The sequence below is a fragment of the Silene latifolia genome, chromosome 2 (genome assembly GCF_048544455.1).
Source record: "Silene latifolia isolate original U9 population chromosome 2, ASM4854445v1, whole genome shotgun sequence".
NCBI lineage: Eukaryota > Viridiplantae > Streptophyta > Magnoliopsida > Caryophyllales > Caryophyllaceae > Silene > Silene latifolia.
In genome coordinates, this window is record NC_133527.1 from 46,908,843 (window position 1) to 46,977,819 (window position 68,977).

The window sequence follows — 68,977 nt, forward strand, 5'->3', positions numbered from 1 at the left end:
GCTCTCCAACATCTTCATCCCGGCCTCTCTAGCCTGGGATTCCTTCAGGAACAAATTCTTCAACTCATTGAAATCGAACCTTGGGCTTGTTCTTTGCTTCTTTGTGGGACATACGGAGGCTTTTGGAATTGTTGTTGCTTATGAGGGGGCACATAGTTCTGCTGCTGCTGCTACTGTGGAGGTTGAGTCGGATTCAAGACATTTTGGCTACTCCACCTCAAGTTTGGGTAGACATTCGGCTCATAGTATGTGTTTGTCTGCCTATAATGTTGAAAGGCAGCACAAGACTCAAAGGGACTAGGACAATTGTCTGAAACATGTCCCTTAGCTCCACATCTTTTACAGACGAAAGGACCGTCTGAAACAGCATTTACATGGTAAATCCCCCCTTTTGAAGCTCCTCCCAACTCGTACTTGTCAAACCTCGCCGTGAGAGCTTCTAATGCAGCTACCGAAGGAGATTCAGCAGCTCTCCTTTGATTTCCCCTGGAATTCCCATACTCGGCTTTGTGGGTGGCCAAGTCATCAATGATCTTCCACCCCTTAGTCTCCCCCGTGTTCTCCTGAAATCTGCCATTTGCTGTCGCATCCAGGATAGCCCTTTGATCGTCATAGAGCCCATTGTAGAACTGATTGCATAGGCTCCACTTCTCAAACCCATGATGCGGAATGGTTTGCACCAGCTTCTTGAAACGGACCCATGCCTCATGAAAGTTCTCATCAGGCCCCTGTTTAAAGCTCGTGATTTGAGCTCTAATAGCATTCGTCTTCGAGGCAGAAAAGTACTTCTTGTAGAATGCCAAGGCCAAAGAATTCCAGTCAGTGATCCCATTAGCAGCTCGGTCCAGGTCTCTGTACCACTCCCTTGCAGCATCGCGGAGTGAGAATATAAACATAGTCTCCTTTATCTGGTCCTGGGTCACACCGGTCGGCGGGGGTATAGAGCAGCAATAATCAATAAATATCTCCATATGCTTGGCTGCATCTTCATTTGTAGCACCCCCGAATTGGTTTCTCTCAACCAAGTTGATATAAGCAGGCTTTGTTTCGAATTTTCTGTCAGCTTCCGGTAATTCGAACCCCTTATATAGATTTGCAGCTGTCGGCTCTGAGTGACTAGCTATACTCAGCTCTTCCTCTGTCGGCAATATCCTAGATGATCGTCTCAACTCACGCAAGGTCTTCTCAATCTCAGGATTGAAAGGTACTAATTCACCACCCTGTGACCTGCGCATAAGAGGAAACTACAAAAAGAATATGAGAATAGCTTAAGGAACGAATGTCCCTTAAACTAAGAAACAGACTAAAATAAAACAACTAAAAATTAGAACAATTGCCTCCCCGGCAACGGCGCCAAAATTTGATACCCGTCGTTGTGCGTATTGACACGCCTGTCGTTGACCTGTCAAAAATAAAACCTAACGGTCTCAACTAAATATGTAGTAGAGGCAGTCGAGTATCGAATCCTCAGGGAGGTAATGCAACTACAGCTGTCTATCTCTAATCCTATGGTAACAATGGGGTTGATTGAATTTTTGGTTCTAAACTACGGAGTTGAAAGAAGAGAAATAAGGTAAGAGCAGTAAAGCAAGAAATATGAATTAACTATCAATAAGAGGGAGACATGTCGGGAACTCGGTTCACTACGGTAGTTTAACAACTTAGCAGTAAATGACTCAGACGAACTAATGCGAGACGGATATTAGAAGGTCCTTTCGGTCCACTTCCCACCCTAAAATACCACTAACTTAACTTTCGTCCTCATTAGGGCAGTCTACTGTTTATAGCAGGCCTATTTAATCCAATCTTTCGATCCAGGACTAATTGTAGCCAGGTTAATGGGTGACATAGAAGCGTGCACTCAACTAGGTCGATAATTACAGTTATATTGCTATAGTGACAGAGTCTCTTTAATCAAATCGTCTAATTCATTTACTACATCGTTATCATCCTACCGTAGATCCCCTAATCCCAACATGAAGGGGAATTAGCTACTCATATTCATAACTAATCTAACAGCACATAAAATCCCAGCAGAAGACATAACGAAATAATAATTATAAAGCGCAATAACAGAAATTAGGGCGAGAAATAATGATAACATAAAACAAGAATTAAGGGCAACAAAGGGTTAATTATTATTAAGAGAAGGAGGAGATTACAATCTAAGCAATCCGGCGTAAAGAACGACGAAATCCGAGTGCAATAATCCCCAAAGTGAAAGCAACGTAAAAATAACAGTAGTTCTTCTAATATGAAGTGATAGTAAAAGAGATAGTCTAAGAGTAAAAAGTGATACCTAATTAACCTAGTAATCCTTGGTTAAATAGGAAAAGTCTAAGTGTTTATGCGGAAATACTAAAACACGGACTGATTAAGCCCACGAAGTCAAAAGTCTCTCGATCGAGTAGATTAGACTACTCGATCGACCATCACTTCGGGGGAAACTCCTCGATCGACCTTCGGGAACTCGATCGAGGACTCGGTCATGTGTGGATCACTCGATCGAGTAAGCAGTAGCTCGATCGAGTCTTGGGAAGCTTAGGAATCACTCGATAGACCACCAAACAGCTCGATAGACCACCTGGGTCTTCAATTCAGCTCACGTCTTTACCAAAATGCCTCGTAAAGCGTGCAACGACACTTCTAAGTGCAACATCTCACTCTGGGATGGTCTCGTCTCCTCTAAATGCATGCAAAAAGGGCAGAAAAGAGCATGGTTCCGCTACTTTTGCGATCATTCCTACAAAAAGGACAAAATACACCAAAGTAGCCAATTCGGGGCAAAATACTATAAAAACAGTATATAAATGCATGGAAATACGTGCTGAAATAGGCCAAAAAGACCGTACATTAGGCACGTATCAAATCTCCCCAAACCAAACCTTTACTCGCCCTCGAGTAAACTCAAAACTAAACTAATGGAACGGAAATGATAACTCAGAGCTAGCCTAACTTGTCCACTTGAACCACTTTAATGCAACAAAATCAACAATTAAAGCTAGACAGTCAATACGCAAACGAATTATACGCTGTTCAAAAATAAAGCTGACCTATCGACCTTGCAAGACCAACAAAACCGGACTCTCACGTGGTCACTCTTCTCTCATGAAGCAAAGGGCAAATGTTATATGTAAAAGAGAGAAGAAAAACAGTCACTCACCTAACTGCGACCTACATAGCATGCATGCAGCAAAAATGAAAGACAATTCAAGTACTAATGCACACACTCCAACCAATAATGTCCGTCACAGCCGAGGGTTTGCAAATAATATGGGAATAGTGAGGTTCAGGTGAGAAAAGGCTAAACAAGTTATGGAAATGTGGAGGTAAAAGCGTCAAGCTAGTTCCTAACAGGACCATAGTAAACCATCCGGATCTCAACTGTCTGAAAGAATAAACACAGGTGCCGTTCACTTGGCACAAAACTCACTAGACTGGAAACACAATCTCCTCAAAAAATGTAAAATAAGAGTGGAGGAGTCAGACGGTCACAAAGTTCCCTTTTTTAAACACATCGTCTGAAACAACTAACTAAAACAACCAACCCTCTTGTCGATTGTACATCTTCGAACATCTTCTCAACTCTGACAAGAGGGTCCAACTTTTCACAATCTATCTCTCTTTTTTTTTTTTCGTGAATCACAGCTTTTTTCATTTTATTTTTCTTTTTTTTTTTCTTTCTTACTTCACGTTTTTCTTCCTTTTTCAATACTTTTTTTTTTCTTCTTTTTCACTTCCTCCTTCCTCAATTCAAACACCAACTCCAAATGAGAATTACGTACCAAACTGCAACTGAAAACATACCACAAAAGGACAGACTAACTAGCTTGACTAGGCAGGCTTAGTTTGGAATGTGGCTAATGGGTCAAAAGGGCAAGTTTTGGTCAATGTGGAGCTAAATGGGTGAAAGATATAAAGAAAGGGGAATTGCAAGACCCTCCCTGCATGTGACACCAACCACAAACCCGAATATGTGCATTTGACAAGAAATTGAATGTCATAAATGTGCAAAAGAGACGAACATGCTATGCAAGGAGTACTACTCAAAATTCCTAATGAACTGGTCATGAATGTCACCAGTTATTGGCTCTAAAAACTCAGAATTTTTAAGTAGTTTGCCAGTTTATCAGGTCAAGTCTAAACAGTCAGCTATTATTTGAACAGAAATTCGTAGACTATGCGAATTGACAAAGCTAAAAACCATCAATAATGTGCAAGGCTCAAGTGAATTGACAAGTTAAGTGCAATATCATCACGGGAATCTACCGTTCCGACTCAACCTAAATGCAAAAATAAACGTGAAATTTTTGAATTTTTAACATTTTCTAATTTTTTTGGATTTTTTGATTTTTGATGAAAATAAACAACAAATGCAAACTGAAAAATTAAACGTGAATGCAAAACAAATGCAGATGCAGACTCAAAAGGATGCAATACCCTCCCCAAACCAAAACGGACAACGCCCTCGTTGTCCTCCAGCATACACCAGCAGAAAAAATGGGGGATGGGGGTAAACAACCAATAAAAGAAAAATAAAGGAGACGAAAAATAAAAAGAGTGAAGGACATACAAAACACGAACTTCCCCAAACCAGCCAGAAAACTGGGGAAGTGAGTAGACCAGTAGCTACTCGTCGTCGGCACCGCTATCTCTCAGGTAATCTGACTCAACAAACCCGTCTCCCCAAACCAGCAACGAACAAGGGGGAGACTCAGTCATCATCTCCAGGCTGATCATCCGGACCGGGTACGAACGGAGGGTCACTCGCATCCTCTCTCGGCGGCTCTCGCGCCGCCGTTTCTGCCCGTAACCGCACCTCTCGTTTCTACCGCTGTCTCCTCCTTCTCCTCATCCGAGTCGAGGATAGTGGAGGGTACCCGTCCGCCGGGTATCGGTAGAAGGAAGGATGCGGCCACCCCTCTGGAATCGGTCGCCGGCCCGGATGTGGAACTCGTAGAGAGGGAATACGGCTAAAGCCATATCCCGTCTCATCTCGCAAGGTACCCGCACAACTCCGGGAGGCAAGGCATCACGACGCCCTTGGTCTGTGACCGCGGGCGCCTCTAAAGCAGGAGGGCAAACAAAATTGGCCGGGAAAACCGGACCAGAGGGAGGGTCAAGTGGAGGTGGAGTATGAGACTGAGTGGGTGTGGGTGTAGGCTGAGTCTGGGAGCTAGAAGATGCTCCGGCCTCCCGCTTCCTCTTCTTCGTAGAAGAAGAGGGAGGGGTGAAGGTAAGGTGGTAGGTAGGTGGAGGTGGCCTCGCTCCCTCAACAGCAGATGAGAGCGGTAAAAGAGGGGGAAGGGTAGAGCACGGCAAGGTAACAGACGTGGAACTACAGATCTTCCACGTCCTCGCGCTCCCCTTCGCCCTGGGAAACCAGGTCAAGGTAGCCATGGCATCCAGGTCAAGGTAAGCCACCTCGTCAGGTACACTGAGTCCTGGCTCAGTGGGGTAAAGGTGGCGGGCAATCCTAGTAGTCACCCCCGCCGCAGACAACTGCGGTCTTAACCCGAGTCCCAATACCGTTCCAATGCTGAGCTACCAGAAAGGCAATGTTCAGAACAAACGGGGTACCGTAGTCAATGTTGAGGTACCCCGCGAGAATGGCTAGCTCAGTGTTGGTAACGTTATTGGGCTCAGGGCGCCCAAAGATGGTCTCTGCTAACAGACGCAAGTAGTAACGGGGCGCAGGTAGATGCACATGAGCTCCCTTCCGTGTCTGGAAGGGAGTGTGAGAGAGAGCAGCCCAGAGTAGCTGAAGGGGCTCTCTAGGTGGGGCAGTGGGACCATCACTAACTAGTCCCAAAACCTCCCCAAACTTGGCCAATGTCCAGTGATGTGACTCATTACGGAGTCGGAAGTGAATGCAGGCAATGGAGTGGTCAGCCTGGTAGGTGTCGGTGTCAAAAGAGTAGGAGCTAAAAAACTCGTAAGTAAGGGTGCGAATAGTAGCCTCCTGCATGGTGATCAGACCCGACATACCCGTCCCGTTCAATAAACTACAGACCTCCTCATAGATGCCTAAGGTCTCTAAGTCAGCTCGTGCAAGGAAACGGGTGGAGGAGAGGGGGCAATGAAGTAAAGCGACTAACCGGTTCCGGTGAGCCTCGAAAGTGAAACGTACCGAAGGCATCTTCGGTAGAGGTGCGAGTGCGCCCTCCCTCGTAGAAACAGCCTCAGAAGGGCTGGAAGTAACGGCTAATCGGCTAGCTTTGTGTGGCCGCTAGCCTGCGGGTGTGGTCTCGGTGGCAGCATACCAGGCTGCTGGAAACGGGGTGTCCGTCCACAGTCCAGTAGAGAGAAAGGCCTGGTGGGAGTGAGGGTGATGGCCTGTGAAGCCTGAACCGAGCTCCCGGCTGTGCTAGCCGCGGAGTAGACTGTCCCTGCAGCTGAGACAAGTAAAACAGGTGCTGCAGTGGTGACCAAGGTAGAGCTAGTGGCAGCAGCAGGGGCCACTTGCTCGCTCGCAGAAGAGCTGGAGGACGTGCTAGTAGAAGACGGGGAACTCGCGTCCATCCTGCAAATTATCAAAGGGCATGAATAAGAAATATGCTGCTAACCGTGATTAAAACGATCGCTAACCAACATGTGACAGCAACAGAGCAGCCCTAGTAGTCGAAAATTCGACTTCCAGAATACAAAACCAAACAAATCCTCAAAAATTTTCGAAAAACAGCATGTGAGTGATGAATAGATGATAAGCAGTGACTGCAAAAAGGGCTAAAACAACATGAAAGCCACACGAGAGAGCATATAAGGCTCCTAGCAGTCGGAAATGACCACTCACAGTGCGAGACTTCCCAATAATTTACATCAAGTAATGGCAATAGGGGACGGGAAACAGATAACAGCAGCAAAAGGCAGTCAAGAGCTGCAGTTATGCAAGCAATGCAATAGAAAAACCGTCGGACAGTCGATGAATTCGACTTACAGGGACCCTAGTTGCGGAAATCGCGCAAAAAATTCGAATTCAACTTGCAAAAACAGTGAGGAACTGCGCAAATATCATCATCGAGCTAATCAAGGGCAAATAAACACAAAGTAATCGAATAAATTCGACTATACATGGAATTTTCGAGCCCTAATTCAAATCACCTCATAAAAATTCAAAAAATTGAAGATAAAATGCAAGGAGGTTGAATGGACACTTACTTGATGATGATTGACCTACAAATTAGCAATTAAACTCCAACAACAGACAATAATGGCGGAAAAATGATCGACAAAACCGCAAACCCTAATCCCCTTTGAAAACCGTAAAAACGAGCACAAAAGAGGGGGAAATTAAGGGGTTATGGAAGATTAATTAACTAGCAAGAGAATGTAGGTGTTTGATTAGGTGATTTTTGGGCAAGAGATGGTGATTTGGGGGAAATCAATCGCAATTAGGGGAGGAAGTTAGAGGGAAATTATAAATGAAATGAAATAAGATTAGGGAATTAAAGAGTTTAAGATAGAAAACTCCCTCGGTCCCTGTTCAATCCACTCGATCGAGTGGTTTTAAGTCACTCGATCGAGGACTTGTTGATGTCCCCTTACTCGATCGAGTAACCAACCTCTCGATCGAGCTGTTCTGTTGTGGCCTTCCTCGATCGAGTAACTAGCAGACTCGATCGAGCCATCTTTCACTCGATCGAGTACAAAAGTACTCGATCGAGGACTTCCTCGTGTATATTTCCTTGAATTTCTACCGTTTCTTCCTCGAAATGCGTGCATTTCCCCAAACCTGCGTAAAACAATTCCAAACATATCCCAAATACCAAATACGCAGCAAAACAGTCTATAGTCTCAGTCTACGCTAAAAATTGTCTAATCTAATTGTCCTAATAAAAACGTAATAAAAAGAATTCAAAAGTAAATTCAAAACTTGTCTATTACACTTTGTTACACGGGGCATTTCCCCGTTTAATTCCCATCAGCTGTCAGTAGCCCCTTCGTGGGCTTCTGACTGGAGGACGTCACTTCAGCAATACTGACCGTCCTTTTTGACTTCCATGAACTCGAATTTCTGAGAGGAGGAGGAACATAATTCCAATCTACGTAGGTTCGAATCTGTCTTCGTGCCGCTCCTCTCGTCATCTTCCTTGACATCCTTTGCTCCGATTGATTGATAATGGTCTTACCACGTCCTTTGATGACTCCTTTCTTGCCTTCATCCACTGTACTGCAGTAAGGGAAACAGATGGATCTTCCTCCTTTTTGCTTTCAGTATGAGGCGGAGGGTTAGCAACAATAGCAATATTCTCCAAAATTGGAGTGTCAATAATAGGGTCAACAGAAGAGAGGGCATTGCAAGGCTGAGCTTGCATGGGAGCCCTCCGGAACTTGGATCGATGAAAGGTCGGCTCCTCATCCCCTACCCGGAAGGTCAAAGTCTTCCCCGACATCTATCACCGCACGGGCGGTGGACAAAAATGGTCTCCCTAAAATGATAGGGGTATGCACATCTTCGGGGATATCTAGGACGACAAAGTCAACGGGAATAAAGAACTTCCCGATCCTAACAGGTACGTCTTCCGCTATACCTAGTGGCCGTGATAGACTACGGTCGGCCATCCGGATCATATTGGTGCAACTCGGCTTTGTCACACCAAGTCTCTTAGCTAGAGACAAAGGTAGAACACTTACGCTAGCGCCTAAATCGCATAGCGCATTATCAATCAACTGCATTCCTATGTGACAAGGGATCGAAAAGCTACCCGGTCGATTGCTTGAGGGTAGCTTATTTTGAGACAGGGTGGACCCCATCTCGTCAAAGCTACGGTCTCGTTATCATTAATGGTCCTCTTACGTGCTAAAATATCTTTCATAAATCGTAAATAAGAGGGTACCTTCATGAGCAATTCAGTGAACGGCACGGAAACTTCCAAACTCTTCAACAGCTCAACAAATTTGCTAAATTGTTGATTAATCTTTGTATTCTGCAGCCGCCTCGGGAAGGGAACAGTAATTGGAATCTCAAGTCCCTTATTTCTCGCCTCCAAAGTGTCTTCCGGCGCAAGTTCGGTGTCCTTTGGGCGCTTCTTACCTCTCGAACGAGGCCTTTCTGGTAATTCATCGCTTAAACGAGCACTAGCAGGCTCTCGAATAAGCTTCCCGTCAATAATATCAGGCGATCGAGCAATGGGTCCACTCGATCGACCTGTTTCTGCATCAACTTTAGTCGATCGAGCAACAGTACCACTCGATCGACCATCTTCAACTTCCAGTTCACTCGATCGAGCAGAGTGACTACTCGATCGAGGGCTTTCCTCACCAATTCCACTCGATCGAACTGGTTCAGCACCAAACTTCAGTCGATCGAGTAGCTCTTGTGTCGTGAGTCCCTTTTTCTTACCAGAACACTGTTCATCGACAGTTTCAGCTATTCCCAGGTCTGATTTCTTCATTTCTGGTCCCTCATAAGAGAGACCGCTTCTCAACTCTATCAAATGTACCGTCTCATTTGGGTTCTTGTCATTTTGAGTCGGTAAATGACCGGGCTTCCTGGAGGATTGATTTTCGGCCAGTTGAGCAACTTGAGTTTCAAGTGCCTTGAATGCCGTGTCCTTCTGTTGTAATTGCTTTGCAATGGACTGCATCATGGTCTTTAGCTCACTCATCTCACTCACCCCACTAGATGACGAAGCACCTTGATTAGGAGGGTTGAAAGACGGAGGCTTCTGATAGCCTTGTTGCTTCTGGTGTGGCGGAATGTAAAGGTCGCTGCGCCGATTTGGAGGAGCGGTGGGGTTAAGTACGTTGTTCGATTACTCCACCTCAGATTGGGGTGGATGTTTGACTCGTAATGAGTGTTGTTTTGCCTGTAATGTTGGAAGGCAAAGACATTGCTCATAAGGAGTAGGACAAGATTCGAGACATGTCCTTCTACCCCGCACCTCGCATGCACACGAAAGGACCGTCTGTCATAGCATTAACCTAGTACATCCCTCGGCTTGAAAGCTCCCCTAGTTCATACTTGTCGAACCTAGCGAGTAAGGGCTTCTAATGCAGCCACCGAAGACGACTCGTGAGCTCTCCTTTGGTTTCCCCTCGAATTCCCGTATTCGGCCCTGTGAGTGGCCAAATCGTCAATGATTTTCCATCCTTTCGTCCCCCCAAATTGTCGAAAATCGACCGTTAGCTGCCGCATCTAGAATAGCTCTCTGATCATCATATAAACCATTGTAGAAATGGTTACATAGACTCCATTTCTCGAAACCGTGGTGCGGTATGGTCCGCACCAATTTCTTAAAACGAAGCCACGCCTCATGGAAATTCTCGTCGGGCCCTTGTTTGAAGCTAGTTATCTGAGCTCTGATGGCTATGGTTCTCGAAGCAGAGAAATACTTCTTATAAAACGCCGAGTGCTAGCGAATTCAATCTGTTATGCCGTGAACAGACTTTGTCCAAATCCTGTACCACTCCCTTGCAAAGATCGCGGAGTGAGAAGATGAACATAGTTTCTTTGATCGATCATTTGTCACACCCGGGAGGAGGTATGGAGCAGCGATGAGTCGATGAAGGTCTCCATATCGAGCTGCATCTTCTTTTCGCACTCCCCGAACGATTTTTCTCTACCATGCTGATGTAAGAGGGCTTTGGTTCGAACTTTCGGCATCTCCTGATTCGAACCCCTTATAAAGATTGTCATTTGTGGGCTCGGAGTGACTAGCAATGGATGCTTCCTCGGCCATTTTCGGTACTTCGGAAAAGTGATAGACTCAAGTGAATAGTCGGAAAGCGGAGAAGACGGCGGATTGTCTTCGAAAAGCTCGTTCTCGTAAAAATTGCCGCGAGAACTGGGCTCTTCCTCTTCTTGTTGCTCTCGAAATAGTCTCCTCTTTGCGCGACAGGATCTCTCAATCTCGGGATCAAAAGGTAGCAGTGGACCACCTTGCGACCTGCGCATAAGACGAAACTACAGACAAGATATGAGAATAGTCTAAGGAACGATGTTCCTTAAACTAAAAAGGAGAATTAAAAATAAAAACAGCTAGTAATTGGAACAATTGCCTCCCAAGAACGGCGCCAAAATTTGACACGCCTGTCGTTGACCTGTCAAAAATAAAACCTAACGGTCTCAACTAAATATGTAGTAGAGGCAGTCGAGTATCGAATCCTCAGGGAGGTAATGCAACTACAGCTGTCTATCTCTAATCCTATGGTAACAATGGGGTTGATTGAATTTTTGGTTCTAAACTACGGAGTTGAAAGAAGAGAAATAAGGTAAGAGCAGTAAAGCAAGAAATATGAATTAACTATCAATAAGAGGGAGACATGTCGGGAACTCGGTTCACTACGGTAGTTTAACAACTTAGCAGTAAATGACTCAGACGAACTAATGCGAGACGGATATTAGAAGGTCCTTTCGGTCCACTTCCCACCCTAAAATACCACTAACTTAACTTTCGTCCTCATTAGGGCAGTCTACTGTTTATAGCAGGCATATTTAATCCAATCTTTCGATCCAGGACTAATTGTAGCCAGGTTAATGGGTGACATAGAAGCGTGCACTCAACTAGGTCGATAATTACAGTTATATTGCTATAGTGACAGAGTCTCTTTAATCAAGTCGTCTAATTCATTTACTACATCGTTATCATCCTACCGTAGATCCCCTAATCCCAACATGAAGGGGAATTAGCTACTCATATTCATAACTAATCTAACAGCACATAAAATCCCAGCAGAAGACATAACGAAATAATAATTATAAAGCTTTAATAATGAAATTAGGGCGAGAAATAATGATAATATAAAACAAGAATTAAGGGCAACAAAGGGTTAATTATTATTAAGAGAAGGAGGAGATTACAATCTAAGCAATCCGGCGTAAAGAACGACGAAATCCGAGTGCAATAATCCCCAAAGTGAAAGCAACGTAAAAATAACAGTAGTTCTTCTAATATGAAGTGATAGTAAAAGAGATAGTCTAAGAGTAAAAAGTGATACCTAATTAACTTAGTAATCCTTGGTTAAATAGGAAAAGTCTAAGTGTTTATGCGGAAATACTAAAACACGGACTGATTAAGCCCACGAAGTCAAAAGTCTCTCGATCGAGTAGATTAGACTACTCGATCGACCATCAGCTCAGGGGAAACTCCTCGATCGACCTTCAGGGAACTCGATCGAGGACTGGTCATGTGTGGATCACTCGATCGAGTAGCGCGTGAGCTCGATCGAGTCTTGGGAAGCTTAGGAATCACTCGATAGACCACCAAACAGCTCGATAGACCACATGGGTCTTCAATTCAGCTCACGTCTTTACCAAAATGCCTCGTAAAGCGTGCAACGACACTTCTAAGTGCAACATCTCACTCTGGGATGGTCCCGTCTCCTCTAAATGCATGCAAAAAGGGCAGAAAAGAGCATGGTTCCGCTACTTTTGCGATCATTCCTACAAAAAGGACAAAATACACCAAAGTAGCCAATTCGGGGCAAAATACTATAAAAACAGTATATAAATGCATGGAAATACGTGCTGAAATAGGCCAAAAAGACCGTACATTAGGCACGTATCACGTATCAAAGATAAAATTTATAATCCAACTACAACTATAGACAGTGGTAGCAGGGTCGAACCACAGGGAGGCGAATGTAATTAATAGTTGTCTAAAATTAGTCCTAAGTTAACAGTGTGTGGGGGTTTGATTTGAATTGGTCTAAAGCTAAAGACAATACAACAAAGTAAACTAAATAAACGGATGAAAATATATATAAAAAGGGGTACTAGGATGGTCGGTTCACTATAGTTTCGGCGGCAGCATACTAAGTAGGTCTAAATCAAACACATGAGGCGGGAAAACAAGAGGTCCTCTCGGTCCACTCTTAACAAGTAGCATCTTTCGATCTCGCTACGGGTCCCTAATATCACTAGTACTGACTCTCGTCCTGAAAAGTGACTAAAAACCTAAACTTTACCTATCTTTCGATCTCAGCATAGTTTAGTCATTTTAATTGGTGGTCAATCAACCTTCCCTATCTTTCGATCTAATGGGTCAGTCATTTCCTAAACATTCAACTAGTCGCGTGCACTCGATTCGTCAAAATTTAGAATTTAAAGCAATTAAAACGAAGCAATTCCTCACGTGGTCAGTCGATCGACCAGGTATGGCGGTCGATCGACTGACACGCAATTTCAGTCTACTATTCTACGCCGCCTAATCTACAGTTCCACTACATCCTAGCACAAGCTATTTAGCTACTCATACTGAAAATAAAGGCAACAATAAAATTGGCTAAATAAACTACAGAATTCATGATTAGTACGGAGAAATAAACAATTAACATAAGATGGAAATTCGGCTTGGGGAAACTGATCTAGCAATTCTATAATTATGAATGAAAGCAAAATAACTGAATAAAACAAGAGAGTACCATGTGAATTGCGAAGGAAAAGAATAAAGCCCAATGTGAAAGTGAATTGTATTCAATACCAAAATAATCCTCGAACCCTAATTAATGATAAACTAAAACTGATGAAAACGGAATTAAAAACTGAATGACTAAATTTTTTAGTCAGGTTACGTTATATAGCAAACTCACGTAACTTTATTACTAAACCTAATATAGCTTTGGGCTTTGGATTTCTCGTTCTATATGTTTAATCTGCGTATCAGCTCGTAACTTGGTCGATCGACCACTGTGACCGGTCGATCGACTGAGTGGCTCTGAACAGTGTCTTCTGTAACTCGTGCTCTGGTCGATCGACCAAGGGCAGAGGTCGATCGACTGAGGTATAGTTGACTTCAATCTTCTCGTGGATTTGTCTTTCGGGCCTCGGAATGCGCACCAAGCTCGTTCCTTGAGTAAATACTTCACGTCAAATGCAGTGCAAGATACTCGGGGACGGATTTAGCTCAATATCTACTCATTTCCGCATAAATCTGCAATATTACATAAAAACGCGAAAGTAAACGAAACAGGGCATATAGTAGCATAAACTACATAAATGAGCTCTGAAATGCGTGTAAAAAAGGGTGTAAAACATCATATAAATGACACGCATCACTTTACGTCGAAAAACTTAAAAAGATTTCGAAAATAAAACATTTCAAAAATACCTGGAGTGTTTAATGCACGACGACGGGGTCGCAATGACACTAACTAGAGTCAAAACCGGCACCGGACCAAAAACCGACTCAATTAAAATCCCGACTCCAACAACGAGTCAAACCGAGTCAACCACAAAAAACAAACATTTCAAACCTTCTACCTTAAGTTTTCCCGGATTCATGAATGGTCAAGTACCAAACATGTGACTACAAAACTTAGGATAGAACAAATCATGATTGCGTTTGTTGTGAAAGTGACAACACACCTCGAAGACCCGCGACGTGGCTCGCGCCTCTTTGAGCAGCCTAGGTGGCCACGTCGCTCAAAACTCACACAACAACTCATTCTCTTATAAATACCCCTTAAATGCCACCCATTTGAGAGTTACGCGAGTGTCCGCCCCTTCTTTTCTCCCTTAAAATTATCGACTCGACTTCTTAAGTCACAATCCGACGCGTATTTACGACCTACCGATCGTAAACACGAGCCTTACACATTGTTTGGTACCGTCATCGTGCATTAAACCACTTGACCGACCATTTCGACCACTACACCATCACTAAACTTTTAAAACACTCTTTTTACTTACCAAAACGGTTTTAAACCGAGTTTTTTCCGATCAAACGAGTTGTTACACTTACGTCGGTCACTCACCATAACCAAACATGTAAGTATGAGGGTGTAAAAATCCTCTTTTATTATGTTTTCATTTGCTTCATGACTCTAACATGCTAAAACATGCATAACATGAACCAAAACATGGAATAAACGAGCCAAAACTGATTTTTGGTCTGAGGCAGAAGCCCCTTAGGTCGCCAACTGGCCCGCGCCTAAATGGGGTGCTCAGACCAGAGATCAACCGTGTTTGTTTTCGTCGTTTCCCTTTAATCCATATCCATATTTGTAATCGGTTTTCACCATTTCAAGTATTTTCGAACCCTTTTTATTTTATTTCACATGTTTTAACCATAAAACATTTTTCACCCTTGGTTCCTCATACCATGACGGTTAAATCCGTGTTTCGGTGATAATATTTGGTTAATGACATTTAGAAGTATTTTAAAGCCTTTTATTTCATTTCTTTACATTTTCAAACAAACATATTAGTCACCAACACAAAGTCATCCTTGGTTCTACATACCATGCCGGATTTTAACCCGGGTACGATGACGAGTATCGACTAATAACATTCAAATGGACTTAAAACAATTAGTCCACAATCATTTTCAAAACTATTCATGTCAAGTTTGTCAAACCGAACCCGACACCGAATATTATCAAAATAATGATGATTATTCGAGTTTAGTTCTTCAAATCAACAAATGTGGTCTAAACGACCCCTTCAAATCAAACCAGGTTCAAATACCCATTTTCAACACTTTTTCTAAAAGGTCATAACATGGTGCATAAACCGTGGGCTAACCCGCGCCTAAACAGGCTCTCCATTTCTCACTTTCAACACCAGAGGGAGGCCCCTTGTATCGCCTGCTGGCTCGCGCCTCATATGGCCGTCAGGTACAGGGCCTGTTCCCTTCCAGCATTAGTCTAGGACGATCCCGACTCCGGTCAACCCGGATATAGGACGGATCAGATGACTATTTGATTATTCAAAACCACACTTGCAAAATGCCTTACTAAGACAAATGGATCATGTTATGCACCCTAAACCTAATACGGTAAATGGATGTTTAATTTCCGTCTTGCATGCAAATCAACCATTAATCCAACTCGACATCTTATACTTGATACTTGGATTAAATCAACCGACTTAGAAAGCTCTCACATGTTAGGTTTAAATCATTGGATGCACATTCATGCATTTAAACCGTTTTATCAACTTTTGCATTCAACCAACCAAGATCGATCAGTAGAGGCCGCTAAACGCGGGCGGGATTGCGTGTCTGATTAAAGGGCTTCCCAATACGTACCTTCACCTCTTACTCAGAAACTTTGGATAGTGGACGACCTTATCCAGGGCATACGAGAGTCATTCTAGAGATAGGATGCTAAAGAGGGACGATTTCCTTATCTTTAGTACTTATGTCAAACGCTGCTTTGTGCTTCGATTTGACCGAGGTATAAAGTGGAATTCGAACGGGTTCCAGGCATCCCACAAATGCTTGGTGGCGACTCCGAACATCTCTAATCGTTTCGAGACCCTTACCGAGACGAAACCGACCGATCTAAAACGATCCGGTCGACAGCATTTTTACGCCGCCGAGCGTGGATTTCAAAAAAAGATCGCTATGCAGATTGGCCTGGCGTGTAGGTGGCTATGTCCACACATGCATAACTAAAATAATAGATGAAAAAAAAAACAATGTTCCTTACAATATATATGGTTCGAAATTTTGGGCACAAATAAGGACACCTTCCTTATTTGTTCCTGAGCTTAAATGTAATGGATGATCCTCCAAAATTTCAAGTGTAGAGATTCTCCTCTTATTGCACCCAAAACATTAACCCTTAATGCTAATATATTATTTAACTAGATTAATATATTAGATATCCTTAATAATTCTAATAATATTTGAATTACTACACTAGTAATAATGTTATGTGATATTAGAATTTAGTTGAACAATTAATAAAAGCTTCTAAAACTATTTTAGAGAGATGTGATGATAATATGAGAAAGTTGATAATTGATTAAGAGAAAAATGAGAACATTTTTCTCATAATAAAGAGGGGAGCCGTTTGGGGTGGTGTCCCAAAGCCAATGCATGGCTTCCTCTTTTTCTTTTTTTCTCTTCTCCAAATAATAGGTGTGTAAGGCTAGGGTAATTAGGGTAATAATTATGTTTGCCATTCAAAATTAACAAACATAATAAACCCCATTCTTCTCTTTAAAAATCGGTGCCCTACATAAAATGGACTCTATTTTATTTTGTGATTTTGTCAAATGTCATTTGTTAGGTCATGTGTAACACACCATGCCCATATCTAATTTTAATGCATATTTATACAAATAAATATCATTTCATAATAAATTAATTACATATGATAAATTAGCTTGTAATTCATGATCACATGTATATAAAATGGGTTATGATAAAATGTTCTACAACATGTTATAATCATAATTAACCATTCATTCTTATCTCAATTGTTTCATAAACAATAATCAATTTTTAGTAATGAAAACATTTTAATTACTAAAATGAATCTTATTTAATCAAATTACAATAATATATAAATATTCTCACTCTCAAATAAATTTTTCAATTTTAAGAAATTGATTAACTTGTATCGATATACAATTAATCAACTTATCTATTAAGGGAATTGTCCTATAGGTGTGACTTAAGGGATCAACTGATCACCACCGTCAAACGACAGTAATTTCAAACTCTAGTTAGCCAATCATTACTGATTAATGTTGATCAGTTGACTATATAATTGAATCATCCCTTACGTATTCTTATCATGAGATTTAAACATGTGATCGCACTATTGTTGAGGACACTTACTCCAACAATTAAAGCTCTATAATCTACAAAGACCAAACGAAGAAATGGCATGATGCCAAGGTTGTTAAAAAGGATGTGAGTGTAGGAGACCTAGTGCTCCCTTTTAATTCTAAAGTCAAGGTTTTTCCGGGAAAGCTCTGATCTCGTTGGTTGGGGCCATTCAAAGTGACTCATATTTCCCCTTGTGGCGCATTCAAGCTATGGAGCGAGGACGGTGGAAGCTTCAAGGTAAATGGCCAAAGGGTGAAGCGGTACTATGATGGAGACGACAAAGGAACGATTGTAGTGCTCTACCTCGGGGACCCCCTCCCCAAGGAGGAGTCGGTTTGAAAACAATTCCAAGTAATAGGTCTGATGGAGTTCCTCAATAGTCACCATTTTTTGTAAATATTGCATGCATTTAGATAGAACATGATAGAATTCGGAATTTTTAAACTTGTGCAAGTTGGCTTTGGTGACGGTTATCGCATGAAGGTAGCTCGGTGGACATTGCGGAAAACAAGCATAACCTTCTCGTGGCCCAAATCTTTGACATGTTGCGTCGGTTTTCAAAGTGGAAAACACGAAAAAGGGACCAAGAGAAGAAGTCGGAAATTTGAATATTTGAAAAAGATGTGGAAAACAAGTCAAATTAAGCACTGGAACCCTCTGCCGGCGAGCCGGCGGCTGGTGGACATACCGGCACAGAGCTCGAACCAAGGAAACAATTGAGAAATTTTTCAAAAAAGCAAAGGCGAGGAGGTCCCTACCGGTGGAACGACAACGAGACCAAAAATTTATCGAGGAAAACATTGAAATCCAAAGAAGAGGGTGTGCCTGCCGGTAGGCCGGAAGCCGGCTGGGGACACCCCAATGTTGAAAAAATTGCTAAGTGTGGAAGAGGGGTATCCTCTGCCGGTAGGCCGGCAGCCGGCTAGTCGACAAAGGCGCCCAACTTTGAGGAAAACTTGCCAAATCTAAAAAAAAAGAGTGCCCTTTACCGATAGGCCGGCAGCCGGCAGAGACACCATAGATTAATGAAAGTTGAGGAATCTGAACGGTCGTAACTTGCTCTCGGAGAGTCCGATTAGGAGGATTTTTTTTCAAATTTATTATCTCGATGAGATCTACGTTTTTAACTCAATAAATCAAAAAATTTGGAGATTAACTACGGGGTTCCGATGGGTGCAACGAGAGACCTTCCCAGAAAGTCACCCATCCTAGTACTACTCTCGCCCAAGCACGCTTAACTACGGGGTTCTGATGGGATCCGGTACATAAGTGCTTGTATGATCGCACACATACACTTTCCTTACAAATTTCATTATATTACCTCATGTCTAGCCTTTTTTCAACATAAACTAAGTTTTTAATATCCCTTCACGTCTCTGTATCTCCGAACGGTCGTAACTTGCTCCCAGAGAGACCGATTGGGGCGAACTTTTTTTTTCCAAATTTTTTATCTCGACGAGATCTACGCATTTAAATCATTAAATGAAGAAACATTGGAGGTAAAATACCGTAAAAAAACGAAAATAAGAAAAAAGGGTTGCAACACGAGGCCATCCCAGGAGATCACCCGTCCTAGTACTACTCTCGCCCAAGCTCGCTTAACTGCGGAGTTCTGATGGGATTAGGTGCATTAGTGCTGGTATGATCGCACCCATACACTTTCCTCACAAATTTCATTATATATTACCTCACGTCTAGCCTTTTTTCAACATAAACTAAGTTTTCAATATCCCGTCACATCTCTGTGTCTCCGAACGGACGTAACTTACGCCCGGAGAGTACGATTGGGGCGGATTTGTTTTTTCAAATTTATTATCTCGTCGAGATCTACGCGTTTAATTCATTAAATGAAAAAAAATTGGAGGTAAAATACCGTAAAAACTCGAAAATAAGAAAAAAGGGGTGCAACAAGGGGCCATCCTAAGAGGTCACCCGTCCTAGTACTACTCTCGCCCAAACTCGCTTAACTGTGGAGTTCTCATGAGATCAGGTGCATTAGTGCGGGTATGATCGCACCCATAAACTTTCCTCACAAATTTCATTATATATTACATCACGTCTAGCCTTTTTACAACATAAACTAGTTTTCAATATCCCGTCACATCTCCGTGTCTCCGAGCGGTCGTAACTTGCTCCCGGAGAGTTTGATTGGGGCGGATTTGTTTTTCAAATCTATTATCTCGGCGAGATCTATGCGTTTAACTAATTAAATCAAGAAAATTTGGAGGTTAAATACCGTAAAAAAAAGAAAAAAAAGAAAAAAAGGATGCAACATGAGGCCTTCCCAGAAGGTCACCCATCCTAGTACTACTCTCGCCCGAGCACGCTTGACTGCGAAGTTCTGATGGAATCCGGTGCATTAGTGCCGGTGTGATTGCATCTAACACTTTCCTCACAAATTTCATTATATTACCTAATGTCTAGCATTTTTTCAACATAAACTAAGTTTTCAATATCCCGTCACGTCTCCGTGTCTCCGAACAGTCGTAACTTGCACCCGAAGAGTCCGATTGGGGCGGAATTTAATTTCAAATTTATTATCTCGACGAGATCTACGCGTTTAACAAATTAAATCAAGAAATTTTTGAGGTAAAATAAAGAAAAAAACGAAAATAAGAAAAATGGGGTGCAGCACGAGGCCTTGTCAGGAGGTCACCCATCCTAGTACTACTCTCGCCCAAGCACGCTTATGTCCTTAACTGCAGAGTTCTGATGGGATCCGGTGCATTAGTGTTCGTATGATCGCACATATACACTTTCCTCATAAATTTCATTGTATTACCTCATGTCTAGCCTTTTTTTCAACATAAACTAAGTTTTTAATATCGCATCACGTCTCCGAACGGTCGTAACTTGTGCCCATAGAGTCCGATTGGGGCGGATTTATTATCTCGACGAGATCTACATGTTCAACTAATTAAATTGAGAAAATTTGGAGGTAAAATACCGGAAAAAAACTGAAAATAATAAACAAGGGGTGCAACACGAGGCCTTCCCAGGAGGTCACCCAAACTAGTACTACTCTCGCCCAAGCACGCTTAACTGCGGTGTTCTAATGAGATCCGGTGCATTAGTGCTGGTATGATTACACACATACACTTTCCTCACAAATTTCATTATATTACGTCATGTCTAGCCTTTTTTCAACATAACTAAGTTTTCAATATCCCGTCACGTCTCCGTCTCTCCAAACGGTCGTACCTTACGCCCGGAGAGTTCGGTTGGGGCAGATTTTTTCTTTTCAAATTTATTATCTCGACGATATCTACGCATTTAACTAATTAAATCAAAAATATTTGGAGGTAAAATACCGAAAAAAAAAGAAAAAAAGAAAAAAAGGGTGCAACACGAGGCCCTCCCAGAAGGTCACCGATCCTTGTAACCATGATCGTAACCATACATTTACCTCACAAATTTCGTTGTATTACCTCATATCTAGCCTTTTTTCAACATAAACTAAGTTTTCAATATTCCGTCACGTCTCCGTGTCTCCGAACGGTCGTAACTTGCGTCCGGAGAGTTCGATTGGGGCGGATTTTTTTTTTTCAAATTTATTATCTCGACGAGATGTACACTTTTAACTAATTAAATCAAAAACATTTGGAGGTAAAATACGGAAAAAAAACAAAAATAAGAAAAAAGGGATGCAACTTGAGGCCTTCCCAGGAAGTCACCCATCCTTGTACTACTCTCGACCAAGCACGCTTAAGTGCTTAACTGCGGAGTTCTGATGGGATCCGGTGCATTAGTGCTAGCATGATCATACCCATACACTTAACTCACAAATTTCATTGTATTACCTCATGTCTAGCCTTTTTTCAACAGAAACTAAGTTTTCAATATTCCATCACGTCTCCGTATCTCTGAACGGTCGTAACTTGCCTCAGGAGATTCCGATTGGGGCAGAATTTTTTTCAATAAGAAAAAAGGGGTGCAACACAAGGCCTTCCCAGAAGGTCACACATCCTAGTACTACTCTCCCGCAAGCACGCTTAACTGCGAAGTTCTGATTGGATCCGTGCATTAGTGCTTATATGATCGCACCCATATAATATCCTCACAAATTTACATATATTACCTCATGTGTAGCCTTTTTTCAACATAAACTAAGTTTTCAATATCCCGTCACGTCTGTGTGTCTCCGACCGGTCGAAACTTGCGTCCGGAGAGTCCGATTGGGGTGGATTTTTTGTTCTCAGATTTATTACCTTGACGAGATATACGCGTTCAACTAACTAAATCAAGAAAACTAGGAGGTAAAATACCGAAAAAATAAAGAAAAAAAAGAAAAAAATGATGCAACACGAGGCCTTCCGAGGAGGTCACCCATCCTAGTACTACTCTCGCCTGAGCATGCTTGACTGCTAAGTTCTGATTGAATCCGATGCATTAGAGCTGGTATGAATGCACCTATACAGTTTCCTCACAAATTTCATTATATTACCTCATCTCTAGCCTTTTTTCAACATAAACTAAGTTTTCAATATCTCGTCACGTCTCCGTGTCTCCGAACGGTCGTAACTTGCGCCCGGAGAGTCCGATTGGGGCATTTTTTTTTTTAAAATTTATTATCTCGACGAGATCTACGCGTTTAACTAATTAAATCAAGAAAACCTAGAGGTAAAATACCGAAAAAAAAAAACGAAAAAAAAAAAAAACGGGGGTGCAACACAAGGCCTTCCCAGGAGGTCACCGATTCTAGTACTGCTCTCGCCCAAACGCGCTTAAGTGCTTAACTGCGGAGTTCTGATGGGATCCGGTGCATTAGTGCTCGTATGATCGCAGCTATACACATTCCTCACATATTCCATTCTTTACCTCATGTCTAGCCTTTTTTCAGCATAAACAATGTTTTCAATATCCCATCACGTCTCCATGTCTCTAAACGGTCGTAACTTGCGCCTGCAGGGTCCGATTGGGGCGGATTATTATTTCAAATTTATCATCTCGACGAGATCTAAACGTTTAAGTAATTAAATAACGAAAATTTGGAGGTAAAATATCAAAGAAAAAAAAACAAAAATAAGAAAAAAAGGGTGCAACACAAGGCCTTCCCAGAAGGTCACACATCCTAGTATTACTCTCGCCCAAGCCCACTTAACTGCGGATTTCTGATGTGATCCGGTGCATTAGTGGTGGTATGATTGCACACATGCACTTTCCTCAATAATTTCATTATATTACCTCATGTCTAGCCTTTCTTCAACATAAACTAAGTTTTCGATATCCCGTCACGTCTCCGTGTCTCCGAACGGTCGTAATTTGCGGCCGGAGAGTCCGATTGGGGCAGATTTTTTTTTTCAAATTTATTATCTCGACGAGATCTACGCGTTTAACTAATTAGATCTTGAAAACTTGGAGGTAAAATATCGAAAAAATAACGAAAAAAAGAAAAAAAGGATGCAACACGAGGCCTTCCCAGGAGGTCGCCCATCCTAGTACTACTCTCGCCCGAGCACGCTTGACTGCGAAGTTCTAATGGAATCCGGTGCATTAGTGCTTGTATGATCGCACCCATACACCTTTCTCAATAATTTCGTTATATTACCTCAATCCTAGCCTTTTTTCAACATAAACTAAGTTTTCAAAATCCCATCACGTCTCCGTGTCTCCGAACAGTCGTAACTTGCGTCAGACGAGTTCGATTGGGACAGATTTTTTTTCAAATTTATTATCTCGATGAGATCTACGCGTTTAACTAATTATATCTATAAAATTTAAAGGTAAAATACAGAAAAAAATGAAAATAAGAAAAATGGGGTGCAACACGTGGCCTTCTCAGGAGGTCACCCATCCTAGTATTACTCTCGCCCAAGCACGCTTAAGTGCTTCACTGCGGAGTTCTGATGGAAACCGGTGCATTAGTGCTCGTATGATCGCAGCTATACACATTCCTCACAAATTCCATTCTCTTACCTCATGTCTTGCCTTTTTTCAACATAAACAATGTTTTCCATATCCCATCACGTCTCCGTGTCTCCGAACGGTCGTAACTTGCGCCTGGAGAGTCAGATTGGGGCGGATTATTATTTCAAATTTATAATCTCGACGAGATCTACACATTTAAGTAATTAAATAAAGAAAATTTGGAGGAAATTTTTTTTTTTTAAAAAAAAAATAAAGGATGCAACACGAGGCCTTCCCAGGAGGTCACCAATCCTAGTACTACTCTCGCCCAAGCACGCTTAACTGTGGAGTTCTGATGGGATCCGGTGGATTAGCGTTGGTATGATCGCACCCATACACTTTCCTCACAAATTTCATTATATTACCTCATGTATAGCCTTTTTTCAACATAAACTAAGTTTTCAATATCCCATCACGTCTTCGTGTCTCCGAACGGTCGTACTAGCGTCTGGAGATTCCGATTGGGGCGGATTTTTTTTCAAATTTATTATCTCGACGAGATCTACGCATTTAACTAATTATATCAAAAACTTTGGAGGTAAAATACCGAAAAAAAAAACGAAAATAAGAAAAATGGGGCGCAACACGAGGCTTTCTCAGGAGGTCACCCATCTTAGTACTACTCTCGCCCAAGCATGCTTAAGTGCTTAACTGCGGAGTTCTGATGGGATCTGGTGCATTAGTTCTCGTATGATCACTCCGATACACTTTCTTCACAAATTTCATTGTATTACCTCATGTCTAGCCTTTTTTCAACATAAACTAAGTTTCAATATCCCGTCACGTCTCCGAACGGTCGTAACTTGCTCCCGGAGAGTCCTATAGGGGCGAATTTTTTTTTCAAATTAAGAAAGAAAAAGGGGCGCAACACGAGGCCTTCCCAAGAGGTCACTCATCCTAGTACTACTCTTGCCCAAGCACGCTTAACTACGGAGTTCTGATGGGATCCGGTGCATTAGTGCTGGGATGATCGCACCGATACACTTTTCTCACAAATGTCATTATATTACGTCATGCCGAGCCTATTTCAACGTAAACTAAGTTGCTAATATCCCGTCACGTCTCCGAACGACTGTAACTTGCGCTCGGAGAGTCCGATTAGGGCGGATTTGTTTTTTTAATTTTATTATCTCTAGGAGATGTACGCGTTTAACTACTTAAATCAAGAAAATTTGGAGATAAAATACCGAAAAAAAAAGAAAAAAAGAAAAAAGGGGTGCAACATGAGGCCTTCCCAGGAGGTCAACCATCCCAGTACTACTCTCGCCCAAGCACGCTTAACCGCGGATTTCTATGGGATCCGGTGCATTAGTTCTGGTATGATCGCACCTATACACACTTTCCTCACAAATTTCATTATATTACCTCATCTCTAGCCTTTTTTCAACATAAACTAAGTTTTCAATATCCCGTCACGTCTCCGAACGGTCGTAACTTGCTCCCGGAGAGTCCGATTAGGGTGGATTTTTTTTTTCAAATTTATTATCTCGACGAGATCAACGCGTTTAACTCATAAAATCAAGAAAATTTAGAGCTAAAATACCGTGAAAAAACGAAAAAAAAAAGGGGATGCAACACGAGGCCTTCCCAGGAGGTCACTCATCCTAGTACTACTCTCGCCCAAGCACGTTTAACTGCGGAGTTCTGATGGGATCCGGTGCATTAGTGCTGGTATGATCGCCCCCATACACTTTCCTCACAAATTTCATTATATTACCTCATCTCTAGCCTTTTTTCAATATAAACTAAGTTTTCAATATCCCGTCACGTCTCCGAACGGTCGTAACTTGCTCCCGGAGAGTCCGATTGAGGCAGATTTTTTTTTTCATTTTATTATCTCGACGAGATCTACGCGTTTAACTCATTAAATCAAGAAAATTTAGAGCTAAAATACTGTGAAAAAACGAAAAAAAAGATAAAAAAAAAGATGCAACGCGAGGCCTCCCAGAAGGTCACCCGTTCTAGTACTACTCTCGCCCAAGCACGCTTAACTGTGGAGTTATAATGGGAACCGGTGCATTAGTGCTGGTATAATCTCACCCATACACTTTCCTCCCAAATTTCGTTATATTACCTCATCTCTAGCCTTTTTTCAACAGAAACTAAGTTTTCAATATCCCGTCACGTCTCTGAACGGTCGTAAATTGCTTCCGGAGAGTCCTATTGGGGCAGTTTTTTTTTTCAAATTAAGAAAAAAAGGGGTTGAATACGAGGCCTTCCCAGGAGTTCACTCTTCCTAGTACTACACTCACCCAAGCACGCTTAACTGCGAAGTTCTGATGGGATCAAGTGCATTAGTGCTGGTATGATCGCACCCATACACTTTCCTCACAAATTTCATTATATTACCTCATCTCTAGCATTTTAAAACATAAACTAAGTTTTCAATATCCCGTCATGTCTCCGAACGGTCGTAACCTGCTCCCAGAGAGTCCAATTAGGGCGGATATTTTTTTTCAAATTAAGAAAAAAAAAGGGGTGCAGCACGAGGCCTTCCCAGAAGCTCACTCATCCTAGTACTACTCTCGCCCAAGCACGTTTAACTGCGGAGTTCTGATGGGATCCGGTGCATTAGTGCTGGTATGATCGCACCCATACATTTTCGTCACAAATTTCATTATATTACCTAATCTCTAGCCTTTTTTCTAAATAAACTAAGTTTTCAATATCCCGTCACGTCTCCGAACGGTCGTAACTTGCTCCCGGAGAGTCCGATTGGGGCGGATTTTTTTTTCAAATTTATTATCTCGACGAGATCTACGCGTTGAACTCATTAAATCAAGAAAATTTAGAGCCAAAATACCGTGAAAAAACGACAAAAAGAAAAAAAAGGGGTGCAACACAAGGCCTTCCCAGGAGGTCACCCATCCTAGTACTACTCTCGCCCAAACACGCTTAACTGCGGAGTTCTGATGGGATCCGATGCATTAGTGCTGGTATGATCGCACCCATACACTTTCCTCGCAAATTTCATTATATTACCTCATATCTAGCCTTTTTTCAACATAAACCAAGTTTTCAATATCCCGTCACGTCTCCGAACGGTCGTAACTTGCTCCCGTAGAGTCCGATTGGGGTGGATTTTTTTTTCAAATTTATTATCTCGACGAGATCTACGCGTTTAACTCATTAAATCAAGAAAATTTAGAGCTAAAATACCGTGAAAAAACGAAAAAAAGGAAAAAAAGGGGTGCAACACGAGGCCTTCCCAGGATGTCACCCATCCTAGTACTACTCTCGCCCAAGCTCGCTTAACTGCAAAGTTCTGATGGGATCCGTTGCATTAGTGCTGGTATGATCGCACCCATACACTTTCCTCGGAAATTTCATTATATTACCTCATATCTAGCCTTTTTTCAACATAAACCAAGTTTTCAATATCCCGTCACGTCTCCGAACGATCGTAACTTGCTCCCGTAGAGTCCGATTGGGGTGGATTTTTTTTTTTCAAATTTATTATCTCTACGAGATCTACGCGTTTAACTCATTAAATCAAGAAAATTTAGAGCTAAAATACCGTGAAAAAACGAAAAAAAAAAAAAACGGGATGCAACACGAGGCCTTCCCAGGAGGTCACTCATCCTAGTACTACTCTCGCCCAAGCACGTTTAACTGCGGAGTTCTGATTGGATCCGGTGCATTAGTGCTGGTATGATCGCCCCCATACACTTTCCTCACAAATTTCATTATATTACCTCATCTCTAGCCTTTTTTCAATATAAACTAAGTTTTCAATATCCCGTCACGTCTCCGAATGGTCGTAACTTGCTCCCGGAGAGTCCGATTGAGGCAGATTTTTTTTTTCATTTTATTATCTCGACGAGATCTACGCGTTTAACTCATTAAATCAAGAAAATTTAGAGCTAAAATACCGTGAAAAAACGAAAAAAAAGATAAAAAAAAAGATGCAACGCGAGGCCTCCCAGAAGGTCACCCGTTCTAGTACTACTCTCGCCCAAGCACGCTTAACTGTGGAGTTATAATGGGAACCGGTGCATTAGTGCTGGTATAATCTCACCCATACACTTTCCTCCCAAATTTCATTATATTACCTCATCTCTAGCCTTTTTTCAACAGAAACTAAGTTTTCAATATCCCGTCACGTCTCTGAACGGTCGTAACTTGCTCCCGGAGAGTCCTATTGGGGCAGTTTTTTTTTCAAATTAAGAAAAAAAGTGGTGCAACACGAGGCCTTCCCAGGAGTTCACTCTTCCTAGTACTACTCTCGCCCAAGCACGCTTAACTGCGAAGTTCTGATGGATCCAGTGCATTAGTGCTGGTATGATCGCACCCATACACTTTCTTCACAAATTTCATTATATTACCTCATCTCTAGCCTTTTTCAACATAAACTAAGTTTTAAATATCCCGTCACGTCTCCGAACGGTCGTAAATTGCTTCCGGAGAGTCCTATTGGGGCAGTTTTTTTTTTTTTTTCAAATTAAGAAAAAAAGGGGTTCAACACGAGGCCCTCCCAGGAGTTCACTCTTCCTAGTACTACACTCACCCAAGCACGCTTAACTGCAAAGTTCTGATGGGATCAAGTGCATTAGTGCTGGTATGATCGCACCCATACACTTTCCTCACAAATTTCATTATATTACCTCATCTCTAGCATTTTAAAACATAAACTAAGTTTTCAATATCCCGTCATGTCTCCGAACCGTCGTAACCTGCTCCCAGAGAGTCCAATTGGGGCGGATATTTTTTTCAAATTAAGAAAAAAAAGGGGTGCAACACGAGGCCTTCCCAGGAGCTCACTCATCCTAGTACTACTCTCGCCCAAGCACGTTTAACTGCGGAGTTCTGATGGGATCCGGTGCATTAGTGCTGGTATGATCGCACCCATACATTTTCGTCACAAATTTCATTATATTACCTAATCTCTAGCCTTTTTTCTAAATAAACTAAGTTTTCAATATCCCGTCACGTCTCCGAACGGTCGTAACTTGCTCCCGGAGAGTCCGATTAGGGCGGATTTTTTTTCAAATTTATTATCTCGGCGAGATCTACGCGTTTAAATCATTAATTCAAAAAAAAGTAGAGCTAAAATACCGTGAAAAAAAAAAGAAAAAAAAGGGGTGCAACACGAGGCCTTCCCAGGAGGTCACCCATCCTAGTATTACTCTCGCCCAAGCACGCTTAACTGCGGAGTTCTGATGGGATCCGGTGCATTAGTGCTGGTATGATCGCACCCATACACTTTCCTCCTAAATTTCATTATAATACCTCATCTCTAGCCATTTTTCAACATAAACTAAGTTTTCAATATCCCGTCACGTCTCCGAACGGTCGTAACTTGCTCCCGGAGAGTCCGATTGGGGCGGATTTTTTTTTCAAATTTATTATCTCGACGAGATCTACGCGTTTAACTCATTAAATCAAGAATATTTAGAGCTAAAATACAGTGAAAAAACGAAAAAAGAAAAAAAAAGGGGTGCAACACGAGGCCTTCCCAGGAGGTCACCCATCCTAGTACTACACTCGCCCAAGCTCGCTTAACTGCAAAGTTCTGATGGGATCCGGTGCATTAGTGCTGGTATGATCGCACCCATACACTTTCCTCACAAATTTCATTATATTACCTCATCTCTAGCCTTTTTTCAACATAAACTAAGTTTTCATTATCCCGTCACGTCTCTGAACGGTTGTAACTTGCTACCGGAGAGTCCGATTGGGGCGGATTTTTTTTTTCAAATTTATTATCTCGACGAGATCTACGCGTTTAACTCATTAAATCAAGAAAATTTAGAGCCCAAATACCGTGAAAAAACGACAAAAAGAAAAAAAAGGGGTGCAACACAAGGCCTTCCCAGGAGGTCACCCATCCTAGTAGTACTCTCGCCCAAGCACGCTTAACTGCGGAGTTCTGATGGGATCCGGTGCATTAGTGCTGGTATGATCGCACCCATACACTTTCCTCGCAAATTTCATTATATTACCTCATATCTAGCCTTTTTTCAACATAAACCAAGTTTTCAATATCCCGTCACGTCTCCGAACGGTCGTAACTTGCTCCCGTAGAGTCCGATTGGGGTGGATTTTTTTTTCAAATTTATTATCTCGACGAGATCTACGCGTTTAACTCATTAAATCAAGAAAATTTAGAGCTAAAATACCGTGAAAAAACGAAAAAAAGGAAAAAAAAAAGGGGTGCAACACGAGGCCTTCCCAGGAGGTCACCCATCCTAGTATTACTCTCGCCCAAGCTCGCTTAACTGCAAAGTTCTGATGGGATCCGTTGCATTAGTGCTGGTATGATCGCACCCATACACTTTCCTCACAAATTTCATTATATTACCTCATCTCTAGCCTTTTTTCAACAGAAACTAAGTTTTCAATATCCCGCCACGTCTCTAAACGGTCGTCACTTGCTCCCGGAGAGTCCTATTGGGGCTGATTTTTTGTTTTCAAATTAAGAAAAAAAGGGGTGCAACACGAGGCCTTCCCAGAAGTTCACTCTTCCTAGTACTACTCTCGCCCAAGCACGCTTAACTGCGAAGTTCTGATGGGATCCAGTGCATTAGTGCTGGTATGATCGCACCCATACACTTTCCTCACAAATTTCATTATATTACCTCATCTCTAGCCTTTTTCAACATAAACTAAGTTTTAAATATCCCGTCACGTCTCCGAACGGTCGTAACCTGCTCCCGGAGAGTCCGATTGGGGCGGATATTTTTTTCAAATTAAGAAAAAAAAAGGGGTGCAACACGAGGCCTTCCCAGGAGGTCACTCATCCTAGTAGTACTCTCGCCCAAGCACGTTTAACTGCGGAGTTCTGATGGGATCCGGTGCATTAGGGCTGGTATGATCGCACCCATACATTTTCCTCACAAATTTCATTATATTACCTCATCTCTAACCTTTTTTCAAAATAAACTAAGTTTTCAATATCCCGCCACGTCTCCGAACGGTCGTAACTTGCTCCCGGAGAGTCCGATTGGGGCGGATTTTTTTTTCAAATTTATTATCTCGACGAGATCTACGCGTTTAACTCATTAAATCAAGAATATTTAGAGCTAAAATACAGTGAAAAAACGAAAAAAGAAAAAAAAAGGGGTGCAACACGAGGCCTTCCCAGGAGGTCACCCATCCTAGTACTACACTCGCCCAAGCTCGCTTAACTGCAAAGTTCTGATGGGATCCGGTGCATTAGTGCTGGTATGATCGCACCCATACACTTTCCTCACAAATTTCATTATATTACCTCATCTCTAGCCTTTTTTAAACATAAACTAAGTTTTTAATATCCCGTCACGTCTCCAAACGGTCGTAACTTGCTCCCGGAGAGTCCGATTGGGGCGGATTTCTTTTTTCAAATTTATTATCTCGACGAGATCTACGCGTTTAACTCATTAAATGAAGAAAATTTTGAGCTAAAATAACGTGAAAAAATGAAAAAAAGGAAAAAAAAAGGGGTGCAACACGAGGCCTTCCCAGGAGGTCACCCATCCTAGTATTACTCTCGCCCAAGCTCGCTTAACTGCAAAGTTCTGATGGGATCCGTTGCATTAGTGCTGGTATGATCGCACCCATACACTTTCCTCACAAATTTCATTATATTACCTCATCTCTAGCCTTTTTTCAACAGAAACTAAGTTTTCAATATCCCGCCACGTCTCTAAACGGTCGTCACTTGCTCCCGGAGAGTCCTATTGGGGCTGATTTTTTGTTTTCAAATTAAGAAAAAAAGGGGTGCAACACGAGGCCTTCCCAGAAGTTCACTCTTCCTAGTACTACTCTCGCCCAAGCACGCTTAACTGCGAAGTTCTGATGGGATCCAGTGCATTAGTGCTGGTATGATCGCACCCATACACTTTCCTCACAAATTTCATTATATTACCTCATCTCTAGCCTTTTTCAACATAAACTAAGTTTTAAATATCCCGTCACGTCTCCGAACGGTCGTAACCTGCTCCCGGAGAGTCCGATTGGGGCGGATATTTTTTTCAAATTAAGAAAAAAAAAGGGGTGCAACACGAGGCCTTCCCAGGAGGTCACTCATCCTAGTAGTACTCTCGCCCAAGCACGTTTAACTGCGGAGTTCTGATGGGATCCGGTGCATTAGGGCTGGTATGATCGCACCCATACATTTTCCTCACAAATTTCATTATATTACCTCATCTCTAACCTTTTTTCAAAATAAACTAAGTTTTCAATATCCCGCCACGTCTCCGAACGGTCGTAACTTGCTCCCGGAGAGTCCGATTGGGGCGGATTTTTTTTTCAAATTTATTATCTCGACGAGATCTACGCGTTTAACTCATTAAATCAAGAATATTTAGAGCTAAAATACAGTGAAAAAACGAAAAAAGAAAAAAAAGGGGTGCAACACGAGGCCTTCCCAGGAGGTCACCCATCCTAGTACTACACTCGCCCAAGCTCGCTTAACTGCAAAGTTCTGATGGGATCCGGTGCATTAGTGCTGGTATGATCGCACCCATACACTTTCCTCACAAATTTCATTATATTACCTCATCTCTAGCCTTTTTTAAACATAAACTAAGTTTTTAATATCCCGTCACGTCTCCAAACGGTCGTAACTTGCTCCCGGAGAGTCCGATTGGGGCGGATTTCTTTTTTCAAATTTATTATCTCGACGAGATCTACGCGTTTAACTCATTAAATGAAGAAAATTTTGAGCTAAAATAACGTGAAAAAATGAAAAAAACAAAAAAAACGGGGTGCAACACGAGGACTTCCCAGGAGGTCACCCATCCTAGTACTACTCTCGCCCAAGCACGCTTAACTGCGGAGTTCTGACGGGATCCGGTGCATTAGTGCTGGTATGATCGCACCCATACACTTTCCTCACAAATTTCATTATATTACCTCATCTCTAGCTTTTTTTCAACATAAACTAAATTTTAAATATCCCGTCACGTCTCCGAACGGTCGTAACTTGCTCCCGGAGAGTCCGATTGGGGCATATTTTTTTTTTCAAATTTATTATCTCGACGAGATCTTCGCGTTTAACTCATTAAATTAATAAAATTTAGATCTAAAATACCGTGAAAAAATGAAAAAAAAGGCGTGCAACACGAGGCCTTCCCAGGAGGACACCCATCCTAGTACTACTCTCGCCCAAGCAAGCTTAACTGCGGATTTCTGATGGGATCCAGTGCATTAGTGCTGGTATGATCGCACCCATACACTTTCCTCACAAATTTCATTATATTACCTCATCTCTAGCCTTTTTTCAACAGAAACTAAGTTTTCAATATCCCGTCACGTCTCTGAACGGTCGTAACTTGCTCCCGGAGAGTCCTATTGGGGCAGTTTTTTTTTCAAATTAAGAAAAAAAGTGGTGCAACACGAGGCCTTCCCAGGAGTTCACTCTTCCTAGTACTACTCTCGCCCAAGCACGCTTAACTGCGAAGTTCTGATGGATCCAGTGCATTAGTGCTGGTATGATCGCACCCATACATTTTCTTCACAAATTTCATTATATTACCTCATCTCTAGCCTTTTTCAACATAACTAAGTTTTAAATATCCCGTCACGTCTCCGAACGGTCGTAACCTGCTCCCGGAGAGTCCGATTGGGGCGAATATTTTTTTCAAATTAAGAAAAAAAAGGGGTGCAACACGAGGCCTTCCCAGGAGGTCACTCATCCTAGTACTACTCTCGCCCAAGCACGTTTAACTGCGGAGTTCTGATGGGATCCGGTGCATTAGTGCTGGTATGATCGCAACCATACATTTTCCTCACAAATTTCGTTATATTACCTCATATCTAACCTTTTTTGAAAATAAACTAAGTTTTCAATATCCCGTCACGTCTCGGAACGGTCGTAACTTGCTCCCGGAGAGTCCGATTGGGGCGGATTTTTTTTTTCAAATTTATTATCTCAGCGAGATCTACGCGTTTAAATCATTAAATCAAGAAAATTTAGAGCTAAAGTACCGTGAAAAAGAAAAAAGAAAAAAAGGGGTGCAACACGAGGCCTTCCTAGGAGGTCACCCATCCTAGTACTACTCTCGCCCAAGCACGCTTAACTGCGGAGTTCTGATGGGATCCGGTGCATTAGTGCTGGTATGATAGTACCCATACAATTTCCTCACAAATTTCATTATATTCTCATTATAATTTGATTAAATAAGATACGGTCTAAGTAATCGAATTGTTTTATTGCTTAGATGAAATTTTTGTTTACGGAAACAATTGAAACAGAATGAATTGATTATTATAAATACAGAATGTTGTAATTTATGACTCGGGAACTCATTTCGGTACAAGTAATTATGAATTACTAGGTTAACTTTATAAGTGACATATTTTATTAATATGTTGATTTTTAATTGTTAAAAATACATTTTATATACCTAATGTCATGATACATGATACATGTGACAAATTGACAAAATAATGTGTAAAATGGATTCTTCATTTTACACCCAAATGTGCCGAAATAAGGAGGCTTATTAGGCTTATTTTTGTGTTAATTATTTTTAATGGAAAACACAATTATAACCTAGTCTCTTAGCCATGCAAGCCCAGTCCTTTCTTTGGAAGAATAGAGGCTCATGCGTTGGTCTTTTTCTCCCTCCTATACCCGGTTTTGTCCACTCACCATGCAAAGGGTTTTTGTCTTATTTTTGCACATAGACTACTCTTGTGAAAAATATAATTCATTCATTCATTCACCATATAAAATATTGAGTTTTAGAGAGATAAAAACTTCCTCCTTCTTCTCCCTCTCTTAACCGAAATTAAGAGAACAAAATAAAGATTTTGGGTCAATTTTATTTAAATTAATATTGTTCTAGTATTAAGAATATTAATTTTATTAAGTGGTTACCTTGGGTATTATTCATTGGGAGGGATTCTATACTTGAATCCTTGTTCATCTATTTTAGGAAGCTTAAGAACAAGTGAGTAGGAGAACTCACTTGTGCCCAATAATCCGAAATATCCATTGTAAGAATCATGGTTTCTTCTTTATTCTTATCATTGTTTGCATGCATAAGATTAATATTTAATTTTATGACTAAATTAAATCATCACATATATGAATATGTTAAGTAATGAAATATATATTTCTAACAAGCGGTATCAAGAGCCTTAGGTTGTTTGCATGCAAATCGGTTATAGTTTTTCCGAGTTATACGATTAACATATAAAACTTATAAATTTGTGTTTATTATGATATATCACGAAATCATTTTTGCATGTTAAAGTTTCTGATCCTAAAATGTATTTAGGATATTTTGGTTAATTTATGGATTTTTATTGTTCATTTTATATAATAATGGCATTAAAAATGTGATTTTATGATAAAAATGTCATTTTCGGACTAAAATTAGCTAAACTTCGAATTTTACAGTGGTTTTTGGATATGTTTTCACATATATTATTTTTATATGACCTGTAAATTTTCAGAATCTTTGGAGTTTGTATGCTCGAAATATGGATTTTTCATCATAACAATCGAATTTAAATGAAAAATAGGTTAATATGAGAAATATTTCGAATCTGGTCATTTAAATTTAGTATGTTGTCACATGAAATTTTACAAGACGTGTGTAAAATAATAGGCTATAATGAAGTTTTTATTCATGATTTATGAATTTTTGATGAAAAATAGCATAAATAGTGACTTTAATTAGTGAATAATTGCTAAAACATACTTCATGACTAAGAAAAATGTCACATGTTGCATTTTATTACCTATTTCAGATCTAAAATTGAAAAGTTGATGAATATAAGTTTTCTCATGTTTTTATGATTATAATTGACAAATCCGATAAACCGCAACATTGTTTTTCCCGATAAATTTCGAAATTTTTAACCTATGTTTTTGAACATTATGAGTGTCATGGTATTTTTTCAGAATGTTCATGAGTTTAAATTTCAAATTTCAAATTTATTTGAAATTTTTGTGATTTATTTGGAGTTTATGGCATTTTATTATAATTTTGAGTCCTTTAATGAACAATTTTAAGAAATATAAGTTAATTATTGTCAATATGTTAGTGGAGACTAATTTTGAGTCCTAAGTTGGTTAGGGTAATTAACTTGTGCATAAATATGATTTTATGTAATTTAGTGTGATTTTAAAAAGTTGAATCACGCAAATCCGTAAAAACCGTTTAATATACGATATTGGCTCCTTAAAGGCGATTTAGCATAAAATTGGGCATGTTCATACATATTATAATGCCGCATATTATTTATGATTGTCATAATTTTATTTTATGTAATTTTTGAATTATGTAATTTTACTTAGTATGGCCTTAGTTTTTAATTGATATTACCCGAAATATGGGAATATCGATTCGGTTGTAATTTATTGTGATCTCGTATCACCGTTTTGTAATTTAATATATTTATTTTATTTTTAATTACAAATGTATAATAGGAAATTATGAAATTTGTTATGTAATTTATTTATTCCGGAGATCCTTGAAGACGGTGTCACTCGAGAAGGCGATCCATTAAAGACGGTGTTACCTCGAGATGCATGCCAAAACCGAAGTTCAAGGGACCAATGAAGTTGGTTTCTGAATATGTAATAGTTAATTAGATTTTCTATTTTAGGAAGGCCATACTAGGATTTAAATTTATGCTTTGCATTTTATTTATATGTCGCATGCATCGCTAAATCGCCATAAATAAAACATGCATCATCTTTTTAATCGAGTTTATCGACCGTGTCAATTACAATTATCGTAGTTCACCGCTTTAGTTCACTTAAAACGTGATAGATAATAAATTGACATGACCTCTCGCTAAAACAAACAATTGAGACTTAGTCTTACCAAAAAGTAGAAACCATGAAAACCTATTTCGTGAGGGAGTGCACTCGGCCACACCGGGGTACAAATCTTGTTACGTAGGGGAAGTGGGTGATAAATGTCTATCCACCGAATTCATGTTGATGAGGGTTTCATCGGCTATACCGTGCCCAAGTTAATGTGGGTTTGGATCATGGACATATTTATTCGAAATTTGGATTGAGCTCAACAAAAGTATTGATAAGGGATTTATCGGCCACACCGTGCCCTTGTCGGATGTGTTTTGGGCTAAAGATAAATGTTAATGTAATTTTATCGACCAAGAGTTCTAAAAGTAGAATCGATTAAAGAGTTAATCCACCGAGTTATATTGATAAGGGATTTATCGGCCACACGGTGCCCAAGTTAATATGAATTTGGATCTTGGAATCATTTATCATAGTTGGGTAGAGGTCACTATGTAAATGCTATACTTGTTTACAAGTATTATTATAACGATGAATGTTTTGTTTTCATTATTCCGTTATCATATTGATCTATTTCTTTACCACAATTCATATACGATATCATTTCGATTTTTGATTCAAATCTTCATTAAAACATCGTAACTAAAGACAAATTTGAATTTTCTTCTAAAATCTCGTATTATCCATTGTAAGGATCTCTTGTGAAGAGTATAGATAAAAGTTATTCGTGATCAAAAGGGTTTTTGATTCTTGAACTAACACATCTACTTACAATAAATTGTTTCTCATATGCTTAATTGAGTTAAGTACTTTGAAACGTTAAATCATTTTGGTAACTAGATTTGTTGGAAATCAAAATTGACAAAAATACCGCAACCACTTCAATGAAAGTTTTAAGACTAAACGAACGAATGAAGAGTAGTCTTCATGAAATTAAATTTTGCTTCTCTAAGCAAAGACTCATTGAAGTGAGTGGGAGCATTCTCTTAAACCGTTAAGAAAAGGATAAGGGTCTAAGAAGTAAAATTAGAATGGAATTGATACAAGGTAATGTTAAAAGTAAAGTTATTGAGAATAACGATACTAAACCTATCAATCCCGACCAATAAAGTTTCCATTGTCTTAAATGTTGGACACTAGAAAGGAAACTACCCCAAGTTGTTAAAGAATAAGCAAGTTAGTTGTGGGACATGTAATAAGACTTAGTTCTTTATTTATTTGATTGACATAAATTTTGCTAGTACTACTTCGTCAATATTAGAAACCGGTGGTGGTTTTCATCATTGTACTTGATACATAGGATGATTAGAATATGACGACTAGCAACTATGATGTCGAGAGATAGAGTCATTGTGTACTCAATCTAGTTTTGGGTTTATATTTATACCTTAATTATGACTATTAAGTGAATAAACTCTAAATAAGAATATAATTTTGTTAAGATACATAAGAGGTTCACTTTTGTGACCCTATACACCATGATTTGATGTATGGCTAGCCCATTATCAAAGGTGATTATATTCTAAACCAAACTAGAATGATATATCATGAAGATGATACAAGACTCAAATTGGTAACCCAAGATTGAACCTTAAATTCTGGAATGATGAACGCAAAGAGTTATCAAGTACTCTTGAAACCATTACATTGTTAATCTTATGGTATATGCGTATCTTGTATTCAAAGCAAGATGTCTCGTGCCTTTTGGTTGAAAAGGAGATCGAGGTTGTAAATCATTGATCGAAAATAGGTTTATCATTATCTTTTACCAACGATTTAAGTTGACGCTAATATGTTCACTTAATAAGGTAAATAGAGAAATATTTGAAGAAGTTCAAAGAATCACGCTTTAGCCGTGATGGGATTATCAAAGTGAAGACTTTTATATAAGCCAAAGGAAAAGTGATATAGTATCACAAATTAATCTCCCTTAGCACGCATTATGGGATAATGTGTGGTTGGATAAAGAATTCAAACTCCATTCGATATGGTTTGGACTTTAATCAAGTTACTTTGAGTTACTTGATCCTTTTGGGGATTTTATCATTTTGTAGACACCTCGTTTCTGCACCTTCCGCAAACCACCCGGTGATGATTGGGCCGCATGTTTGATACGCGGAATGATTTGTGACAGCTCGTAAGATTATCGTCAAGTGATTGCTCAAATATTAATGTTTACCTCTTAGTTGTCATCTACGTCCCGATACGGTCGTTTTGACAGTAATTAGAGTACATTCGGAGTCCGGGCCTAAAGCCGTCTCCATTTTTCGATAACCGCTAAATCCGAGTCGAATGTTCGGTATGTTAGGATATTTCTATTCCATATTTCATAAATTTTATCTTTTAGTAAGCAATTTCCCGTAATATTCACATAAGATATTAAGGAAAACCGGATTATTTCCGTCCTACCATAACTCAAACACGGAATTCTTTCTTCAGCAGGAGGAAACCACTTGGGAACAGACGCAGCAGGTGCTGCGCCTCTTCCAAGAGACGCAGTGGCTGCTGCGTCTCTTCCAAGAGACGCAGTGGCTGCTGCGCCTCTTCCTAGGCCCTTTTCTGCATGTTTCTCGTATCTTTTTCATATCTTTCCGAGATTCACTTCCAAAGAGTCTCCGAAACCCTAATTCCGTCACGTGATTAGTATAAATAGGAGCCTTCGCTCCTCATATTTCTCACGCGAGTGTCCGCCCTTCTCTTCTCCCTTTGCATTCTAGACTTTGTTCTTACTTTTTGGCGTCTACGTGCTTGAACTTTCGACCACGTAAGCTCGGATCCTTCTGAGTACCAGCCTCCCCGTTTGCATGACCGACCAATTTGACCAACTACACCAATAATCAACTTAATTAACTTAATCGTTTTCCTCTTACGAGGGCACTTTCTTTGCATTCGCGTCGAGCATCACTAATCGATATCTTAGTCCTTCTCGTTTCGTCAACATGTAAGTCTGAGGGTGTAAATCCTTCTTTTATTTACTGTTTTTTAATTATTATATCATCAATTGTAAGGTTTACGTCGAAAATACCATTAAAACTGATTTCTAAAACCATGCTTTAAAACTTCTTTTTTACGGATTTCCAGTAGATAACCGTCGAGAAAGGACGCAAAGAATCGCTGCGCCTCTTGAAGGAGCGCATTCTGCTGCGCCTCTTTCGTGAGGCGCCAGATTCTCGCTTCCTTTTTCTTCTTCGTTAATCCTCGATATTCATCCCAAAATCCTTTATTTGTTTCGTTTGTTTGTTAATTCTTCATCATGATAGCATCATAATTCACATGTATATTATAATCATTGTCATTAATATGTTTTTATCACCACAAATCCGACTTAAATCCCATATAAACCAATATTTGCGGGTTTTCGTCATTAAATTCAATTCCGGGTTGTAGAGATTCAATTAATCAATATTGGGTTTCTGGAATTCGTCTTTGATATAGTTTACATCTGCTTATTCACATGTTCATCATATATTCGTCATTAATCCATCGTATCTAACTTAATTAATTTAATTAATTAGTTTGACTCATTAATATTTTTCACTTCTGTCATTATTCCATCATGTATTATTTCGTTCAATTCCGTCTCATTCATATTTTACTGTTTTTATGACCCATTCATATGTTTAATAACATGCTAATCACTTTCATCCGAGTAAATTTCATTAATCGATCATTAAATTCACCAATTAACATTAACGGCTTGCAATTACGGCTTCACGGCCCGGCCGAGCCAAGGAACAGGACGCGGCGTCTGCTTCACGCTGCTTTGTTCTGGTTGGTCTCGCTCTCGAACTCCGTTGTTGCCTTGACCCAGTTTAATTAGTCTACAATTAACTAACTATTATTCGTAATATCACTCTAATTCTTGTTCGTTAGTTTATTTTATTCTTTTGTTCCTTTTTCTCAAATTATCCGTTTTAAAGGTATTTTCGACACAAATCGCCTATCCCAATGTAATTAATGTAATTTTCGTTATTGTAATTCATAATTATTGTATTTCTTTTATTGTTTGTATGTTCTCACATGTAAATGAACATAAATCCTACTTCGACCCAATTGCATGCTAAATTACGTGTTTACCGACTTAGTATTAATTCTCACATGCTAGGATTAAAACTTGGATGTTGCATTGCATGCATATAGCCGACGATATATCAAGTACGAATAACTTCCCTAATCATTAGTAGAGGCCGCTATCGAGGCGGGCGGGATTAGGTGTTCGATCAAAAGAGCTTCCTAATACGTACCCTCACCCCTTACTCCAGATATCTGTGAACACCCGTGTTCATTGGCATCCACGAGAGTCATTCTAGACATAGAATGCTAAGGGTAACGATTGCTTAGTGTTCATGTCTCTACTTTGTGTCTTGACATGACGCGAGGTACTCGAACGGTTCCAATTTCCCATAAAAATTGGTGGCGACTCCATACAAATGCAAACACTTGTTTCCCAAGCGCCCCCGTGGCCCCCGCTGTCCACAGTTTGGCGACTCCGCTGGGGATAATACACTTACGTGTAGCCAAGGGTGAAACTTGAACAAGGTTAGGGAATAGTTTGTACAAGACAATTGTCGGTTTTCATAACTCGGTCTTCCTAGACCGTTTTATTCGGCCTTCCTAGGCCCAACCCAACCCATTCGACCAATCGTCCCGTCTAAACGGTCCTAATTCTTATTCGGGCTTAAGGATGGATAGCGATTGACGTCATCCATACCATGATGCTTACTCTTGTTTGTATCAAGGGCCTTCACTACTTGAGGAAATGGACTAGGAATCGGCCTTACTCTTGTTTGGCACGAGCCTCTCCACAGACTTCGGGTTTGATGGTTCGGTATGGCAACCCACCCCTTTAAACCAAAACCCTTCTAAATGCACTCAGCATCCCGTTATAATGCTTGTATAAATGTGTATACCTTACATGATCACCATTTCTAAACAAAACCATGACGATTTTTTCAAAAAAAAACATCAAAACCCGTTTTCAAGCAAAATTTCGAAATGGGCTCTTAATTAGCGCAAAATCCGGTCAAAACTCTGTCCATTTGTCGTGTCAAAATTCGGGCCACAAACCCATTTCAAAACCTCACTTCGAGTCCACTCCTACAACTACACTATAGTTGACTAGGCCACACATTTTCAAAGACCTTGTCTTTCTTCAAAACTCACTCAACACAAGTGGCACACACCCACTTCACGAGTCAAAACTTTTCCTCTTTTAGCAAGTGTGTTAGAATGGTCGATCGTGTTTTGATTCGTCGCCAATATCTTATCCAGTTTCCAAGATGCCCGGATCAAGTGATGAAGCAAACTTCAACCAACTTCAAAATAGTAATGATCGAATCCTAGCCGCGCTAGCCCAAATGCAATCTACTCAAGAACAAACCTATGACCGCCTTGAGCTCATCGAAGGCCGTATCTTTGCCGTGGAGGGAAGGTTGCCTCCTCATGAAAGTGAAGTACTACGTGACTCTGACAACGAATCCAAGGACGAAAATCCTCTCATGGGGATGACTGTAGCTGAGAAAAGACTCCAATACCTAGAGGAGCAATTGATGTACCTTAAGGGTGACGACATTTATAGGGAGAACAATCGCAAGTATGAAGCCGTCAATTCCAAATTACCAACCAACTTTAGTATGACGGATATCTCTAAGTTCAAGGGACACGAGAACCCTTTGAACCACATTCGCGCCTTCAAGGATTACATGTCTATCAAAGGCATCAAACCCGAGATGTTCTTAAGGATCTTTCCTTCATCTCTCGATACCATCCCAAGGCAATGGTTCTACTCTTTAGATCACAAGAAGGTCGCTACTTGGGAAGATGCCGCAATCGAGTTCTCCAAGCAATATGCGGATAATGCCGAGATCCAAGTCAACATGCGTACTCTAGAGGTTCTTACCCAAAATGACAAAGAAGGATTCACCGACTTCCTAAGTAGGTGGAGGAAGACTAGCACTCAACTAGTAGAACGCCCGGACGAGGCCACTCTTGTGGAGAAGTTTGTGGATAATCTCAAGCCCATCTATGCCAATCATTTGAGATACCAAAACATCAAGACTTTCAAAGACTTGACCTTACTAGGGACAAGGATTGAAGACGACATTCGTAAAGGACTCTTGTCCAAAACGGTAGGTCGAGGATACCAAGGGTCCACAAGTCGTTCATACGGCTCTACTAGTAAGACCGATGAAGTTAACCTTCTCGAGCCATCCAAGAAAACTACCCCACCAAGGAAATTTACAAACCTTGGGGACACTTACTCCAACGCTCTAAAGAGGTTAATGAAGCAAGGTAAACTCCAACCCATTGGACCTACTCCCGAACCCGAAAGGAAGTCCAAGTTTTGGGACGAGAATTCGTACTGTGAATACCATAGGGGCAAGGGGCACGACACAGAAAAATGCTACAAGTTGAAAAACGTGCTTCAAGACATGATTGAAGATGGTCGACTCCCAATACCACCAGGAGGTAAGCCCAACAACACTCAGAATCCTCTTGGAGTTCTAGTGATCACAAGTGATGAATCTACCTTAGATTGCTCACACCTCATTTCTCCCATCGAAAATGAAATTCATGCAATCGAGAATGAAGGGCTCTACTCTACCATCTCCCCTACCATTTCCGACTTCATCACATGGGCAAGGAGTGTAGATAGACAAGTTTGGGAACTAGAAAACATGGTAACAACTTTACGCAATCCCAACGCAATACCCGAAGAACATGTGCCACTAATCTTCTCTCAAAATGCCACTATGTAAGAAATAATCGCCGTGGTTGATAAACTAGTCGATCAAATCATACGACTAGAAGATGATATCATGAGAATGAGGGAACTAGCTGCAATCAATGGAGTTTGGGCCGATGATGATGAGGACGAATATCTCATTGAAAACTCCCTAGTCAAAGAAATAGTCCAAAATGGTGAAGACCAAGATGTGGACCACCTACTCGTTCGGGTCGCCCATATCAAAGCACTACTAAAAATGGTCCAACCAACGTCGTCACACCAAATGACAACGAAGATGACTCCACTGATCATTTGCTCAAGCAATTACAGAAAACAAAGGTGATCTTTCATCGGCAACTAGTAGCAAGCTCATTCCCACATCGCCAAGCTTTACTGCAAGCTTTGGCCAAACTAAATGTAGCACATAACTCCACTCCTGAAGATGTAGTCAACTTGGTCTTCCAATAATCACCTAAGCTAAGTAATCCTATCACTTTCTCAGACGAAGACTTACCACCTTTTGGCGCTAGTCACAACCTTGCTCTATACATCACTGTCATTTGTCTAAAGAAGAATATGCCAATGACCTTGGTGGATGATGGCTCCGCGGTCAACGTCATACCCCTCAAAACGGCATACAAGCTGGGCATGAAAGAGTCGGATTGGACCCCTACCAATCAAGGTGTGCGTGCATATGACGGTACACGACGAAAGGTAGTAGGACTTGCTAACTTAACCATAGCCACGGGACCAATCGAACGAAAGGTTAGCTTCCAAATAGTGGACATTGAAGCTTCATTCAACATACTTCTGGGAAGGCCTTGGATACTTCCCTGGAATGCCTTTGAACCCTATTCGGAAGAATACCTTCGCACCATACAAGGAAGGCAACTCGACAAGGATACCACTTGGACTAGGGTAAAAACCTACAAAAGAGGAGGTTCTCGAAATGCTCGCCCAAGTCCAAAACCGCAAGCACGTAGGAGTCCAAATGAGGCCCTATCTCCGCACTTTGAATGGGTACTTTATTCAAGAAGGAAGTCTAGAACTCTTTCACGGATTTCCCGAACCTTGGCATTATCTCGAGAGGAAGTTAGCCGGAATCGAGATCTTTCACGATTGCTACTTCATCCCTCCAGAAACGGTTCCTACCGTCAAAACCCGTCAAGTACCTTGCTTAGACGAACAAGCTGTTAGCCTATTGTTTGGAGAAAATCGATTCGTTAGGGCCGCGCAGGATGAGATCATTACTATGATACTTCAGGACGATCGTTTCAACCCCACCGCGTTAATCACAGAAACCGACGCAAGACAGCAGAAAGGATGGAGAAAATCTATCAAATGGACCAACAATCAAGGAAGACTCTTCAAGCTCACCACTGGAGAAGGAGAGATGTTCAAAGGAGAACCAGAAGACGATGAGTTCAAGTCAGAGTCGGAGTCAGAGTCGGAGTCTAGAGAAGTCATTAGAGAGTCTACTCCTGTCGTCATCCCCACTCCCTTCGTTTCTCCTAGCTTAGTCTCGAGTAGTCACAGTAGTTCGGGAAATGCCCCAACCACCGTCCCTTTGCCGCCACTGACCATGGATCAGTTGGCTTCTTTGTTTCAACTTTACTCAAATTTTAATATGAATAAATCAGGTTCTGCTTACTCTTTGTGTTATCTTGAGTCCAATTCTATTTACGATGATACAGAGGATGACCAACACCCAGACTTAATCGAAATACCTCCCTACGTAGCCAAAGAAATACTACATGAAGGGGAAGGGGGACCAATAATAGAGGACACCGAACCCATCAACGTAGGAACCGAACTAGAACCCCAAGAACTTAGGATATGGACTACATTGAGCTCTACCGAAAGGGACGATTTCATAGATCTCCTAAATGAATTCAAAGACGTTTTCGCTTGGTCCTACAAAGACATGCCAGGGATCGACAGGGATATCGCTGAACATAGGATTCCGATTAAGCCAGGTTTCAAACCTGTGAAACAGAAGCTTCGACGAATGAGAACGGAATGGGCTCTAAAGATTAAGGAAGAAGTTGACAAACAATTCAAAGCCGAGTTCATCAAAGTTTCCGAGTATTCTGACTGGGTAGCTAATATAGTACCCGTACCCAAAAAGGATGGGAGAATCCGTGTTTGTGTTGACTTTAGGGACTTAAACAAAGCAAGTCCAAAAGATGACTTCCCTCTACCTCACATCGACATATTGGTAGACAATACTGCGGACCACGCATTACTATCCTTCATGGATGGGTATGCGGGTTATAACCAAATCAAGATGGCCATGGAAGATATGCACAAGACCGCGTTTGTCACCCAATGGGGAACCTACTGCTATACAGTAATGCCGTTTGGATTAATCAACGCCGGAGCTACATATCAACGCACCGCAACTACACTCCTACATGACATGATGCACAAAGAGGTTGAGGTATATGTAGACGACATGATTGTCAAATCTAAGGAAAGAGAGGGACATATCGCAAACCTTCGCAAGTTCTTCGCAAGACTACGAAAGTACAACATGAGGCTCAATCCTCAGAAATGCACATTCGGGGTAATATCTGGTAAACTCCTGGGATACGTTGTTAGCCAACGAGGTATAGAAATAGATCCTTCCAAAATCAAAGCTCTGATTGAAATGCCACAACCTCAAACAGAAAAAGAAGTCAGAGGATTCCTAGGAAAGGTGCAATATATAAGTCTATTCATATCAAAACTTACGATGATTTGTGAGCCTATCTTCAAGAAACTCAAGAAAACAGACCACACCATGTGGGATGATGATTGTCAAAAGGCATTCGACCGGATCAAGGAGATATTGGCTAAACCACCAGTGCTCATGCCTCCACAACGAGATCAACCTCTTGGTTTATATCTCACAAGCTTAGGAACGGCCATGGGTGCCATCTTTGGCACAAATCGTAGGAAGTGAAGAAAGAGCTATCTACTACCTTAGTAAGAAGTTCTTGGAATATGAGTGCAAATACTCACAACTCGAAAAGACATGCCTCGCTCTTGTGTGGGCAACGAAGAAGCTACGCCATTACATGCTTAGCTACTCCGTCAAAATATATTCCAAAATGGATCCAGTCAAATACCTCTTCGAGAAACCCGTCCTCAACGGACGTCTAGCAAGATGGACCTTGATGCTCTCGAAGTCGACCTCAAATACGTGCCCTTTGAAAGTTATAAAAGGTCGCGCCGTCGCCGAATTCTTCGCAGAAAATCCTATCCATGACGCACAAACAATAGATACTTGGTCATTTCCAGACGAGGATATACTCCAAACTGATGTAGACTCCTGGGACCTATACTTTGATGGAGCATCAAACTTAATAGGATTCGGAATAGGAGTGTTGCTCATTTCTCCTGAAGGTGAGCATACACCAATTGCTGTCAAACCCGACTTCGAGGTGACAAACAATGCTACAGAATACGAAGCTTGTCTCATTGGACTACAAGCGGCAGTGAGCTTAGGCATTAAAAACCTCCGAGTACATGGGGATTCATCACTAATCATTAACCAAGTTACAGGATCTTGGAAAATCCGAAGCGAAAGCCTCGCACCTTATCAGGCTAGGATAGACCAAGTCGCTCAATTCTTTGATCACGTAACCTACCTACACCTACCTCGGGAGGAAAATCAATTTGCAGACGCTCTTGCGAAACTTGCATCATTGATTAATATGCCAGACCATATGGTGGAAATGCCTTTGTGCATCGAACGACGGTCAGAGCCGGCTTATGTCCACCAAATCACCGATGAAGAGGAAATCGCACAGGAACCCTGGTTCCAAGCAATCCTGAATTTTAAGCTTAATGGTACATATCCACCAGATATGGACAAGAGGAGACAACGCGCTATACGCCTACTAGTTTCCCAATACATTCTCATGCAAGGAGAATTATACAAAAGAACACCTCTTGGTGTAGTCCTACGTTGCCTTGATCATCCACAGGCACGAAAGGTGATGGAAGAAGTCCATGACGGAGAATGCGGTCCTCACATGAGTGGGCCCATGATGGCAAAGAAAATCACACGTTTAGGATATTATTGGACCACAATGGAATCCGATTGCATCAAATACGTAAGACATTGCCACAACTGCCAAATCTTCGGGAATGTACAACATGTCCCTCCTTCATTGCTCTATACAATGACATCCCCTTGGCCATTTTATGCATGGGGAATTGACATAATCGGGAATATAACCCCAGCCAGAACAGGAGGTCACTGTTTCATTCTAGTAGCGATTGACTATTTCACCAAATGGGTAGAAGCGGCTTCCTACACTGGTCTTACGGCTAAAAATGTGGCAAAATTCATACAAAACAACATCATCTGTCGATATGGTTGCCCACATGAGATCATTAGCGATAACAGATCACATTTCCAAGCTGAAACCGAGCAATTGCTAGCCAAATACAAGATTAAGCATCACCACTCTTCGCCCTATAGACCACAGACTAACGGCGCGGTAGAGGCGGCAAACAAGAATGTTGTCACAATTCTCAAGAAAATGATTGACAACTATAGAGATTGGCCAAGCAAGATACCCTTTGCCTTATGGGGGTATCGTACATCTGTCAGGACGCCCACCGGGGCTACTCCTTTCTATTTGACCTACGGGATGGAAGCTGTACAACCAGTCGAGCTAGAAATACCATCCTTGCGTATTCTACTCGAAAGTCAAATCCCGGAAGTCGATTGGAAGAGGGACAGATATGAAGAGCTCATCCTCCTGGATGAACGTAGGCTGCGCGCCTTGCATAATGTCCAAACATATCAAGCACATATCAAACGGGCTTTCAACAAAAGGGTTAGGCCAAGGAACATCAAAGAAGGAGACTTGGTGCTTAAATCGGTTAGAGCTCTCTTACCTGTTGAACCACGGGGAAAATTCAAACCTAATTGGGCCGGACCATTTCTAGTCAAATCCATACTCCCAGGGGGTGCGGTTAGAATCACAGACCTAGACGGGAATGAGTTTTCAAACCCAACAAACCTTGACCAACTAAAACGATACTATGCCTAGAATAGGAATGAAAACGCGCCTCGCGTAACCCCACGTGTCACTCTTGTGGCACTAAATAAACGACCCCTGACCAAGCTGAAATAAGCTAAATGTCACTGTGCTCTTGCATTTTGACAAATTTGTCATCCTCGTATCATCAAACAAACTAAATTCGCACCTTCAGAGTAAGCAAAAGCTCATGCTTATTTTCTACGTTCATTACAAGCTCTTGCTTCGAACAATTATTCTTTTACATTTACTCGAACTACGCGCAAGGGTTTGATTTCGCTTTTTAAGTGAATACGTATGCAATTCTTCACGGGATTCAACCCATCATATCTAAAATGTAAATAGAAGGACATTTGCATTGCATTTGAAATTCGACAAGAATAATAGATAGAAAATCACCACGGTTTCATAACCACTTAACCTTTTTATTTCAATCATTTTCTTCTAATAATAATACGCTACATAATAAAAAAAAAGAATAGGCTAGGATTCTAAAAATCTCTCCTTTTTATTACAACAACAATAATAATAATAATAATCAAATAATAATAAAGAGACTTGGGCTATTCCTCCATCTTCCCCTTGCCCTTGTCATTCTTGTCATATTTCTTGTCACGACCTCGAGCCGGACGCTCTTGCGCCACTTCAGACCTAATCACCAACGACCTTTCTCGAGGTCTAGCTTTTCCATTCTTGCCAATCACCATTTCCGCGACAGGAGCAGTCCTTGGTTTCTTCGAAGGATGAATGACTTGAAACCCGGCTTCTTCTTCTCCCGCTCTTCCGGAGTTGTAGCCTTTCTCCACCTCAGATAAGAATCCGACACCCATAAAGCATTGGCGGAGAAATTCAAGAACCACATGTTTCTTTGGGCCCATTTGATAGCCAACTCTCTTCGGCTCTCTGTAGTAAGCGCCATAGCAGTCCGCGGGACGGTATCAAGCCTCAGAATCGTCTGTTTCAGCCCAACTTGCCTCATCAGCCTTTGCGGAAAGATGCATACCATAAACTCCAGTCCGGGAATGCGCACCGACCTAGTGGGATCCATAGAAGACACCCCAGTGACGGACTTGAGGTGCCACCACGGTACGACCCACCTGATCAACGGGCCATCATCACTCTTCAGCTTGTTCTTCCAATAATCACAGACCCGGGTGAAGTCCACCATATACAACCACGTCCTCATCGCAATCGAACGAGCGTGATAGGAAAGCGCATGAACTGGGGGCTCGATCAAGCGGAGCCGTTCCATAAGCCAAACCTACCAAAAGCAGGTATTAGACATAAAAAAAAAAAAAAAAAAAAAAAAAAAAAAAAAAGCGAAAACGAAAAAGAAAAAAAAAAGAAAAAATGTCTTTTACCTGCAGAATGACGGGACTCCCCAAGAATGGCAGATCACGGTTGGATTTCCTATTATCCAAGCCCAATATGATCTCTCCTAAGCATAAGCAAGTGGGCTCTGCGCGCGACTCCATCCGCTCAACAAGGCCCAAAAGACGGGGATCACCTCTCAAGTCTTCATCAACATGCCCTTGGAAGACGTACACATGCAACAAGCAAAAGCCAAATGCCCTCCGCCTAGCAATATGAGAAACGGTGGGGTCGGCCCTGTTGATAAATCGATCTATGAAATTCAACATTCTCACACCTTTTGAGGTAACTAGTCGGTCCACCTCAAGTCTAGTCAATCCAAGCAAATCTCTAAATTTGCTTTTGTACCCTTGAGAAGTAGAAGGAATGGCAGGCAAATGTTCGGGGTCCCATCCACCAACAGCAGCAAATTCTTCAGGAAAGGGGCAGATATCACCTCCAGGGAATGCAAAAACATGGTAATTTGGGTCCCAATAGTCAAGGCAAGCATCCAAGAACGGTTTCACAACCTTGATAAGTTTCAAACTCAACAATGATCCAAAGTTATAAGAGCCCATGTCATGCTTCTCCATATTTGAAAATTCGTTGGTCCATTCCTTCAAGCGGATCTCCAAAGTATTCATGATGAGAAAATTTGTTTTGAAGAATTTTATGTATTTAGACGAAGATGAGACGGAAGATTTGTGTGAATAAAAGCTCCATCGACGTTTCTATTTATAATAATTGCTGTTTCCAAAAATCCGTCAGAATAGAACAACCTGGGAACAGGCGCAGCACCTGCTGCGCCTCTTCAAAGGGCCGCACTCATCTTTGCGCCTCTTCCTGAGCTTCACTTCTGTGATTTTCCGCGTTGGATCTTTCCTAATTCCATAACGAATAATTTCCTATTCCTACAGGTTATTATTTTGGTAAATACGGGAAGATTACCATGTTTCAGGTTTCCTAATTTCGAGGGCACGTATTTCGAGGCGACATCGACATTTCTGCCACTATATCACACTTGTATATTTTCATTTTAGGAAATAAATTTCATTTTTATTTTAGGAAATAATTTTCATTTTTAATATTAATTTCTATTCTTTAATTTCATTTCTAAACTTATAGATTTCTATTTTTTCTTTTTTTAGGGGGTAACCCTCCCTACCGTCCGGTCATTTCCGGCAACATTTTTGCATTTTTGCATTTTTCGCGTTCTTTTGAGTCTCTCATTTTGCGCTAATTAAGGCCATATGTATATAAAAATGTATGCTTTGCGTGTTTTTTCTATGTAAATTTCGGCAGCATGACGGCGTAAACCGTCATCTACCAAACCTGTTCGAAACTAACCTGCAGATACAAGCAACACAACCCAGCAGCAAAGGCACTCAGGCTATCGTATATATACCAAACGGAGGAAATGTACAAACTGGGGGCTCGAGCCCCAAAACAAAGTCCAAAAATGTTCAAAATGATAGTCCCAATGTACAAATGTACAAGACACAACCAACAAACAAAAAAGCTACACAAAAGTACTGCTGGGCGCCCTCCAACTCTGCAACTCTCGCCACAAGAGCGGCGATCTCGGTGATACCCGTCGTTGTGAGTACCAAAGATAAAATTTATAATCTCCTATTAAGACTAACCTAGGCTAGTGGTAACAGGGTCGAACCACAAGGAGGCAGTTGTAAATTCTAGTTGCTCTATATTTAGTCTAAGGTAACAAATGTGGGGGTTGGTTTGAATTGGTCTACAGCTAAAAGAGAATAAAGGCAATAAATTAAATTAACGATTTAAACAGATAAAAGAAGGGTACTAGGATGATCGGTTCATTATAGCTTCGGCGGCAGCAAACTAAGTTGGTCTGAATCAAACACAGGTAAGGCGGGAAATAAAGAGGTCCTCTCGGTCCACTCTTAACAAATAGCATCTTTCGATCTCGCTATAGGTCCCTAATGTCACTAATACTAACTTTCGTCCTGAAAAGTGACTAACGGTCTAAACTATACCTATCTTTCGATCTTAGCACAGTCTAGTCGATTTAATCGATGGTCTAATAACCTTCCCTATCTTTCGATCTAATGGGTCAGTCACAAAATAGGTATCGAACTGGTCGCATGCATTCGATTCGTTAAATACAAGATTAAATTCAATTAAAACGAGGGAAAACCCTACGAGGTCAGTCGATCGACTGGTAATGTCAGTCGATCGACCAACACGCGAGACAGTCCTTCCTAATCTAATGCCGCCTATGCCATAAATCGCCTACATCCTAGCACTAGAGAATTAGCTACTCATGATGAAAGTAACAACAATAAAACTAACAGCGATTACTGAATTCATGCTTAAAGTAAATAACAACAATGATAATACGATAATTGGCTTTGGGGACACTAACTAACAAATCTATACTAATAACGAAAGTAAAACAATAAACTAAAATTAGGGCAGAATGAATACCGAGATTTTAGAGGAAAGATTAAGAACAAGGGCAGAATTCCAATGCTAAAACCGATATCCCAAACCCTAGTTACTCGAAATAAACTAAAACTGAAAGTATTGTATTGTGGTAAAAACTTGGATAAAAAACTGATGATCAACTTGATTCGTTATGTTACGTTATATAGCAATCAACGTAACACCTTATTTCCTAAACCTAAACTTCACGGGCTTCAAGATTCACGATCTTTTAATTTACGTCTGGAATAGCAATATGGTCGATCGACTTACAAGGCTGGTCGATCGACTGCTCCTCAGCAAACAGTAGCTTTTGGAACCCGAGCATTGGTCGATCGACTGGATGTAACGGTCGATCGACTGGATGAGCTGCTACTTGACTTCTTTTAACTCGTGGACTTGTCTTTTGGGCCTTGAATTGCGCACCAAGCTCGTTCCTTAAGAAATTCCTTTACGTCATTTGCAATGCAGATTACTCGGGGACGGATTTGGCTTGATTTCCCGTTGAATTCTCCACATTTCTGTAATAATGTACAAAATACGGAAGTAGACGGAAATAGGGAGAAATGTAGCATAAACTACAAGAATGAGCTCTGAAATGCGTGTAAAAAGGGATGTAAAACATCATATAAATAACACGCATCAAACTTCCCCAAACCAAACCCTTGCTTGTCCCCAAGCAAGAACTAGACTCGATCTAATGACCTAATGGAACGAGTTCAATCTCAGAGCGAAATGCAAACTGTTAAGCCTAAGCCGATTTAATGCACAACCAACAATCAATTAGTAATGCGAATCATGCAAACGAATTATAAAGTCGTTAAAGATCTGCAAATCAATCGTAGAGACTTATCAAATTGGACTCTCACGGGTCGCTCAAATCACTCAATAAGTACAGGTGAATATATGTAAGATAGAAAGAATTAATTTTGTAGTGACTCAAACTACGACCTATGAAAACATGCCAGCAATAAAACATGAAAATGACCTCTATGACCGTACATATGCATTCCAACCAAACAAATGACCAATGACACATGCCGAGGTATTTATGTGGGATATGTGAGGTATGGGTAAGAAGAGGCAAAACATTTTATGGTAAAGTGGAGGTACAGGTGATCAAGCTAGTACCAAAACGGAACCAAGTGACAACATCCAACTTCTTTCTCATAAACAAATGAAGCAGTGCTATAGCAAGCATAAAACTCACAATCTCCAAACTATCAAATCAATAAACTCCCCATAGGATATCAATGAAACATGGGAGCAAAAATCGCCAAAAGATAAGGATTAAATTATGCGAATTGACTTCTTCCTCGAATCTCAGTCGATCGACCATATTTGGCAGTCGATCGACTGCTTAAACAGTACAGAACCTCTTTTTTCATTTCTTTTTCGAATCATTTTTTTTTTCTTCTTTTTCTTTTGTTTCTTTCTTTCCTTTTTCATTTTCCAAACATCATCTCAACAGAGCATATGCCACCAAAAATGAGTAACAACCCCACGAAAACAGACTACTAGCTTGACAAAGGACAGGCTAAATGTAGGATGTAGTAAATGGGACAAAAAGGATATTTTTGGCAGTGTGGAGTTTATGGGTATAATGAGAAAAGAAAACCTCTACCACATGTGTCAACAAACCACAGACCGAATGCATACAGGTATTAAGTAGATCAAATTCATATTCATGCAAATTAAGGAAACATGTCTCATAAGGAGTACTACTCACATTCCTAAATAAACCGGTCATGAATGTCACCAAGTTATAGGCTCTAATTCTCGAAATATGATGTAGTTTGCCAAAATTCAAAGTCAAGTCTCAAGTTCAGCAAATAATTTAACGAAAACTCGTAGATATGCATTTACGATTCTACTAATAACATGTTAATCTAGCAAGGCTCAGGCGAAACAGGTGCAAATGCAAAATCATCATAGAAATACTACCGTTCCGACTCGACCTATATGCTAAAATTAAACGTGCATTTTATGGGAATTTTTTTGAAAATTTTCAAATTTTTTTTGAATTTCCTGTATATATAAGGGAAATGAAATAAACAAATGCAAGCTGAAATGTAAACGTGAATGCAAGCAAATGATATACGACGCAAAACCCTTCCCCAAACCAAATTGCACAATGTCCCCATTGTGCAAAATCATGTGATGAAGAAAAGAGAAATGGGAATTTGCGAGAAAATAAAATAAACAAGACATGAAGGAAAGAAATCAGGAACTCACAAGACTTTAAGCGCAGCAAAGGAAACCTCCCCAAACCAGCGTGAGCTAGGAGGTTTCAGCAGCCAGCAGTGCTACCAATAAGAGTGTCTGAAAGACAATCAAAACCACGCATAAGACCGAAGAAAACAAATTTGAAGCGTAAAAATTGTGCATAAATGAGACAATAGAAAAAATAGATAATTTGACGGAAAATAAAGTGGAGTAGAGGACTCCCTTAGGTCCGCATATCGACCAAACACAGCAGGGGAGAGGTCGTGATCGAATATAGCAGCAACAGTGGTCGATCGACCAAGAAGATTAGTCGATCGACCAGGTGGGCGAGAACAGTAGCTCCTGTAAACCTGCAATTCAGTCGATCGACCAATGGTGCCAGTCGATCGATTGAAAACACTGCTGCAGCGTCCTATTTCTTCGTAATTGCTCAATGATTTGAGCTAGCAAGCTCTAAATACCTGCAAATGCACAATAATATGCGCCCAAAATTTGCGCAAAACCCAGAACGAAGTCTAAAGTACTTAAAAATCCTAAGCAAATAAAATAAAAGCGAAGTTTTCGCGCACACAAAAAGCAATAAAAATGTCTTAACAAAGCAAATAAAACGAAGTTTATAACGAGCTCGATCAACTAATAGTTGATCAAGAAGGACCACGGTATGGCCCACTTCGTCGGCTTCTGGCTACTAGAGGTAGCCTCATTGGTGCTTATGCTATCAGTTGCACCCTTCTTAGCTTCAACAGTCGGAGAGCTCAGCTGATCAACTTCATCACCTCCCCAATCAAGGACTTCCTTGGGGTCGTCAGACTCCAAATCAGACCATCTCACCTTGGCTGGCTTATCTTCCACTTCCTCATCGGTCCCATAACTTAGGCATCCAAGACCGCCTCTTTGAATGATAGGCTTTCTCGCGGCTGGAATAACTTGCAGCTTGCTCTTCCCCAAACCAGCTCCTGCATTATTAGAAACAGACAAATCTTCCTCCAGTTTGCTCCCGGTCTGGGGCGGAGGGGTTACAACAGGAATAGAAATAGGCATATCGGGAAGTACAAAGTACGATTTCTTTTCAGAAACCGTATTACAAGTTACGGGCCACATGGGATCCTTTTTCTTAGCCGGCTGGGCAAAGACAATAGAGTGCTTTCCCACTTTGAAAGTCAAGGTTCCTAGACCGACATCTATAATCGCACCTAGCGGTGTGCGAGAAATGGCCTACCCAAAATAATGGGAATATGGTCATCCTCAGGCATGTCAAGGACAACAAAGTCAACAAGGAAGAAAAACTTCCCTATCTGGACGGGTATGTCCTCTAGGACTCCTATAGGCTCGACCGCAGATCGGTCAGCCATCTCAACTGTCATCTCAGTTATAGCGAACCTGGTCAACTTAAGCTTCCTAGCTAGACTCAAGGGCATGACACTTATGATAGCTCCTAAGTCACATAATGCTTTTTCGATAGAAAAGGTACCTATCTTTGCAAGGAACGAAAAAGCGCCGGGTCTTCTAACTTATGGGCGCAGTGTGAGACAAGTAGGAGCAAGACTCTTTAGTTAACGCAACAATGTGAACATGTTCAAGAGATTTTTTCTTTGACAACAACTGTTTCATAAATTTAGTGTATCTTTGGCACTTGGTTAACTAACTCAAGGAAGGGTACCTGAACATTTAAGCTACGAATAACTTTCTCAAATTTACTAAAAGATACCTGTTCCTTCGTCGGCACGAGTCTCTCCGGATATGGGGCTGTAAGGAGCACCTTAGCCCTCTCCTCTAAATCGCGTGTGCCGGTATCCGCGGACTTAGGTTGAAAGTCCACAACCTTTTCCTTGTTGAAGCTTGACCCTTCCTCAGACCGTCTCAAATGAGAACCATTGACCGTCATTGGATCGAACTTCGGAGCCGGGACTGACCCATCAGCACTCGGGTCTGCCCCCAAAATTTTCGGGACCGTGGTACCTCGAAATAAGTGGTCTCTTAGATTAGTTGGCATTAAAGGACGAAATTCCTCGACATCAGCAGTAATCTTGGTCGATCGACCACCCTCCTCAGTCGATCGACTGGTCTGTACAGTTCCAGAAGTTCCTGTAACCCGTGATTCAGTCGATCGACTGGGTATATCAGTCGATCGACTGAAATACCTGGCAGACGTCTTTTTCTTTGATTTGTTCGTTGAAGCTTTCTCTTGACTTGTTTCCGGCTCATCTTTTTCAACAGCATCCTCAACCATGGCAGGACCATCAAGGGTGGACCCGCTCCTCAAGGTGATGGCATTTAGGGTCTCCTTTTGTTCTGGTTGAGTGGGCAAGTGTCCGGGAGCTCGAGTGTTACTTTTACTAGCCAGTTGAGCAATTTGGCTCTATAGTAGCTTCATCCCGGCCTCTCTTGCTTGGGACTCCTTTAGCAACAGATTTTTGAGCTCGGAAAATTCAGAGTTCTGTGATTGTTGCTGCTGCGGCACATAAGGAGGCTTTTGATCTCTTTGTTTCTTTTGATGAGGAGGCACATATGGGCTGTCTTTGTGGCGGAGGTTGAGTTGGATTCAAAACATTCGGCTTCTCCAACTCAAGTTTGGATGCGGTGGCTCGTAGTAGGTGTTTTCCGCCTATAGTGTTGAAAGGCGACCACAAGATTCAAAGGGGCTAGGCGGTTTTTCGAGACATGGCCCTCAATTCCACACCTTTCACAGATGAAGGGACCGTCTGACACTGCATTGACTTGGTACATCCCACCCTTAGAAGCTCCTCCTAGGTCATACTTGTCAAATCTCGCGGTGAGAGCCTCAAGTGCGGCAACAGAGGAAGATTCAGCAGCTCTCCTCTGGATCCCTCTCGAATTTCCATACTCGGCCTTGTGGGTAGCTAGATCGTCAATGATCTTCCACCCCTTGGTTGCTCCCAAATTTTCAGCGAATCTTCCATTGGTCGCAAACATCCAAAATGGCCCTCGATCGTCGTACAACCCATTGTATAAATGATTGCACAAACTCCACTTTTCGAACCCATGGTGCGGTATGGTTCGCACCAACTTCTTGAATCGGACCCATGCTTCATGGAAATTCTCATCTGGCCCTTGTTTAAAGCCCGTGATTTGAGCTCTAATAGCGATCGTCCTTGAAGCAGAGAAGTACTTCTTGTAGAACGCTAACGCCAATGTATTCCAATCAGTGATCCCCTGAGCGGTCCGGTCCAAATCTCTATACCACTCCCTTGCAGCATCACGGAGGGAGAAGATGAACATGGTCTCCTTGATTTGATTCTGGGTTACGCCAGCTGGTGGGGGAATGGAGCAGCAGTAGTCAATAAAGGTCTCCATGTGCTTAGCTGCATCTTCATTTGCAGCTCCCCCGAACTGATTTCTCTCGACCATAGTAATGTAGGCAGGCTTTGGTTCGAACTTCCTGGCATCTCCCGGTAATTCGAACCCCTTGTATAAGTTATCGGCTGTCGGCTCGGAATAACTAGCTATACTTGCTTCCTCGGCCATGACTGGAATTTCCGGAGAAGTAACTGTCTCGGCTGAAGAAGTGGAAACGGGTGAAGACTGTGGGTCTTCTTCGAACAGATCGTTCTCGTAATAGCTTGACAGAGTACTCAGCTCTTCCTCTGTCGGTAATACCCTTTGTGTTCGTCTCAACTCGCGCAAGGATCTTTCAAGCTCAGGGTTCAACGGTACTAATTCTCCACCCTGTGACCTGCGCATAAGAAGAAACTACAAAAAGAATATAAGAAAAGTTTAAGGAACGGATGTCCCTTAAACTAAGAAAGACTAAAAATAAAAACAACTGAAATTAGGACTATTGCCTCCCCGGCAACGGCGCCAAAATTTGATACCCGTCGTTGTGAGTACCAAAGATAAAATTTATAATCTCCTATTAAGACTAACCTAGGCTAGTGGTAACAGGGTCGAACCACAAGGAGGCAGTTGTAAATTCTAGTTGCTCTATATTTAGTCTAAGGTAACAAATGTGGGGGTTGGTTTGAATTGGTCTACAGCTAAAAGAGAATAAAGGCAATATATTAAATTAACGATTTAAACAGATAAAAGAAGGGTACTAGGATGATCGGTTCATTATAGCTTCGGCGGCAGCAAACTAAGTTGGTCTGAATCAAACACAGGTAAGGCGGGAAATAAAGAGGTCCTCTCGGTCCACTCTTAACAAATAGCATCTTTCGATCTCGCTATAGGTCCCTAATGTCACTAATACTAACTTTCGTCCTGAAAAGTGACTAACGGTCTAAACTATACCTATCTTTCGATCTTAGCACAGTCTAGTCGATTTAGTCGATGGTCTAATAACCTTCCCTATCTTTCGATCTAATGGGTCAGTCACAAAATAGGTATCTAACTGGTCGCATGCATTCGATTCGTTAAATACAAGATTAAATTCAATTAAAACGAGGGAAAACCCTACGAGGCCAGTCGATCGACTGGTAATGTCAGTCGATCGACCAACACGCGAGACAGTCCTTCCTAATCTAATGCCGCCTATGCCATAAATCGCCTACATCCTAGCACTAGAGAATTAGCTACTCATGATGAAAGTAACAACAATAAAACTAACAGCGATTACTGAATTCATGCTTAAAGTAAATAACAACAATGATAATACGATAATTGGCTTTGGGGACACTAACTAACAAATCTATACTAATAACGAAAGTAAAACAATAAACTAAAATTAGGGCAGAATGAATACCGAGATTTTAGAGGAAAGATTAAGAACAAGGGCAGAATTCCAATGCTAAAACCGATATCCCAAACCCTAGTTACTCGAAATAAACTAAAACTGAAAGTATTGTATTTTGGTAAAAACTTGGATAAAAAACTGATGATCAACTTGATTCGTTATGTTACGTTATATAGCAATCAACGTAACACCTTATTTCCTAAACCTAAACTTCACGGGCTTCAAGATTCACGATCTTTTAATTTACGTCTGGAATAGCAATCTGGTCGATCGACTTACAAGGCTGGTCGATCTACTGCTCCTCAGCAAACAGTAGCTTTTGGAACCCGAGCATTGGTCGATCGACTGGATGTAACGGTCGATCGACTGGATGAGCTGCTACTTGACTTCTTTTAACTCGTGGACTTGTCTTTTGGGCCTTGAATTGCGCACCAAGCTCGTTCCTTAAGAAATTCCTTTACGTCATTTGCAATGCAGATTACTCGGGGACGGATTTGGCTTGATTTCCCGTTGAATTCTCCACATTTCTGCAATAATGTACAAAATACGGAAGTAGACGGAAATAGGGAGAAATGTAGCATAAACTACAAGAATGAGCTCTGAAATGCGTGTAAAAAGGGATGTAAAACATCATATAAATAACACGCATCACTCGGCATCCCGAACCTCGAGCTCCCTCAACACGCGAGCTGTCTCCTCCCGAGACTGGGTCAACTCTCGCTCCAGCTCGCGGTCGCCCTAAACGATAAATTGGCTCATGTCAATCAATTCAAGCAAAATCAGAAAATCAAACAAAAAATCAAAAATGAAATAGGCGTAAGATTCATACCTGACGACCTCGACCGCCGACAAGTGCCTCGACGGCAGTAGCTCGCAGCCGGTTGGCCACCCTCCACAACGCCACAAACCGAGACGGCGCAACCTGCATTTTCAAAAAGAAATTTTCAAACAATTAAACAAACTCAACCAAATGTGTTCTTACACAAAGGATATATAAATTAGAGGCTCACCCTCCGAATCAGATGCTGCCAATCGTCCAGGCCAGCATCCGTCACGGCTACGTCAAAGTCACGCAGCTCGGAGATCGTCGTCCTCCCGGTCGCGTCAGTGTACTCGAGGGTCTCGGGGTACTCTGGGGGCTCGATGCCCGCCGCCTCAACCTCCTGCAAAGACAAATGGTTCTCATCAATCGATGATCTTTCTGTTGGGAAATGTGTCCTCAACAATAGTGCGATCACATGATTTAAATATCATTATTAAATCTCATTTTTAAAGAATGCAATTGGAAGTATTTTACTGTCAACTGGTCAACATATATCGATAATGATTGGCTGACTAGAGTTTGACATTACTGTCGTGCGACGGTGGTGATCAGTTGACCCCCTAGGTCATACCTATAGGGCAACACTCTTAATTGATCATTTAATTAATCGTATAATGTTACGAGTTAATTAAATTACTTGAAAAATTGACGGACGATTTTGGAAGAAAAATTTACGTATCAAATTGAAATGTGATTAAATGAGATACGGTCTGAGTAATCGAATTGTATAATTACTCGGATGAAATTATTGTTTAAAGAAACAATTGAATTTGAATGAATTATTGTAAATACAATCTGTTGTGATTTATAAACGGTAAAATATTTTGGTACAAGTAATTATGAATTACTAAGTCGATTTTTGTTTATGACGTATTTTTATTAATACGTTGATTTTTAATATGTTAAAAATACATAACAAATTTATGTCACATATGACATGTGACATATTGACAATTGACAAAAATAAAATGGATTCCATTTTATCTCCAAATGGACCGAAATATGGGTGTGAGTAACAAATTGTATTGTGTTAATTAAGATTAGTGGAATTCATTATTATTACTCTAATTTTAGGCATGCATACCTAGTGTCTTTTGTGTAAGAGCACAAAGACCATGCATTGGCCATCCCACTCCACCCTACCCGGTTTTCCCTTGGAAAGAACAAGGGTTCTTTTGTTTTATTTTATTATCATTCACCATATGAATGGGTGAGTGATAATTATTATTCATTCCAACTTCAAAAAGAGAATTTTTAGAAAGATAAAAATCCTCCAAAATTCCTCTCCTCTAACCGGTTTTAGAGAGCAAAATACCAAATTATTTTTGGTTCAATTTTTTCTTCAAAATTAATATTGTACTAGTTCATATAATATTAATTTTATTAAGAGTTAGCTTTGGGTATAATTCCTAAGGAGAGATCCTACACTTGGATCTTGTTTCTTCCATTAAAGGAAAGCTCAAGAACAAAAGAAAAGGAGATTTCTTTTGTGCCCATTTAAACCGAAATACCCATTGTAAGAATACTGTTTCTTTCTCATTTCTTTAATTAGTTTGCATGCATAAGTTCCACCTTTAATTTTATGACAAATTAATTTTGACATATATGAGTATGTTAGTGTATAAAGATCTACATTTCCTTCAATAGGTATCAAGAGCCACAGTTGTTTGCATGCAAATCGGTTAAAAGTTTTTCCGAGTTATAAGAATAACATATAAAACTTGTAAAATTTGTGTTATTATGAGATATCACGAAATTAATCCATGCATGTTAATATTTCTGGTCCTAAAATGTTTTAGGATATTTTGGTTAATTTTACGGATTTTTATTGTTCATATTATACATTAATGGCATTTAAATATGATTTTATGAGTAAAAATGTCATTTTCGGTCTAAAATTAGCTATACTTCGAATTTTCCATTGAGTTTTGGATATGTTGTCACATATATTATTTTGAGATAATCTGTAAATTTTCATAATTTTTGGACTTGTTATGCTCGAAAAATGGATTTTTCATTATTAAATTCGGATTTAGGTGAAAAATAGGTTAATATGAGTTAAATTTCGAATCTGGTCATAGAAAATTAATATGTTGTCACATGCAATTTTAAAAGATGTGTGTAAAATAATTGGCTATAAAGAAGTCTTTTTGCATGATTTATGGATTTTTGAAGAAAAATAGCATAAATAGTGACATTATTAGTGAAAATTAATAAAACATAATCTATGACTTAGGAAAAATATCTAATGTTGCATTTTATTATCTTTTTCAGATCTAAAATTGAAAAGTTAATAAAAATAATTTTTCCATGTTTTTTATGATTATTTTTTAAAAATCGATAAACCGCAACATTGTTTTTCCGGAAAAATTTCGAAATTTTTAACCTAAGATTTTGAATATTATGAGTGTCATGGTATTTTTCCAGAATGTTCATGAGTTTAAATTTCAAATTTTGAATTTGTTTGAAATTTTGTGCTTTATTTGAAGTTTATAGCTTATTTTGTATTTTTTGGTCCATTAATGAACAATTTTATAAATATGGATTAATTATGGTCAAATTATTAGTGAAAACTAAATTTTGAGTCCTAAGAGGTTAGGGTAATTAACTTATACATAAATATGAATTTATGTATTTTTGTGATTATAAAAATGTTGAAATCACGCAAATCCGTAAAAACCGAGTAATATACGATATTGGCTAATTAAAGGCGATTTAGCATAAAATTGAGCATGTTCATACATATTATAATGCTGCATTTTTCCTTTATGATTGTCATAATTTTAATTTATGTAATTTTTGAATTATGTAATTTTACTTAGTATGGCCTTAGATTTAATTGGTATTTCCCGAAATGTATGGGAATATCGATTCGGTTGTAATTTTATTGTGATCTCGTATCACCGTTTTGTAATTTAATAGAATTATTTTATTTTAGTTACAAATGTATAATAGGAAATTATGTAATTTATTATATAATTTTATTCATTCCGGAGTTCCCAAAGACGGATTTCTTCAAGAATGGCGATACATAAAGACGGTGTTACCTCGAGATGCGTGCCACAACCGAAGTTCAAGGGACCAATGGAGTTGGTTTCCGAATATGTAATAGTTAAATAGTTTTTCTATTTTAGGAAAGGCCATACTAGGATTTATTTATCTTTATGCTTGCATTTCATTTTATGTCACATGCATCGCTAAATCGCCATAACTAAAACATGCATCCTTATTTTCTCGAGTTTATCGACCGTGTCAATTAGAATTATCGTAGTTCACCGCTTTAGTTCACTTAAAACGTGATAGATAATAAATTGACATGACCTCTCGCTAAAACAAACAATTGAGACATAGCCTTACCAAATATTAGAAACCATGAAAACCTATTTCGCGAGGGAGTGCACTCGGCCCTACCGGGGTTCAAACCTTGTTACGTAGGGGAAGTGGGTGATGAGTGTTAATCCACCGAGTTCATGTTAATGAGGTTTTCATCGGCCATACCGTGCCCAAGTTGATGTGGATTTGGATCATGGACACATTTATTCGAAATTTGGATTGAGCTCAACGGAAGTATTCGCGACCGTAGTTGCATGTGTTCCGGGCTATAGATAAAAATTAGAGTAATTTTATCGACCAAGAGTTCTAAAAGTAGAATCGATTAAAACGTTAATCCACCGAGTTATATTGATAAGGGTTTCATCGGCCATACCGTGCCCAAGTTAATATGAATTTGGATCTTGGAATCATTTATTATAGTTGGGTATAGGTCACTATATAAATGTTCATATCATGTTAATTTACAAGTATGATTTAAAAAGACAAGTGTTAATATTTCCTTTTCCTCCATATTTGTAGTTCTTTACAATGAATCCAACAAATGCTACCGCACCGATAACTATTGAGTCATATCACAATGTTTTTGACGACGTATGCTCCAACAATGATTTCGATACTACTAGAGAACTTCATTTCGGGATAGGTTCGGATGGAAACCTTAACTTCATCACTTCTTCTAAACCACCTACTACTACTAGACCTCGTGTGAGTCCGTCTCAGGAAGACTACCTCATACAATCTATAGGGTCTTTGTCTCTGGAAGATAAAGATGCCAAAGCTAGTGGGAGCTCAAGCAATCAAGCTCTTACTTCTAAGAGCAAAAGGTTCAAGAAGAAAGGAAAGAAAATCAAAAACTTCAAGCAAGTTAATGATGAGTGCCATTATTGCTATGGGTTGGGACATTGGCTTAGGAATTGTCCCGTATATTTGCGAAATATAAGGGAAGGACTCATTACTCCAAAAGGTAAAATTCCTAAAGAAATTTATGTTATTGATATAAATTATACTTCCACTATGACATGGGTACTAGATACCGGTTGTGGTTCTCACCTTTGTAATCATTTACAGGGTTTAAGAGATGTGGAGAGGCTTAGCAAGGGAGATGTGGATCTACGCCTTGGAAATGGAGCTCGGGTAGCGGCCGAATCCAAGGGAACTTATGTTTTAGCTTTGCCTAATGGATTTGAGTTGTATTTGCATAATTGTTTTTATGTACCTACACTCTCTAAAAACATTATTTCAATCGTCATGCTAGACATGGACGGTTTTTGTTTTGTCATTAAGAACAATCGTTATACTATTTCTAGGAACGACTTGGTTATAGGCCAAGCTTCCTCTATCAATGGCATTTACATTTTAGAAACCTCAAATCCAACAAATGATATTTATAACATTCAATCAAAGAAACTCAAAACAAGTGACCCAAGTGAAGCGTTCATTTGGCATTGTCGATTAGGTCACATAAACGAGAATCGCATCAAAAGATTAATTTCAACTAATGTGATTACACCATTTGATTATCAATCATTTGGTACATGCGAATATTGCCTACTTGGAAAAATGACTCGTAATCCTTTTAGTGGTAAAGGGACACGAGCTAGTGAGCTATTGGGACTCATACACACCGATGTGTGTGGACCAATGAGTATCACCGCTCGTGGTAATTATGACTACTTTATAACCTTCACCGACGTCTTAAGTAGACATGGGCATGTCTATTTAATGAAACATAAGAGTGAAGCGTTTGAGAAATTCAAGGAATTTCAAAACAAAGTAGAGAACCAATTGAACAAAAAGGTAAAAGCACTACGTTCCGATCGTGGTGGTGAATACCTTAGCCTTGAATTTGATTCACACTTGAAAGGTTGTGGTATTATATCACAACTTTCTCCACCCGGAACACCACAACTCAATGGTGTTGCCGAAAGGAGGAATCGAACCCTACTTGATATGGTTCGATCCATGATGAGTCAAACCGAGTTACCGAACTCGTTTTGGGGATTTGCGATTCAAACCGCAATTAGATCTTTGAACAATAGTCCCACTAAGTCCACCGAAAAGACTCCATATGAGATATGGACGGGAAAGGTTCCCAATATATCCTATATGAGGATTTGGGGATGTGATGCTTACGTCAAGACTAAACCCGACAACAAGCTTGCCCCAAGATCCGAAAAATGCACCTTTGTAGGTTATCCCTCGCATTGTCGAGGATACTACTTCTACAAACCTCAAGAAAACAAAGTGTTTGTGTCTAGCGAGGCTGTCTTCTTAGAAAGTCAATTTATTTCTAAGAGACAGAGTGGGAGAAATTTTGAACTTGAAGAAGTTCAAGAGCCACAAACCGAGGAAGAGACGCAAGAAGATATTCCTTCGTCGTCTAACGTTGTTGTATCTCCTCCACTAAGAAGAATGGGCCGAGTAATTCTCCATCCCGATCGATATGTGGGACTTATCGAGGAAGATGGAACACTCGATGTATTGCTTATGGAAAGTGACGAGCCCGCCACCTACAAGGCCGCAATCCCTAGTCCAAATTCCTCCTTATGGCTTGAAGCCATGAAGTCTGAAATGGATTCTATGCATGAAAACCAAGTTTGGGACTTGGTAGATTTGCCTAAAGGGGCAAGACCCCTCCAATGCAAATGGATATTCAAAGTCAAGAATGGCATAGAAGGACATGACGATGTCTACAAAGCTAGGCTAGTGGCAAAAGGATTTACCCAAGTCCAAGGTCTCCATTATGATGAGACCTTCGCCCCCGTAGCCATGCTAAGATCCATACGGATTTTGTTAGCGATCGCCGCATTTCATGATTATGAAATATGGCAAATGGATGTCAAAACCGCTTTTCTAAATGGGCATTTAGAAGAGGAGGTGTACATGATACAACCCGAAGGTTTTGTTGATTCTAAAAATCCTAACAAAGTGTGCAAACTTAAGAGATCCATTTATGGTCTTAAGCAAGCATCTAGAAGTTGGAATCATCGATTCAACCATGTTATAAAGGAAAATGGTTTCACTCGAAGTGTTGAGGAACCATGTTTATACATGAAATTCAGTGGGAGCAATGTTGTGTTCCTAATCTTGTATGTCGATGATATACTACTCATTGGAAATGATATTCCAATGTTGTCTTTCAGTAAAGAAGTGGTTAGGTAACCACTTCCAAATGAAGGATTTAGGAGAGGCACAACGCATATTAGGTATCCGGATCTATAGAGATAGATCCAAGAGGATATTGGCACTAAGTCAAGAGTCTTATGTTGATAAGATTCTTCGACGGTTCAGCATGGACAAATCCAAAAGGGGTTTGGTACCCATGGTAACCGGGACGATATTGAGCAAGACTCAATGTCCCTCCGAACCCCATGATGTTGAACGCATGAAGTTGATCCCTTATGCTTCCATTTGTTGGATCGATCATGTACGCCATGATATGCACACGTCCTGATGTCTCGTATGCTTTGAGTATGACGAGTAGATATCAAGGAAACCCAGGTGAGAGTCACTGGATTGCCGTCAAGAACATCCTTAAGTACTTAAGAAGAACTAAGGACTCCATCCTAGTGTTTGGAGGAGATACTGAGTTACGTGTTAATGGATACACGGACTCAAGTTTTCAAACAGATAGAGATGACTTGAAATCACAAGCTGGTTTCGTATTTATGCTCAATGGTGGTGCCGTAGTGGAGAAGCTTCAAGGAAGTCAGAACCGCGGATTCTACAACGGAGGTGAGTACATAGCAAAGCATCGAAGTCGCCAAGGAAGCTGTGTGGATCGGCAATTCACGGAAGGTCTAAAAGTAGTACCTACCGCCAATGATCCCATCACTCTCTATTGTGATAAAAGTGGGACGATCTTCCAAGCTAAGGAGCCGAAGCCTAGTAATAGATCTAGACATGTACTTAGAAAATATCATGTAATAAGAGATTTCATTGAAAGAAAGGAAATTGCAATTTGTAAGGTTGGGACGGATGACAACATAGCTGATCCGCTCACCAAGCCTTTATCGCAGGCTAAGCATGATGGACATGTTACGTCCATGGGACTTAAACGTGTACCAAGTTTTTATTAGATTTTGAAATGAAATAAAAGTGTTGTTTTTTGTTCATGTTCATAATCACATTTGTCTTTTATCTTTAATTTATACATTGTTACATCCAAACGGGTTGTAGTGACAATTGAACCCCGTTAAAGTGAACACGGATTAACATAGTATTTGCCCATAGTCACTTGTATGAGGTGACGTCTCGAAGTGACTAGAGTGTGAGGCGATTGATGGCAAGTTCAAGTGCCATAGAGTCATGTGAGATGACTAATCGATCACATAGGCAGACTGTTAGGAACATTTTGTCGGGCCTTATGACCGCTTATAGAGTTCTGGCAAATTTATATAGCCTGGTCGTGGCGAGAGCTGCTATAGTATTCAAATGAGTCGATTCTTTTGACTAAAGACTATTCGCCTAAGATGGCACAGATTTAGATTAACTTTGATTTGTGTTACTACGATCTTCGTAAATGGGGTCAAATGGGCATATTTTGGGTTATGATGGTGTGGTGGTCGAAGGGAATGAGTGCGATAGGAATTGTCCACCCCTAGTCAGGGTTATAACAATATCTCAGGGCCACTCGAGGAGTAATAAACTGGAAATGCGTGGCCACGCTCGGAAAGTATCTATGATAGATAAGTCCGGTCAATCAGTTATTCTCCAGATCGAGGAAACCACTCTCGATATGATCACTTGCAAGTACAACCTGAAAGACACCTTGCATTGAGTGGGAGATAGTAATAGGACAAGAGAATTGGTGACGCACACTTGTCGAGGACAAGTGGGAGATTGTTGGGAAATGTGTCCTCAACAATAGTGCGATCACATGATTTAAATATCATTATTAAATCTCATTTTTAAAGAATACAATTGGGAAGTATTTTTCTTGTCAATCGGTCAACATATATCGGTAATGATTGGTGACTAGAGTTTGACATTACTGTCGTGCGACGGTGGTGATCAGTTGACCCCCTAGGTCATACCTATAGGGCAACACTCTTAATTGATCATTTAATTAATCGTATAATGTTACGAGTTAATTAAATTACTTGAAAAATTGACGGACGATTTTGGAAGAAAAATTTACGTATCAAATTGAAATGTGATTAAATGAGATACTGATCGAGTAATCGAATTGTATAATTACTCGGATGAAATTATTGTTTAAAGAAACAATTGAATTTGAATGAATTATTGTAAATACAATCTGTTGTTATTTATAAACGGTAAAATATTTTGGTACAAGTAATTATGAATTACTAAGTCGATTTTTGTTTATGACGTATTTTTATTAATACGTTGATTTTTAATATGTTAAAAATACATAACAAATTTATGTCACATATGACATGTGACATATTGACAATTGACAAAAATAAAATGGATTCCATTTTATCTCAAAATGGACCGAAATATGGGTGTGAGTAACAAATTGTATTGTGTTAATTAAGATTAGTGGAATTCATTATTATTACTCTAATTTTAGGCATGCATACCTAGTGTCTTTTGTGTAAGAGCACAAAGACCATGCATTGGCCATCCCACTCCACCCTACCCGGTTTTCCCTTGGAAAGAACAAGGGTTCTTTTGTTTTATTTTATTATCATTCACCATATGAATGGGTGAGTGATAATTATTATTCATTCCAACTTCAAAAAGATAATTTTTAGAAAGATAAAAATCCTCCAAAATTCCTCTCCTCTAACCGGTTTTAGAGAGCAAAATACCAAATTATTTTTGGTTCAATTTTTTCTTCAAAATTAGTATTGTACTAGTTCATATAATATTAATTTTATTAAGAGTTAGCTTTGGGTATAATTCCTAAGGAGAGATCCTACACTTGGATCTTGTTTCTTCCATTAAAGGAAAGCTCAAGAACAAAAGAAAAGGAGATTTCTTTTGTGCCCATTTAAACCGAAATACCCATTGTAAGAATACTGTTTCTTTCTCATTTCTTTAATTAGTTTGCATGCATAAGTTCCACCTTTAATTTTATGACAAATTAATTTTGACATATATGAGTATGTTAGTGTATAAAGATCTACATTTCCTTCAATAGGTATCAAGAGCCACGGTTGTTTGCATGCAAATCGGTTAAAAGTTTTTCCGAGTTATAAGAATAACATATAAAACTTGTAAAATTTGTGTTATTATGAGATATCACGAAA

At 40.4% G+C, this 68,977-nt stretch overlaps 29 non-coding genes and 16 pseudogenes across 29 annotated transcripts; 1 reads left to right on the forward strand and 44 right to left on the reverse strand.

Moving 5' to 3' along the window:
• The first annotated feature begins 654 nt into the window (after positions 1-654).
• LOC141645217 (small nucleolar RNA R71) lies at positions 655-761 on the forward strand. Its single transcript, XR_012544801.1, has one exon. It is a non-coding gene; the product is annotated as a small nucleolar RNA R71 (small nucleolar RNA).
• A 17,913-nt stretch (positions 762-18,674) lies between these two features.
• Positions 18,675-18,793, reverse strand: LOC141645318 (5S ribosomal RNA; annotated as a pseudogene).
• Positions 18,794-19,038: 245 nt separating this feature from the next.
• On the reverse strand, positions 19,039-19,157 carry LOC141645309 (5S ribosomal RNA; annotated as a pseudogene).
• A 246-nt stretch (positions 19,158-19,403) lies between these two features.
• Positions 19,404-19,522, reverse strand: LOC141645379 (5S ribosomal RNA; annotated as a pseudogene).
• A 245-nt stretch (positions 19,523-19,767) lies between these two features.
• LOC141645200 (5S ribosomal RNA) lies at positions 19,768-19,886 on the reverse strand. Its single transcript, XR_012544784.1, has one exon. It is a non-coding gene; the product is annotated as a 5S ribosomal RNA (ribosomal RNA).
• A 241-nt stretch (positions 19,887-20,127) lies between these two features.
• LOC141645359 (5S ribosomal RNA) lies at positions 20,128-20,254 on the reverse strand (annotated as a pseudogene).
• Positions 20,255-20,478: 224 nt separating this feature from the next.
• Positions 20,479-20,597, reverse strand: LOC141644856 (5S ribosomal RNA). Its single transcript, XR_012544460.1, has one exon. It is a non-coding gene; the product is annotated as a 5S ribosomal RNA (ribosomal RNA).
• Positions 20,598-21,145: 548 nt separating this feature from the next.
• Positions 21,146-21,272, reverse strand: LOC141645362 (5S ribosomal RNA; annotated as a pseudogene).
• A 160-nt stretch (positions 21,273-21,432) lies between these two features.
• Positions 21,433-21,550, reverse strand: LOC141645396 (5S ribosomal RNA; annotated as a pseudogene).
• Positions 21,551-21,797: 247 nt separating this feature from the next.
• Positions 21,798-21,916, reverse strand: LOC141645404 (5S ribosomal RNA; annotated as a pseudogene).
• A 248-nt stretch (positions 21,917-22,164) lies between these two features.
• Positions 22,165-22,291, reverse strand: LOC141645373 (5S ribosomal RNA; annotated as a pseudogene).
• Positions 22,292-22,537: 246 nt separating this feature from the next.
• LOC141645351 (5S ribosomal RNA) lies at positions 22,538-22,656 on the reverse strand (annotated as a pseudogene).
• Positions 22,657-22,901: 245 nt separating this feature from the next.
• LOC141645051 (5S ribosomal RNA) lies at positions 22,902-23,020 on the reverse strand. Its single transcript, XR_012544645.1, has one exon. It is a non-coding gene; the product is annotated as a 5S ribosomal RNA (ribosomal RNA).
• A 241-nt stretch (positions 23,021-23,261) lies between these two features.
• On the reverse strand, positions 23,262-23,388 carry LOC141645349 (5S ribosomal RNA; annotated as a pseudogene).
• A 237-nt stretch (positions 23,389-23,625) lies between these two features.
• On the reverse strand, positions 23,626-23,744 carry LOC141645064 (5S ribosomal RNA). The gene has a single exon (XR_012544657.1). It is a non-coding gene; the product is annotated as a 5S ribosomal RNA (ribosomal RNA).
• A 242-nt stretch (positions 23,745-23,986) lies between these two features.
• On the reverse strand, positions 23,987-24,113 carry LOC141645357 (5S ribosomal RNA; annotated as a pseudogene).
• A 157-nt stretch (positions 24,114-24,270) lies between these two features.
• LOC141644972 (5S ribosomal RNA) lies at positions 24,271-24,389 on the reverse strand. The gene has a single exon (XR_012544570.1). It is a non-coding gene; the product is annotated as a 5S ribosomal RNA (ribosomal RNA).
• Positions 24,390-24,624: 235 nt separating this feature from the next.
• LOC141645322 (5S ribosomal RNA) lies at positions 24,625-24,742 on the reverse strand (annotated as a pseudogene).
• A 235-nt stretch (positions 24,743-24,977) lies between these two features.
• Positions 24,978-25,096, reverse strand: LOC141644571 (5S ribosomal RNA). The gene has a single exon (XR_012544184.1). It is a non-coding gene; the product is annotated as a 5S ribosomal RNA (ribosomal RNA).
• A 239-nt stretch (positions 25,097-25,335) lies between these two features.
• Positions 25,336-25,453, reverse strand: LOC141645374 (5S ribosomal RNA; annotated as a pseudogene).
• A 156-nt stretch (positions 25,454-25,609) lies between these two features.
• On the reverse strand, positions 25,610-25,728 carry LOC141645360 (5S ribosomal RNA; annotated as a pseudogene).
• A 158-nt stretch (positions 25,729-25,886) lies between these two features.
• Positions 25,887-26,005, reverse strand: LOC141644582 (5S ribosomal RNA). The gene has a single exon (XR_012544195.1). It is a non-coding gene; the product is annotated as a 5S ribosomal RNA (ribosomal RNA).
• Positions 26,006-26,242: 237 nt separating this feature from the next.
• Positions 26,243-26,361, reverse strand: LOC141645562 (5S ribosomal RNA). Its single transcript, XR_012545042.1, has one exon. It is a non-coding gene; the product is annotated as a 5S ribosomal RNA (ribosomal RNA).
• A 237-nt stretch (positions 26,362-26,598) lies between these two features.
• Positions 26,599-26,717, reverse strand: LOC141645144 (5S ribosomal RNA). The gene has a single exon (XR_012544731.1). It is a non-coding gene; the product is annotated as a 5S ribosomal RNA (ribosomal RNA).
• A 238-nt stretch (positions 26,718-26,955) lies between these two features.
• Positions 26,956-27,074, reverse strand: LOC141644798 (5S ribosomal RNA). Its single transcript, XR_012544405.1, has one exon. It is a non-coding gene; the product is annotated as a 5S ribosomal RNA (ribosomal RNA).
• A 239-nt stretch (positions 27,075-27,313) lies between these two features.
• On the reverse strand, positions 27,314-27,431 carry LOC141645375 (5S ribosomal RNA; annotated as a pseudogene).
• Positions 27,432-27,586: 155 nt separating this feature from the next.
• Positions 27,587-27,704, reverse strand: LOC141645279 (5S ribosomal RNA). The gene has a single exon (XR_012544861.1). It is a non-coding gene; the product is annotated as a 5S ribosomal RNA (ribosomal RNA).
• Positions 27,705-27,864: 160 nt separating this feature from the next.
• LOC141645328 (5S ribosomal RNA) lies at positions 27,865-27,983 on the reverse strand (annotated as a pseudogene).
• A 156-nt stretch (positions 27,984-28,139) lies between these two features.
• Positions 28,140-28,258, reverse strand: LOC141645516 (5S ribosomal RNA). Its single transcript, XR_012544997.1, has one exon. It is a non-coding gene; the product is annotated as a 5S ribosomal RNA (ribosomal RNA).
• Positions 28,259-28,489: 231 nt separating this feature from the next.
• LOC141645426 (5S ribosomal RNA) lies at positions 28,490-28,608 on the reverse strand. The gene has a single exon (XR_012544910.1). It is a non-coding gene; the product is annotated as a 5S ribosomal RNA (ribosomal RNA).
• Positions 28,609-28,845: 237 nt separating this feature from the next.
• LOC141644593 (5S ribosomal RNA) lies at positions 28,846-28,964 on the reverse strand. Its single transcript, XR_012544206.1, has one exon. It is a non-coding gene; the product is annotated as a 5S ribosomal RNA (ribosomal RNA).
• Positions 28,965-29,202: 238 nt separating this feature from the next.
• On the reverse strand, positions 29,203-29,321 carry LOC141645471 (5S ribosomal RNA). The gene has a single exon (XR_012544953.1). It is a non-coding gene; the product is annotated as a 5S ribosomal RNA (ribosomal RNA).
• A 240-nt stretch (positions 29,322-29,561) lies between these two features.
• Positions 29,562-29,680, reverse strand: LOC141644926 (5S ribosomal RNA). Its single transcript, XR_012544526.1, has one exon. It is a non-coding gene; the product is annotated as a 5S ribosomal RNA (ribosomal RNA).
• A 158-nt stretch (positions 29,681-29,838) lies between these two features.
• LOC141644753 (5S ribosomal RNA) lies at positions 29,839-29,957 on the reverse strand. The gene has a single exon (XR_012544362.1). It is a non-coding gene; the product is annotated as a 5S ribosomal RNA (ribosomal RNA).
• Positions 29,958-30,114: 157 nt separating this feature from the next.
• LOC141644719 (5S ribosomal RNA) lies at positions 30,115-30,233 on the reverse strand. The gene has a single exon (XR_012544329.1). It is a non-coding gene; the product is annotated as a 5S ribosomal RNA (ribosomal RNA).
• Positions 30,234-30,470: 237 nt separating this feature from the next.
• Positions 30,471-30,589, reverse strand: LOC141644606 (5S ribosomal RNA). The gene has a single exon (XR_012544218.1). It is a non-coding gene; the product is annotated as a 5S ribosomal RNA (ribosomal RNA).
• Positions 30,590-30,829: 240 nt separating this feature from the next.
• LOC141644937 (5S ribosomal RNA) lies at positions 30,830-30,948 on the reverse strand. Its single transcript, XR_012544537.1, has one exon. It is a non-coding gene; the product is annotated as a 5S ribosomal RNA (ribosomal RNA).
• Positions 30,949-31,106: 158 nt separating this feature from the next.
• LOC141644764 (5S ribosomal RNA) lies at positions 31,107-31,225 on the reverse strand. The gene has a single exon (XR_012544372.1). It is a non-coding gene; the product is annotated as a 5S ribosomal RNA (ribosomal RNA).
• Positions 31,226-31,382: 157 nt separating this feature from the next.
• On the reverse strand, positions 31,383-31,501 carry LOC141644730 (5S ribosomal RNA). Its single transcript, XR_012544340.1, has one exon. It is a non-coding gene; the product is annotated as a 5S ribosomal RNA (ribosomal RNA).
• Positions 31,502-31,737: 236 nt separating this feature from the next.
• LOC141644617 (5S ribosomal RNA) lies at positions 31,738-31,856 on the reverse strand. The gene has a single exon (XR_012544229.1). It is a non-coding gene; the product is annotated as a 5S ribosomal RNA (ribosomal RNA).
• Positions 31,857-32,095: 239 nt separating this feature from the next.
• LOC141644426 (5S ribosomal RNA) lies at positions 32,096-32,214 on the reverse strand. Its single transcript, XR_012544045.1, has one exon. It is a non-coding gene; the product is annotated as a 5S ribosomal RNA (ribosomal RNA).
• Positions 32,215-32,444: 230 nt separating this feature from the next.
• LOC141644787 (5S ribosomal RNA) lies at positions 32,445-32,563 on the reverse strand. Its single transcript, XR_012544394.1, has one exon. It is a non-coding gene; the product is annotated as a 5S ribosomal RNA (ribosomal RNA).
• Positions 32,564-32,718: 155 nt separating this feature from the next.
• On the reverse strand, positions 32,719-32,836 carry LOC141645291 (5S ribosomal RNA). The gene has a single exon (XR_012544872.1). It is a non-coding gene; the product is annotated as a 5S ribosomal RNA (ribosomal RNA).
• Positions 32,837-32,991: 155 nt separating this feature from the next.
• LOC141644514 (5S ribosomal RNA) lies at positions 32,992-33,110 on the reverse strand. Its single transcript, XR_012544129.1, has one exon. It is a non-coding gene; the product is annotated as a 5S ribosomal RNA (ribosomal RNA).
• Positions 33,111-33,344: 234 nt separating this feature from the next.
• LOC141644549 (5S ribosomal RNA) lies at positions 33,345-33,463 on the reverse strand. The gene has a single exon (XR_012544162.1). It is a non-coding gene; the product is annotated as a 5S ribosomal RNA (ribosomal RNA).
• Between the last annotated feature and the right edge of the window lie 35,514 nt (positions 33,464-68,977).